Genomic DNA, 72089 nt, shown 5'->3' with positions numbered 1-72089 from the left:
TAACGTTTATCATCTCCTTTTCCTTCATGTGATTTAAACAAAATATCATCGAATTAGTCAATATTTTGCCGTTTTCCACGTTTTTGTGAATTTTCCGTCAATGGGTATTAATTCATATATATATACGATAAAAATGATGCAAACACATAATTGATTAGATAATAACCTTAAATACTTCATTTTCAATCATCTATTTGTTTCTCGTTAAAATACTGAGTAAGATATTGAAAAGGGGAGAAGTTCGGTTTTTATTGCATATATCGACGTTTCAGCCGGATTAGAGCGGTTTTACGTGTACACCTTCCATCGTTAATATAAACGGAAAATCAAGAACATTATAGTTAATTCTAATGAAAACACATTGTTTTTTATCAGTTGTATTGGAAACAACATTGTCATATGTCTTTTCTTGGATCTAAATAATACGAAACCTCGCTCTATGATTTGAAGTTAAAATCCTCAAATATGGTTATATAGTGACTTTTTTCACGTTTTTCATGTAGTTTGATATTACGTAAATATATTCATTTTTACCAATATTTCGATACTATTTCATGTAGTATCACGATATGTGATTTGGCCTTCAAATCTCCGAATTTCGCATAATATTGCATTTTAAGCAAGTTTTCTTGCATTTTGTTTCGTACGAAAAATCATCGAATTTAGCAATATTTTAACGTTTATCATCCCCTTTTCCTTCATGTGATTTAAACAAAATATCATCGAATTAGGCAATATTTTGCCGTTTTCACGTTTTTGTAAATTTTCCGTCCATGGGTATTAATTCATATATATATACGATAAAAATGATGCAAACATAATTGATTAGATAATAACCTTAAATACTTCATTTTCAATCTTCTATTTTTTTCTCGTTAAAATACTGAGTAAGATATTGAAAAGGGGAGAAGTTCGGTTTTTATTGCATATATCGACGTTTCAGCCGGATTAGAGCGGTTTTACGTGTACATCTTCCATCGTTAATATAAACGGAAAATCAAGAACATTATAGTTAATTCTAATGAAAACACATTGTTTTTTATCAGTTGTATTGGAAACAACATTGTCATATGTCTTTTCTTGGATCTAAATAATACGAAACCTCGCTCTATGATTTGAAGTTAAAATCCTCAAATATGGTTATATAGTGACTTTTTTCACGTTTTTCATGTAGTTTGATATTACGTAAATATATTCATTTTTACCAATATTTCGATACTATTTCATGTAGTATCACGATATGTGATTTGGCCTTCAAATCTCAGAATTTCGCATAATATTGCATTTTAAGCAAGTTTTCTTGCATTTTGTTTCGTACGAAAAATCATCGAATATAGCAATATTTTGACGTTTATCATCTCCTTTTCCTTCAGGTGATTTAAACAAAATATCATCGAATTAGGCAATATTTTGCCGTTTTCCACGTTTTTGTGAATTTTCAGTCCATGGGTTTTAATTCATATATATACGATAAAAATGATGCAAACACATAATTGATTAGATAATAACCTTAAATACTTCATTTTCAATCAACTATTTCTTTCTCGTTAAAATACTGAGTAAGATATTAAAAGGCGGAGAAGTTCTGATTTTATTGCATATATCGACGTTTCAGCCGACATAGAGCGGTTTTCGTGTACATCTTCCATCGGAAATATAAACTGAAAATCAGGAACATTTTAGTTAATTCTAATGAAAACACATTGATTTTTATCATTTGTATTGGAAACAACATTGTCATATGTCTTTTCTTGGATCTAAATAATACGAAACCTCGCTCTATGATTTGAAGGTAAAATCCTCAAATATGGTAAAATAGTAACTTTTTCACGTTAATCATGTAGTTTGATATTACGCAAATATATTCATTTTTACCAATATTCCGATCCTATTTCATGTAGTATCACGATATGTGATTTCCCTTCAAATCTCAGAATTTCGCGTAATATTGCATTTTAAGCAAGTTTTCTTGCATTTTGTTTCGTACGAAAAATCATCGAATTTAGCAATATTTTGACGTTTATCATCCCCTTTTCCTTCATGTGATTTAAAGAAAATATCATCGAATTAGGCAATATTTTGCCGTTTTTCCACGTTTTTTGAATTTTCGTTCCATGGGTATTAATTCATATATATACGATAAAAATGATGCAAACACATAATTGATTAGATAATAACCTTAAATATTTCATTTTCAATCAACTATTTGTTTCTCGTTAAAATACTGAGTAAGATATTGAAAAGGGGAGAAGTTCTGTTTTTATTGCATATATCTACGTTTCAGCCAGAATAGAGCGATTTTCGTGTACATCTTCTATCGATAATATAAACGGAAAACCAGGAACATTTTAGTTAATTCTAATGAAAACACTTTGATTTTTATCATTTGTATTGGAAACAACATTGTCATATGTCTTTTCTTGGATCCAAATAATACGAAACCTCGCTCTATGATTTGAAGTTAAAATCCTCAAATATGGTTAAATAGTGACTTTTTTCACGTTTTTCATGTAGTTTGATATTACGTAAATATATTCATTTTTACCAATATTTCGATACTATTTCATGTAGTATCACGATATGTGATTTGGCCTTCAAATCTCCGAATTTCGCATAATATTGCATTTTAAGCAAGTTTTTTTGCATTTTGTTTCGTACGAAAAATCATCGAATATAGCAATATTTTGACGTTTATCATCTTCTTTTCCTTCATGTGATTTAAACAAAATATCATCGAATTAGGCAATATTTTGCCGTTTTCCACGTTTTTGTGAATTTTCAGTCCATGGGTTTTAATTCATATATATACGATAAAAATGATGCAAACACATAATTGATTAGATAATAACCTTAAATACTTCATTTTCAATCATCTATTTGTTTCTCGTTAAAATACTGAGTAAGATATTGAAAAGGGGAGAAGTTCGGTTTTTATTGCATATATCGACGTTTCAGCCGGATTAGAGCGGTTTTACGTGTACATCTTCCATCGTTAATATAAACGGAAAATCAAGAACATTATAGTTAATTCTAATGAAAACACATTGTTTTTATCATTTGTATTGGAAACAACATTGTCATATGTCTTTTCTTGGATCTAAATAATACGAAACCTCGCTCTATGATTTGAAGTTAAAATCCTCAAATATGGTTATATAGTGACTTTTTTCACGTTTTTCATGTAGTTTGATATTACGTATATATATTCGTTTTTACCAATATTTCGATACTATTTCATGTAGTATCACGATATGTGATTTGGCCTTCAAATCTCAGAATTTCGCATAATATTGCATTTTAAGCAAGTTTTCTTGCATTTTGTTTCGTACGAAAAATCATCGAATATAGCAATATTTTGACGTTTATCATCTTTTCCTTCATGTGATTTAAACAAAATATCATCGAATTAGGCAATATTTTGCCGTTTTCCACGTTTTTGTGAATTTTCAGTCCATGGGTTTTAATTCATATATATACGATAAAAATGATGCAAACACATAATTAATTAGATAATAACCTTAAATACTTCATTTTCAATCATCTATTTGTTTCTCGTTAAATTACTGAGTAAGATATTGAAAAGGGGAGAAGTTCGGTTTTTATTGCATATATCGACGTTTCAGCCGGATTAGAGCGGTTTTACGTGTACATCTTCCCTCGTTAATATAAACGGAAAATCAAGAACATTATAGTTAATTCTAATGAAAACACATTGTTTTTTATCATTTGTATTGGAAACAACATTGTCATATGTCTTTTCTTGGAACTAAATAATACGAAACCTCGCTCTATGATTTGAAGTTAAAATCCTCAAATATGGTTATATAGTGACTTTTTTCACGTTTTTCATGTAGTTTGATATTACGTAAATATATTCATTTTTACCAATATTTCGATACTATTTCATGTAGTATCACGATATGTGATTTGGCCTTCAAATCTCCGAATTTCGCATAATATTGCATTTTAAGCAAGTTTTCTTGCAATTTGTTTCGTACGAAAAATCATCGAATATAGCAATATTTTGACGTTTATCATCTCCTTTTCCTTCATGTGATTTAAACAAAATATCATCGAATTAGGCAATATTTTGCCGTTTTTCACGTTTTTGTGAATTTTCAGTCCATGGGTTTTAATTCATATATATACGATAAAAATGATGCAAACACATAATTAATTAGATAATAACCTTAAATACTTCATTTTCAATCATCTATTTGTTTCTCGTTAAATTACTGAGTAAGATATTGAAAAGGGGAGAAGTTCGGTTTTTATTGCATATATCGACGTTTCAGCCGGATTAGAGCGGTTTTACGTGTACATCTTCCCTCGTTAATATAAACGGAAAATCAAGAACATTATAGTTAATTCTAATGAAAACACATTGTTTTTTATCATTTGTATTGGAAACAACATTGTCATATGTCTTTTCTTGGAACTAAATAATACGAAACCTCGCTCTATGATTTGAAGTTAAAATCCTCAAATATGGTTATATAGTGACTTTTTTCACGTTTTTCATATAGTTTGATATTACGTAAATATATTCATTTTTACCAATATTTCGATACTATTTCATGTAGTATCACGATATGTGATTTGGCCTTTAAATCTCAGAATTTCGCATAATATTGCATTTTAAGGAAGTTTTCTTGCATTTTGTTTCGTCCGAAAAATCATCGAATATAGCAATATTTTTGACGTTTATCATCTCCTTTTCCTTCATGTGATTTAAACAAAATATCATCGAATTAGGCAATATTTTGCCGTTTTCCACGTTTTTGTGAATTTTCAGTCAATGGGTTTTATTTCATATATATACGATAAAAATGATGCAAACACATAATTGATTAGATAATAACCTTAAATACTTCATTTTCAATCATCTATTTGTTTCTCGTTAAAATACTGAGGAAGATATTGAAAAGGGGAGAAATTCGGTTTTTATTGCATATATCGACGTTTCAGCCGGATTAGAGCGGTTTTACGTGTACATCTTCCCTCGTTAATATAAACGGAAAATCAAGAACATTATAGTTAATTCTAATGAAAACACATTGTTTTTTATCATTTGTATTGGAAACAACATTGTCATATGTCTTTTCTTGGATCTAAATAATACGAAACCTCGCTCTATGATTTGAAGTTAAAATCCTCAAATATGGTTATATAGTGACTTTTTTCTCGTTTTTCATGTAGTTTGATATTACGTAAATATATTCATTTTTACCAATATTTCGATACAATTTCATGTAGTATCACGATATGTGATTTAGCCTTCAAATCTCAGAATTTCGCATAATATTGCATTTTAAGCAAGTTTTCTTGCATTTTGCATCGTACGAAAAATCATCGAATTTAGCAATATTTTAACGTTTATCATCTCCTTTTCCTTCATGTGATTTAAACAAAATATCTTCGAATTAGTCAATATTTTTCCGTTTTCCACGTTTTTGTGAATTTTCCGTCAATGGGTATTAATTCATATATATATACGATAAAAATGATGCAAACACATAATTGATTAGATAATAACCTTAAATACTTCATTTTCAATCATCTATTTGTTTCTCGTTAAAATACTGAGTAAGATATTGAAAAGGGGAGAAGTTCGGTTTTTATTGCATATATCGACGTTTCAGCCGGATTAGAGCGGTTTTACGTGTACATCTTCCATCGCTAATATAAACGGAAAATAAAGAACATTATAGTTAATTCTAATGAAAACACATTTTTTTTTATCATTTGTATTGGAAACAACATTGTCATATATCTTTTCTTGGATCTAAATAATACGAAACCTCGCTCTATGATTTGAAGTTAAAATCCTCAAATATGGTTATATAGTGACTTTTTTCACGTTTTTCATGTAGTTTGATATTACGTAAATATATTCATTTTTACCAATATTTCGATACAATTTCATGTAGTATCACGATATGTGATTTAGCCTTCAAATCTCAGAATTTCGCATAATATTGCATTTTAAGCAAGTTTTCTTGCATTTTGCATCGTACGAAAAATCATCGAATTTAGCAATATTTTAACGTTTATCATCTCCTTTTCCTTCATGTGATTTAAACAAAATATCATCGAATTAGGCAATATTTTGCCGTTTTCCACGTTTTTGTGAATTTTCAGTCCATGGGTTTTAATTCATATATATACGATAAAAATGATGCAAACACATAATTGATTAGATAATAACCTTAAATACTTCATTTTCAATCATCTATTTGTTTCTCGTTAAAATACTGAGTAAGATATTGAAAAGGGGAGAAGTTCGGTTTTTATTGCATATATCGACGTTTCAGCCGGATTAGAGCGGTTTTACGTGTACATCTTCCATCGTTAATATAAACGGAAAATCAAGAACATTATAGTTAATTCTAATGAAAACACATTGTTTTTATCATTTGTATTGGAAACAACATTGTCATATGTCTTTTCTTGGATCTAAATAATACGAAACCTCGCTCTATGATTTGAAGTTAAAATCCTCAAATATGGTTATATAGTGACTTTTTTCACGTTTTTCATGTAGTTTGATATTACGTATATATATTCGTTTTTACCAATATTTCGATACTATTTCATGTAGTATCACGATATGTGATTTGGCCTTCAAATCTCAGAATTTCGCATAATATTGCATTTTAAGCAAGTTTTCTTGCATTTTGTTTCGTACGAAAAATCATCGAATATAGCAATATTTTGACGTTTATCATCTTTTCCTTCATGTGATTTAAACAAAATATCATCGAATTAGGCAATATTTTGCCGTTTTCCACGTTTTTGTGAATTTTCAGTCCATGGGTTTTAATTCATATATATACGATAAAAATGATGCAAACACATAATTGATTAGATAATAACCTTAAATACTTCATTTTCAATCATCTATTTGTTTCTCGTTAATTTACTGAGTAAGATATTGAAAAGGGGAGAAGTTCGGTTTTTATTGCATATATCGACGTTTCAGCCGGATTAGAGCGGTTTTACGTGTACATCTTCCCTCGTTAATATAAACGGAAAATCAAGAACATTATAGTTAATTCTAATGAAAACACATTGTTTTTTATCATTTGTATTGGAAACAACATTGTCATATGTCTTTTCTTGGAACTAAATAATACGAAACCTCGCTCTATGATTTGAAGTTAAAATCCTCAAATATGGTTATATAGTGACTTTTTTCACGTTTTTCATGTAGTTTGATATTACGTAAATATATTCATTTTTACCAATATTTCGATACTATTTCATGTAGTATCACGATATGTGATTTGGCCTTCAAATCTCCGAATTTCGCATAATATTGCATTTTAAGCAAGTTTTCTTGCAATTTGTTTCGTACGAAAAATCATCGAATATAGCAATATTTTGACGTTTATCATCTCCTTTTCCTTCATGTGATTTAAACAAAATATCATCGAATTAGGCAATATTTTGCCGTTTTCCACGTTTTTGTGAATTTTCAGTCCATGGGTTTTAATTCATATATATACGATAAAAATGATGCAAACACATAATTAATTAGATAATAACCTTAAATACTTCATTTTCAATCATCTATTTGTTTCTCGTTAAATTACTGAGTAAGATATTGAAAAGGGGAGAAGTTCGGTTTTTATTGCATATATCGACGTTTCAGCCGGATTAGAGCGGTTTTACGTGTACATCTTCCCTCGTTAATATAAACGGAAAATCAAGAACATTATAGTTAATTCTAATGAAAACACATTGTTTTTTATCATTTGTATTGGAAACAACATTGTCATATGTCTTTTCTTGGAACTAAATAATACGAAACCTCGCTCTATGATTTGAAGTTAAAATCCTCAAATATGGTTATATAGTGACTTTTTTCACGTTTTTCATGTAGTTTGATATTACGTAAATATATTCATTTTTACCAATATTTCGATACTATTTCATGTAGTATCACGATATGTGATTTGGCCTTCAAATCTCCGAATTTCGCATAATATTGCATTTTAAGCAAGTTTTCTTGCAATTTGTTTCGTACGAAAAATCATCGAATATAGCAATATTTTGACGTTTATCATCTCCTTTTCCTTCATGTGATTTAAACAAAATATCATCGAATTAGGCAATATTTTGCCGTTTTCCACGTTTTTGTGAATTTTCAGTCCATGGGTTTTAATTCATATATATACGATAAAAATGATGCAAACACATAATTAATTAGATAATAACCTTAAATACTTCATTTTCAATCATCTATTTGTTTCTCGTTAAATTACTGAGTAAGATATTGAAAAGGGGAGAAGTTCGGTTTTTATTGCATATATCGACGTTTCAGCCGGATTAGAGCGGTTTTACGTGTACATCTTCCCTCGTTAATATAAACGGAAAATCAAGAACATTATAGTTAATTCTAATGAAAACACATTGTTTTTTATCATTTGTATTGGAAACAACATTGTCATATGTCTTTTCTTGGAACTAAATAATACGAAACCTCGCTCTATGATTTGAAGTTAAAATCCTCAAATATGGTTATATAGTGACTTTTTTCACGTTTTTCATATAGTTTGATATTACGTAAATATATTCATTTTTACCAATATTTCGATACTATTTCATGTAGTATCACGATATGTGATTTGGCCTTTAAATCTCAGAATTTCGCATAATATTGCATTTTAAGGAAGTTTTCTTGCATTTTGTTTCGTCCGAAAAATCATCGAATATAGCAATATTTTTGACGTTTATCATCTCCTTTTCCTTCATGTGATTTAAACAAAATATCATCGAATTAGGCAATATTTTGCCGTTTTCCACGTTTTTGTGAATTTTCAGTCAATGGGTTTTATTTCATATATATACGATAAAAATGATGCAAACACATAATTGATTAGATAATAACCTTAAATACTTCATTTTCAATCATCTATTTGTTTCTCGTTAAAATACTGAGGAAGATATTGAAAAGGGGAGAAATTCGGTTTTTATTGCATATATCGACGTTTCAGCCGGATTAGAGCGGTTTTACGTGTACATCTTCCCTCGTTAATATAAACGGAAAATCAAGAACATTATAGTTAATTCTAATGAAAACACATTGTTTTTTATCATTTGTATTGGAAACAACATTGTCATATGTCTTTTCTTGGATCTAAATAATACGAAACCTCGCTCTATGATTTGAAGTTAAAATCCTCAAATATGGTTATATAGTGACTTTTTTCTCGTTTTTCATGTAGTTTGATATTACGTAAATATATTCATTTTTACCAATATTTCGATACAATTTCATGTAGTATCACGATATGTGATTTAGCCTTCAAATCTCAGAATTTCGCATAATATTGCATTTTAAGCAAGTTTTCTTGCATTTTGCATCGTACGAAAAATCATCGAATTTAGCAATATTTTAACGTTTATCATCTCCTTTTCCTTCATGTGATTTAAACAAAATATCATCGAATTAGTCAATATTTTTCCGTTTTCCACGTTTTTGTGAATTTTCCGTCAATGGGTATTAATTCATATATATATACGATAAAAATGATGCAAACACATAATTGATTAGATAATAACCTTAAATACTTCATTTTCAATCATCTATTTGTTTCTCGTTAAAATACTGAGTAAGATATTGAAAAGGGGAGAAGTTCGGTTTTTATTGCATATATCGACGTTTCAGCCGGATTAGAGCGGTTTTACGTGTACATCTTCCATCGTTAATATAAACGGAAAATCAAGAACATTATAGTTAATTCTAATGAAAACACATTTTTTTTTATCATTTGTATTGGAAACAACATTGTCATATGTCTTTTCTTGGATCTAAATAATACGAAACCTCGCTCTATGATTTGAAGTTAAAATCCTCAAATATTGTTATATAGTGACTTTTTTCACGTTTTTCATGTAGTTTGATATTACGTAAATATATTCATTTTTACCAATATTTCGATACTATTTCATGTAGTATCACGATATGTGATTTGGCCTTCAAATCCCAGAATTTCGCATAATATTGCATTTTAAGCAAGTTTTCTTGCATTTTGTTTCGTACGAAAAATCATCGCATATAGCAATATTTTGACGTTTATCATCTCCTTTTCCTTCATGTGATTTAAACAAAATATCATCGAATTAGGCAATATTTTGCCGTTTTCCACGTTTTTGTGAATTTTCAGTCCATGGGTTTTAATTCATATATATACGATAAAAATGATGCAAACACATAATTGATTAGATAATAACCTTAAATACTTCATTTTCAATCAACTTTTTCTTTCTCGTTAAAATACTGAGTAAGATATTGAAAGGCGGAGAAGTTCTGATTTTATTGCATATATCGACGTTTCAGCCGGAATAGAGCGATTTTCGTGTACATCTTCTATCGGTAATATAAACGGAAAACCAGGAACATTTTAGTTAATTCTAATGAAAACACTTTGATTTTTATCATTTGTATTGGAAACAACATTGTCATATGTCTTTTCTTGGATCCAAATAATACGAAACCTCGCTCTATGATTTGAAGTTAAAATCCTCAAATATGGTTAAATAGTGACTTTTTTCACGTTTTTCATGTAGTTTGATATTACGTAAATATATTCATTTTTACCAATATATCGATACTATTTCATGTAGTATCACGATATGTGATTTGGCCTTGAAATCTCAGAATTTCGCATAATATTGCATTTTAAGCAAGTTTTCTTGCATTTTGTTTCGTACGAAAAATCATCGAATTTAGCAATATTTTAACGTTTATCATCTCCTTTTCCTTCATGTGATTTAAACAAAATATCATCGAATTAGTCAATATTTTGCCGTTTTCCACGTTTTTATGAATTTTCCGTCAATGGGTATTAATTCATATATATATATACGATAAAAATGATGCAAACACATAATTGATTAGATAATAACCTTAAATACTTCATTTTCAATCATCTATTTGTTTCTCGTTAAAATACTGAGTAAGATATTGAAAAGGGTAGAAGTTCGGTTTTTATTGCATATATCGACGTTTCAGCCGGATTAGAGCGGTTTTACGTGTACATCTTCCATCGTTAATATAAACGGAAAATCAAGAACATTATAGTTAATTCTAATGAAAACACATTTTTTTTATCATTTGTATTGGAAACAACATTGTCATATGTCTTTTCTTGGATCTAAATAATACGAAACCTCGCTCTATGATTTGAAGTTAAAATCCTCAAATATGGTTATATAGTGACTTTTTTCACGTTTTTCATGTAATTTGATATTACGTAAATATATTCATTTTTACCAATATTTCGATACTATTTCATGTAGTATCACGATATGTGATTTGGCCTTCAAATCTCAGAATTTCGCATAATATTGCATTTTAAGCAAGTTTTCTTGCATTTTGTTTCGTACGAAAAATCATCGAATATAGCAATATTTTGACGTTTATTATCTCCTTTTCCTTCATGTGAATTAAACAAAATATCATCGAATTAGGCAATATTTTGCCGTTTTCCACGTTTTTGTGAATTTTCAGTCCATGGGTTTTAATTCATATATATACGATAAAAATGATGCAAACACATAATTGATTAGAAAATAACCTTAAATACTTCATTTTCAATCATCTATTTGTTTCTCGTTAAAATACTGAGTAAGATATTGAAAAGGGGAGAAGTTCGGTTTTTATTGCATATATCGACGTTTCAGCCGGATTAGAGCGGTTTTACGTGTACATCTTCACTCGTTAATATAAACGGAAAATCAAGAACATTATAGTTAATTCTAATGAAAACACATTGTTTTTTATCATTTGTATTGGAAACAACATTGTCATATGTCTTTTCTTGGAACTAAATAATACGAAACCTCGCTCAATGATTTGAAGTTAAAATCCTCAAATATGGTTATATAGTGACTTTTTTCACGTTTTTCATGTAGTTTGATATTACATAAATATATTCATTTTTACCAATATTTCGATACTATTTCATGTAGTATCACGATATGTGATTTGGCCTTCAAATCTCAGAATTTCGCATAATATTGCATTTTAAGCAAGTTTTCTTGCATGATGCTTCGTACGAAAAATCATCGAATTTAGCAATATTTTAACGTTTATCATCTCCTTTTCCTTCATGTGATTTAAACAAAATATCATCAAATTAGGCAATATTTTGCCGTTTTCCGCGTTTTTGTGAATTTTAAGTCCATGGGTTTTAATTCATATATATACGATAAAAATGATGCAAACACATAATTGATTAGATAATAACCTTAAATACTTCATTTTCGATCATCTATTTGTTTCTCGTTAAAATACTGAGTAAGATATTGAAAAGGGGAGAAGTTCGGTTTTTATTGCATATATCGACGTTTCAGCCGGATTAGAGCGGTTTTACGTGTACATCTTCCATCGTAATATTAACGGAAAATCAAGAACATTATAGTTAATTCTAATGAAAACACATTGTTTTTTATCATTTGTATTGGAAACAACATTGTCATATGTCTTTTCTTGGATCTAAATAATACGAAACCTCGCTCTATGATTTGAAGTTAAAATCCTCAAATATGGTTATATAGTGACTTTTTTCACGTTTTTCATGTAGTTTGATATTACGTAAATATATTCATTTTTACCAATATTTCGATACTATTTCATATAGTATCACGATATGTGATTTGGCCTTCAAATCTCAGAATTTCGCATAATATTGCATTTTAAGCAAGTTTTCTTGCATTTTGCTTCGTACGATAAATCATCGAATTTAGCATTATTTTAACGTTTATCATCTCCTTTTCCTTCATGTGATTTAAACAAAATATCATCGAATTAGGCAATATTTTGCCGTTTTCCACGTTTTTTGTGAATTTTCAGTACATGGGTTTTAATTCATATATATACGATAAAAATGATGCAAACACATAATTGATTAGATAATAACCTTAAATACTTCATTTTCAATCATCTATTTGTTTCTCGTAAAATACTGAGTAAGATATTGAAAAGGGGAGAAGTTCGGTTTTTATTGCATATATCGACGTTTCAGCCGGATTAGAGCGGTTTTACGTGTACATCTTCCCTCGTTAATATAAACGGAAAATCAAGAACATTATAGTTAATTCTAATGAAAACACATTGTTTTTTATCATTTGTATTGGAAACAACATTGTCATATGTCTTTTCTTGGAACTAAATAATACGAAACCTCGCTCTATGATTTGAAGTTAAAATCCTCAAATATGGTTATATAGTGACTTTTTTCACGTTTTTCATGATATTACATAAATTACATTATACATAAATATTACATAAATATTACATAAATATATTACATAAATATATTACATAAACATATTCATACACATATACACAAATCATACACATATTACATAAACATATAAACATAGATATTACATAAATATATTCATTTTTACCAATATTTCGATACTATTCCATGTAGTATCACGATATGTGATTTGGCCTTCAAATCTCAGAATTTCGCATAATATTGCATTTTAAGCAAGTTTTCTTGCATTTTGCTTCGTACGAAAAATCATCGAATTTAGCAATATTTTAACGTTTATCATCTCCTTTTCCTTCATGTGATTTAAACAAAATATCATCGAATTAGGCAATATTTTGCCGTTTTCCGCGTTTTTGTGAATTTTCAGTCCATGGGTTTTAATTCATATATATACGATAAAAATGATGCAAACACATAATTGATTAGATAATAACCTTAAATACTTCATTTTCAATCAACTATTTCTTTCTCGTTAAAATACTGAGTAAGATATTGAAAGGCGGAGAAGTTCTGATTTTATTGCATATATCGACGTTTCAGCCGGAATAGAGCGGTTTTCGTGTACATCTTCCATCGGAAATATAAACGGAAAATCAGGAACATTTTAGTTAATTCTAATGAAAACACATTGATTTTTATCATTTGTATTGGAAACAACATTGTCATGTCTTTTCTTGGATCTAAATAATACGAAACCTCGCTCTATGATTTGAAGTTAAAATCCTCAAATATGGTTATATAGTGACTTTTTTCACGTTTTTCATGTAGTTTGATATTACGTAAACATATTCATTTTTACCAATATTTCGATACTATTTCATGTAGTATCACGATATGTGATTTGGCCTTCAAATCTCAGAATTTCGCATAATATTGCATTTTAAGCAAGTTTTCTTGCATTTTGCTTCGTACGAAAAATCATCGAATTTAGCAATATTTTAACGTTTATTGCTTAAACCCATCGCCGCTCAAAGTAATTGGCATATTTTCGGTATAAAAAGTCGTAATTTCAAACGGCGAATACGTGCAGAGAGCCCGAATTTGGCTTCAAAATATGGCTCAAGCGTCGAATTTGGGATGTTTGGGATATTTTGAAAACTGCAGGGGGGGTTTGGGCAAAATGTGGCCTATCGCTGCTAGCAGTTATTGACATATTTTCGATATAAAATGTCGTAATTTCAAACTGAGAATATGTGCACAGAGCCAGATTTTGGCTCCAAAATATGGCTCAAGGGTAGAATTTGGGATGTTTGGGATAATTTAAAAACTGCAGGGAGGGTTTGGGCAAAATTTGATCCATCGCTGCTTTTAGTAATTGGCATATTTTCGGTATAAAAAGTCGCAATTTCAGAGTGCGAATACAAGCAGAAAGACAAAATTTGGCTCCAAAATAATTCTCAAGGGTCGAATTTTGGATGTTTTGGATGTTTTGAAAACTGCTGGGAGGGTTTGGGCAAAACGTGATCCATCGCCGCTCTCAGTAATTGGCATATTTTCGGTATAAAATGTCGTAATTTCAAACTGCGAATGCGTGCAGAAAGCCAGAATTTGGCTCCAAAATATGGGTCAAGCGCCTAATTCGGGATGTTTGGGATATTTTGAAAACTGCAGTTAGTGTTTGGGCAGAATGTGATCTATTGCCGCTTTTAGTAATTGGCATATTTTCGGTATAAAAATTCGTGATTTCAAACTGCGAATACGTGCAGAGAGCCAGAATTTGGCTGCAAAATATTGCTCATATGGATGAATTTTGGATGTTTTGATTATTTTGAAAACTGCAGGAGGGTTTAGGCAAAATGTGATCCATCGCCGCTCTCTGTAATTGGCATATTTTCGGTATAAAAAGTCGTTATTTCAAACTGCGAATGCGTGCAGAGAGCCAGAATTTGATTCTAAAATATGGCTCAAGCGTCTAATTTGGGATGTTTGGGATATTTTGAAAATTGCAGGGAGTGTTTGGGCAGAATGTGATCTATTGCCGCTTTCAGTAATTGGCATATTTTCGGTATAAAAATTCGTGATTTCAAACTGCAAATACGTGCAGAGAGCCAGAATTTGGCTGCAAAATATTGCTCATATGGATGAATTTTGGATGTTTTGATTATTTTGAAAATTGCAGGAGGGTTTAGGCAAAATGTGATCCATCGCCGCTTTAAGTAATTGGCATATTTTTGGTATAAAAATTCCTAATGTAAAACTGCGAATACGTGCAGAGAGCCAGATTTTGGCTACAAAATTTGGCTCAAGGGTGGAATTGGGGATAATTCTGATATTTTGAAAACTGTAGGGGGTTTTGGGCAAAATGTGACCTTTTGCTGCTAACAGTAATTGGCATTATTTCGGAATAAAATTTCGAAATTTCAAACTGCTAATACGTGTAGAGAGCCACAATTTGGCTCCAAAATATGGCTCAAGCGTCGAATTTGGGATGTTTTGGACTTTTTGAAAACTGTAGGGAGAGTTTTGGCTAAAAGTGATCCATCGCCGGTCTCAGTAATTGGCATATTTTCGGTATAAAATCTCCTAATTTGTACTGCGAATACGTGCATAGAGCCAGAATTTGCCTCCAAAATATAGCTCAAGGGTGGAATTTGGGATATTTGGAATATTTTGAAAACTGCAGGGGGTTTTGGCCAAAATATGACCATTCGCCGCTCACAGTAATTGGCATTATTTCGGGATAAAAAGTCAAAATTTCAAATTGCTAATACGTGCAGAGAGCCATAATTTTGCTCCAAAATATGGCTCAAGCGTCGAATTTAAGATGTTTGCGATATTTTGAAAACTGCATGGCGGGGTTTGGGCAAAATGTGACCCATCGCTGCTCAAAGTAATTGGCATATTTTCTGTATAAAAAGACGTAATTTTAAACGGCGAATACATGCATAGAACTAGAATTTGCCTCCAAATTATGCCTCAAGCGTCGAATTTGGGATGTTGTGATATTTTGAAAAGTACAGGGGCGATTTGGGCAAAATGTGATCTATCGCCGCTCTCAGTAATTGACATATTTTCGGTATAAAATGTCGTAATTTTAAACAGCGAATATGTGCAGAGAGCCAGAATTTGGCTCCAAAATATGGCTCAAGGGTGGAATTTCGGATGTTTGAGATAATTTTAAAACTGTAGAGAGGGTTTCGGCAAAATGTGATCCATCGCCGCTTTCAGTAATTGGCATATTTTCGGTATAAAAAGTCGCAATTTCATACTGCGAATACATGCAGAAAGCCAAAATTTGGCTCCAAAATATGGCTCAAGTGTCGAATTTGGGATGTTTCTGATATTTTGAAAACTGCAGGGAGGGCTTGGGCAAAATGTGATCCATCGCCGCTTTCAGTAATTGACATATTTTTGGTATAAAAAGTCAAAAATTTCAAGCAGCTAATACGTGCAGAGATCCAAAATTTTGCTCCAAAATTCGGCTCAAGCGTCGAATTTGGAATGTTTGCGATACTTTGAAAACAGCATGGCGGGGTTTTGGCAAAATGTGACCCATCGCCGCTCAAAGTAATTTTCATATTTTCGGTATAAAAATCGTAATTTCAAACGGCGAATACGAGCAGAGAGCCCAAATTTGGCTTCAAAATATGGCTCAAGCGTCGAATTTGGGATGTTTGGGATACTTTGAAAACTGCACGGGAGGTTCGGGCAAAATGTGATCTATCGCTGCTAGCAGTTATTGACATATTTTCGATATAAAATGTCGTAATTTCAAACTGAGAATATGTGCAGAGAGCCAGAATTTGGCTCCAAAATATGGCTCAAGAGTCGAATTTGGGATGTTTGGGATAATTTAAAAACTGCAGAGAGGGTTTGGGTGAAAATTTGATCCATCGCCGCTTTTAGTAATTGGCATATTTTCGGTATAAAAAGTCGTAATTTCAGACTGCGAATACAAGCAAAAAGACAAAATTTGGCTCCAAAATACTTCTCAAGGGTCGAATTTGGGATGTTTTGGATATTTTGAAAACTGCTGGGAGGGTTTGGACAAAATGTGACCCATTTTCATATGGCTCTAAAATATGGCTCAAGCGTCGAATTTGGGATGTTTGGGATATTTTGAAAACTGCAGGGAGGGTGTGGGCAAAAAGTGATCCATCGCTGCACTCAGTAATAGGCATATTTTCGGTATAAAATGTCTTAATTTCAAACTGCGAATACGTACAGATAGCAAAAAATTGGCATCAAAATATAGCTCATGGGGCGAATTTAGGATGTTTGGGATATTTTAAAAACTACAGGGGGGGTTTGGGCAAAATGTGACCCATCGTCGCTCTCAGTAATTGGCATATGTTCGTTATAAAATGAAATAATTTCAAAATGCGAATACGCGCAGAGAGCCCGAATTTGGCTCCAAAATATTGCTCAAGCTTCGAATTTGGGATGTTTTGGATATTTTGAAAACTGCAGGGAGGGTTTGAGCAAAATGTGATCCATCGCTGCTTTCAGTAATTGGCATATTTTCGGTATAAAATGTCCCAATTTCAAACTGCGAATACGTGCAGAGAGAGAGAGAGAGAATTTGGCTCCAAAATAAAGCTCATGGGTCGAATTTGGGATGTTTGGGATATTTTGAAAACTTCAGGGGGGTTTGGGCAAAATGTGACTCATCGTCGCTCTCAGTAATTGGCATATTTTCGTAGAAAATAAAATATTTTCAAACTGCGAATACGTGCAGAGAGCCCGAATTTGGCTCCAAAATATGGCTCAAGCGTCGAATTTCGGATGTTTTGGATATTTTGAAAACTGCCGGGGGGTTTGGGCAAAATGTGACCCATCGCTGCTTTCAATAATTAGCATATTTTCAAGCGTCAAATTTGGGATGTTTGGGATAAAAAGTCGTAATTTCAAACAAGGAATACGTGCAGAGAGGAAGAATTTGGCTCCAAAATAATTCTCAAGGGTCGAATTTTGGATGTTTGGGATATTTTGAAAACTGCAGGGAGGGTTTGGGCAAAATGTGATCCATCGCCGCTCTCAGTAATTCTCATACTTTCGGTTAAAAAAGTAGTAATTTCAAACTGCGAGTACGTGCAGAAAGCCAGAATTTGGCTCCAAAATATGGGTCAAGCGTTGAATTTGGGATGTTTGGGAAATTTTGGAAACTGCAGGGAGGTTTTGGGCAAAATGTGATCTATCGCCGCTCTCAGTAATTGACATATTTTTGGTATAAAATGTCGTAATTTTAAAATGAGAAATAGTGCAGAGAGCCAGAATTTGGCTCCAAAATATGGCTGAAGGGTCGAATTTGGGATGTTTGGGATATTTTGAAAACTGCAGGGAGGACGTGGGCAAAATACGATCCATCGCCGCACTCAGTAATTGGCATATTTTCGGTATAAAATGTCCCAATTTCAAACTGCGAATACGTGCAGAGAAAGATAATTTGGCTCCAAAATATAGCTCAAGTGTCGAATTTGGGATATTTGGGATATTTTGATAACTGCAGGGGGGTTTGGGCAAAATGTGACCCATCGTCGCTCTCAGTAATTGGCATATTTTCATAAAAAATGAAATAATTTCAAACTGCGAATACGTGCAGAGTGCCCAAATTTGGCTCCAAAATATGGCTCAAGCTTCGAATTTCGGATGTTTGGGATATTTTGAAAACTGCAGGGAGGGTTTGGGTAAAATGTGATCCATCGCCGCTTTCAGTAATTTTCATGTTTTCGGTATAAAAAGTCGTAATTTCAAACTGCGAATACGCGCAGAGAGCCAGATTTGGTTTCTAAAATATGGCTCAAAGGTCAAAATTGGGATGTTTGGGATATTTTGCAAACTGCCGGAGGGTTTGGGCAAAATGTGACCCATCGCTGCTTTCAAGAATTAGCATATTTTCAAGTGTCAAATTTGAGATGTTTGGGATAAAAATTCGTAATTTCAAACAACGAATACTTGCAGAGAAGCAGAATTTGGCTCCAAAATAATTCTCAATGGTCAAATTTTGGATGTTTGGGATATTTTAAAATCTGCAGGGAGGGTTTGCGCAAAATGTGATCCATCTCCGCTCTCAGTAATTGACATATTTTCGGTATAAAAAGTCGTAATTTCAAACTGCGAATACGTGCAGATAGCCAGAATTTGGCTCTAAAATATGGGTCAAGCGATGAATTTGGGATATTTGGGAAATTTTGGAAACTGCAGGGAGGGTGTGGGCAAAATTTGATAAATCGCCGCTTTCAGTAATTGGCATATTTTTGGTATAAAAAGTCATAATTTTGAACTGCGAATACGTTCAGAGAGCCTGAATTTGGCTCTAAAATATATCTCAAGCGTCGAATTTGGGATGTTTTGGATATTTTGAAAACTGCAGGGAGGGTGTGGGCAGAATTTGATCCATCGCTACTGGCAGTAATTGGAATATTTTTGGTATAAAATCTCGTAATTTCAAACTGCGAATACATGCGAAGAGCCAGAATTTGGCTCCAAAATATGGGTGAAGCGTCGAATTTGGGATGTTTTGGATATTTTGAAAACTGCAAGAAGCGTTTGGGCAAAATGTGATCCATCGCCGCTCTCAGTAATTGGCATATTTTCGGTATAAAATGTCATAATTTAAACTGCGAATACGTGCAGAGAGCCAGAATTTGCCTCTAAAATATGGCTCAAGGGTGGAATTTTGGATGTTTGGGATATTTTGAAAACTACAGGGGGTTTTGGGCAAAATATGACACTTCGCCTCTCACAGTAATTGGCATTATTTCGGTAAAAAAAGTAAAAATTTCAAACAGCTAATACGTGCAGAGATCCACAGTTTTGCTCCAAAATTCGGCTCAAGCGTCGAATTTGGAATATTTGCGATACTTTGAAAACAGCATGGCGGGGTTTTGTCAAAATGTGACCCATTGCCGCTCAAAGTAATTGGCATATTTTCGGTATAAATTTCGTAATTTCAGACTGCGAATACGTGCAGAGAGCCCAAATTTGGCTTCAAAATATGGCTCAAGCGTCGAATTTGGGATGTTTGGGATATTTTGAAAACTGCAGGGGGGGTTTGGGCAAAATGTGACCTATCGCTGCAAGCAGTTATTGACATATTTTCGATATAAAATGTCGTAATTTCAAACTGAGAATATGTGCAGAGAGCCAGAATTTGGCTCCAAAATATGGCTCAAGGGTCGAATTTGGGATGTTTGGGATAATTTAAAAACTGCAGAGAGGATTTGGGCAAAATTTGATCCATCGCCGCTTTTAGTAATTGGCATATTTTCGGTATAAAAAGTCGTAATTTCAGACGGCGAATACAAGCAGAAAGACAAAATTTGGCTCCAAAATAATTCTCAAGGGTCGAATTTGGGATGTTTTGGATATTTTGAAACTGCTGGGAGGGTTTGGGCAATATGTGATCCATCGCCGCTCTCAGTAATTGGCATATTTTCGGTATAAAATGTCGTAATTTCAAACTGCGAATGCGTGCAGAGAGCGAGAATTTGGCTCCAAAATATGGGTCAAGCGTCTAATTCGGGATGTTTGGGATATTTTGAAAACTGCAGGGAGTGTTTGGGCAGAATGTGATCTATTGCCGCTTTCACTAATTGGCATATTTTCGGTATAAAAAGTCGTGATTTCAAACTGCGAATACGTGCAGAGAGCCAGAATTTGGCTGCAAAATATTGCTCATATGGATGAATTTGGGATGTTTTGGATATTTTGAAAACTGCAAGAGGGTTTAGGCAAAATGTGATCCATCGCCGCTTTAAGTAATTGGCATATTTTCGGTATAAAAATTCCTAATGTAAAACTGCGAATACGTGCAGAGAGCCAGAATTTGGCTCCAAAATTTGGCTCAAGGGTGGAATTTGGGATAATTGGGATATTTTGAAAACTGCAGGGGGTTTTGGGCAAAATGTGACCTTTCGCCGCTCACAGTAATTGGCATTATTTCGGAATAAAAATTCGAAACTTCAAACTGCTAATACGGGCAGAGAGCCACAATTTGACTCCAAAATATGGCTCAAGCGTCGAATTTGGGATGTTTTGGATATTTTGAAAACTGCAAGGAAGGTTTGGGCAAAGAGTGATCCTGAGAGCGGCGATAAGTCACATTTTTCCCAAACCCCCTCCCCTGCAGTTTTCAAAATATCCCAAACATCCCAAATTCGATGCTTAAGCCATATTTTTAAACCAAATTCTTGCTCTATGCATCTACTCGCTGTTTCAAATTACGACATTTTATACCGAAAATATGCTAATAGTCATGGAAATAGTCATCATGACTATTACACTCCCAACATATTCATCACGACAATTACACTCCCAACATAGTCATCATGATTATTACTCTCGAAACATATTCATCATGACTCTCACACTCCCAACATAGTCATCATGACTATTACACTCCCAACATACTCATCATGACTATTACACTCCCAACATAGTCATCATGACTAATACTCTCCCAACATAGTCATCATTACTATTACACTCCCAACAAAGTCATCATTACTATTCCACTCCCAACATAGTCATCATGAGGATTACACTCCCAAATTAGTCATCAGGACAATTACACTCCCAACATAGTCATCATGGCTATTACACTCCCAACATAGGCACCATGACTATTACGCTCCCAACATAGTCATCATGACTATTACACTCCTAACATTGTCATCATGACTATTACACTCCCAACATAGTCATCATCACTATTACTTTCCTAATATAGTCATCATCGCTATTACACTCCCAACATTGCCATCATGACTATTACTCTCCCAACATAGTCATCATGACTATTACACTCCCAACATAGTCATCATGACTATTACACTCTAAACATAGTCATCATGACAATTACACTCCCAACATAGTCATCATGACTATTACACTCCCAACATCGACATCGTGACTATAAAACCTCTACATAGTCATCATGACTAATACTCTCCCAACATAGTCATCATGGCTGTTACACTTCCAACATAGTCATCATGACTATTACTATCCCAACATAGTCTTCATGACTATTACTCTCCCAACATAGTCATCATGACTATTACTCTCCCAACATAGTCATCATGACTATTACACTTCCAACATAGTCATCATGACTATTACACTCCTAAAATTTTCATCATGACAATTACACTTCTAACATAATCATCATGACAATTACACTCCCAACATAGTGATCAGGACAATTACACTCCCAACATAGTCATCATGACTATTATTCTCCCAACAGTCATCATGGCTATTACACTCCCAACATAGGCACCATGACTAATACACTCCCAACATAGTCATCATGACTATTACACTCTTAACATTGTCATCATGACTATTACACTCCCAACATAGTCATCATGACTATTACTCTCCCAACATAGTCATCATGACTATTACTCTCCCAACATAGTCATCATGGCTGTTACACTTCCAACATAGTCATCATGACTATTACTATCCCAACATAGTCTTCATGACTTTTACTCTCCCAACATAGTCATCATGACTATTACATTCCCAACATAATCATCATGACTATTACACTCCCAACATAGTTATCATGACTGATGCACTCCCAAGATAGTCATCATGACTATTACTCTACCAACTTAGTCATCATGACTATTACACTTCCAAAATAGTTATCATCACTATTACTCTTCTAATATAGTCATCATCGCTATTACACTCCCAACATTGTCATCATGACTAATACTCTCCCAACATAGTCATCATTACTATTACACTCCCAACATAGTCATCATTACTATTACACTCCCAACATAGTCATCATGAGGATTACACTCCCAAATTAGTCATCCGGACAATTACACTCCCAACATAGTCATCATGGCTATTACACTCCCAACATATGCACCATGACTGTTACGCTCCCAACATAGTCATCATGACTATTACACTCTTAACATTGTCATCATGACTATTACACTCCCAACATAGTCATCATCACTATTACTCTCCTAATACAGTCATCATCGCTATTACACTCCCAACATTGTCATCATGACTATTACTCTCCCAACATAGTCATCATGACTATTACACTCCCAACATAGTCATCATGAATATTACACTCTAAACATAGTCATCATGACAATTACACTCCCAACATAGTCATCATGACTATTACACTCACAACATCGTCATCGTGACTATAAAACCTCAACATAGTAATCATGACTAATACTCTCCCAACATAGTCATCATGGCTGTTACACTTCCAACATAGTCATCATGACTATTACTATCCCAACATAGTCTTCATGACTATTACTCTCCCAACATAGTCATCATGACTATTACTCTCCCAACATAATTATCATGACTATTACACTCCCAACATAGTCATCATGCTGTTACACTTCCAACATAGTCATCATGACTATTACACTCCCAAGATAGTTATCATGACTATTACTCTCCCAACATAGTCATCATGACTATTACACTCCCAACATAGTCATCATGACTATTACACTCCTAAAATTTTCATCATGACAATTACACTTCTAACATAATCATCATGACTATTACACTCCCAACATAGTCATCAGGACAATTACACTCCCAACATAGTCATCATGGCTATTACACTCCCAACATAAGCACCATGACTATTACACTCCCAACATAGTCATCATGACTATTACACTCCTAACATTGTCATCATGACTATTACACTCCTAACATAGTCATCATCACTATTACTCTCCTAATATAGTCATCATCGCTATTACACTCCCAACATTGTCATCATGACTATTACTCTCCCAACATAGTCCTCATGACTATTACTCTCTCAACATAGTCATCATGACTATTACTCTCCCAACATAGTCATAATGACTATTACACTCCCAACATAGTCATCATGACTATTACACTCTAAACATAGTCATCATGACAATTACACTCCCAACATAGTCATCATTACTATTACACTCCGAACATCGTCATCTTGACTATAAAACCTCAACATAGTCATCATGACTATTACTCTCCCAACATAGTCATCATGGCTGTTACACTTCCAACATAGTCATCATGACTATTACTATCCCAACATAGTCTTCATGACTATTACTCTCCCAACTAAGTCATCATGACTATTACACTCCCAACATAATCATCATGACTATTACACTCCTAACATAGTCATCATGACTATTACACTCCCAAAATAGTCTTCATGACTATTACTCTCCCAACATAGTCATCATGACTATTACACTCCCAACATAGTCATCATGACTATTACACCTCCAACATCTTCATCGTGATTATTACACTCCCAACATCGTCATCATCAGTATAAAACCTCAAAATAGCCATCATGTCAATTACACTCCCAATATCTTCATTATGACTATAAAACCTCAACATAGCCATCATGACAATTACACTCCCAACATAGTCATCATAACTATTACTCACCCAATATAGTCATCATGACTATTACACCCCTAGCATAGTCATCATGACTATTACTCTCCCAACATCATGACTATTACTCTCCCAACATCATGACTATTACTCTCCCAACATCATGACTATTACTCTTCCAACATCGTCATGATGACCATAACACTCCCAACATTGTCATCATGACCATAACACTCCCAACATAGTCATCATGACCATAACACTCTCAACATAGTCATCATGACTATTACTCGTCCAACATTTTGACTATTACACATCCAACATAGTCATCATGACTATAACACTCTCAACAGTCATCATGGCTATTACACTGCCAATATAGTCATCATGACAATTACACTGTCAAAATAGTCGTCATGAACTTAGTCGTCATGAACGAGTCGTCACTACCAACTTAGGCATCATGACTATTACACTCCCAACATAATCATCATGACTATTACACTCCCAACATAGTCACCATGACTATTACTCTCCCAACATAGTCATCATGACTATTACACCCCAACATCTTCATCGTGACTATTACACTCCTATCATAGTCATCATGACTGTTACTCTCCCAACATCGTCATCGTGACTATTACACTCCCAACACCATCATCATAACTATAAAACCTCAACATAGCTATCATGACAATTGCACTCCCAACATATTCATCATGACAATAAAACTTCAACATAGTCATCATGACAATTACACTCCCTATATAGTCATCATGACTATTGCTCTCCAGACATCGTTATCATTACTATAAAACCTCAACATTGTCATCATGACAATTACACTCCCAACATTGTCATCATGACTATTACTCTCCCAACATAGTCATCATGACTATTTCACTCCCAACATAGTCATCATGACTATTACACTTCCATTATAGTCATCATGACTATTACTCTCCAAACATCGTCATCATGACTATTACTCTCCCAACATCATGACTATTTCTCTCCCAACATCATGACTATTACTCTCCTAACATCAAGACTACTACTCTCCCAACATCAGGACTATTACTCTCCCAACATCATGACTATTACTCTCACAACATCTCTCTCTCTTTCTCTTTACTCTCTCTCTTTCATCATGACTATTACTCGTCCAACATTTTGACTATTACACATCCAACATAGTCATCATGACTATAACACTCTCAACAGTCATCATGGCTATTACACTGCCAATATAGTCATCATGACAATTACACTGTCAAAATAGTCGTCATGAACTTAGTCGTCATGAACGAGTCGTCACTACCAACTTAGGCATCATGACTATTACACTCCCAACATAATCATCATGACTATTACACTCCCAACATAGTCACCATGACTATTACTCTCCCAACATAGTCATCATGACTATTACACCCCAACATCTTCATCGTGACTATTACACTCCTATCATAGTCATCATGACTGTTACTCTCCCAACATCGTCATCGTGACTATTACACTCCCAACACCATCATCATAACTATAAAACCTCAACATAGCTATCATGACAATTGCACTCCCAACATATTCATCATGACAATAAAACATCAACATAGTCATCATGACAATTACACTCCCTATATAGTCATCATGACTATTGCTCTCCAGACATCGTTATCATTACTATAAAACCTCAACATTGTCATCATGACAATTACACTCCCAACATTGTCATCATGACTATTACTCTCCCAACATAGTCATCATGACTATTTCACTCCCAACATAGTCATCATGACTATTACACTTCCATTATAGTCATCATGACTATTACTCTCCAAACATCGTCATCATGACTATTACTCTCCCAACATCATGACTATTTCTCTCCCAACATCATGACTATTACTCTCCTAACATCAAGACTACTACTCTCCCAACATCAGGACTATTACTCTCCCAACATCATGACTATTACTCTCACAACATCATGACTATTACTCTCTCAACCTCATGACTATTACACTCCCAACATCGTCATCATGACTATGAAACCTCAACAAAATCATCATGACTATGACAGCCCCCCAACATAGTCATCATGACTTTTACACTCCCAACATAGTCATCATGACTATTACTCTCCCAACATAGTCATCATGACTATTACACTCCCAACATAATCATCATGACTATTACACTCCCAACATCGTCATCGTGACTATAAAACCTCAACATAGTCATCATGACTATTACTCTCCCAACATAGTCATCATGGCTGTTACACTTCCAACATAGTCATCATGACTATTACTATCCCAACATAGTCTTCATGACTTTTACTCTCCCAACATAGTCATCATGACTATTACATTCCCAACATAATCATAGTCATCATGACCATAACACTCCCAACATAGTCATCATGACTATTAATCTCCGAACATTGTCATTATGACTATTACTCTCCCAACATCATGACTATTACACTTAAAACATAGTCATCATGACTATTTCACTGCCAACGTAGTCATCATGACAATTACACTGCCAACATAATCATCATGATAATTACACTGCCAACATAATCATGATTTTTACACTACCAACTTAGTCATCATGACTATTATACTCCCAACATTGTCATCATGACTATTACACTCCCAACCTAGTCATCATGACTAATACTTCTCAGTATAGTTATTATGAGTATTACACTCCCAACGTAATCATGATGACTATTCCAACATGGTAATGCCTTCCCAGCATCATCATCGGTACAAATAGTAAAAAAAAGGATTATGTACTGTAGTTTGTGTAACACCATCACCACCACTACTTGCGGGTTATTCATGCCCGAGCCACCTCTTGGGTGGCTTAATCTTCATCAATCTTCACCACCACTATCATTAATCCCTCCCCTTCCCTTACTGACCATCACCATTTAAACCATCACAACCTAAACCACTATTCTCACCCATAGCCTCGCACAATGACGGGTTAGTATTGCTATATTGCCAGTTAACTATATTTTGTGTTATCTAGGATATAATTATGGCTAATAATGCTGGATGGTATGGCTAGGTCGTAATCATAATAATTATACTCTGACGTGGCCAAGTAAGTAGAGCGACGGGAATCTAGTCCCCCCCTAAGATTGAAAAAATGAGGTGTCTTCCAGTGACAGTCTGCGTCTCCTCGGGCTCTCCCAGGGTGTTTGAAGTATACACAATGAGGCCTGGGGAGTGGGAGAGGTGTACTGCAGTTGAGCAGCAATACACAGTACTCGACGCACAGAAACAACTTGCTGCCCACGCCCTCGGCAAACGTCAGACAAAGGTATCACACCGTAAAAATAAGGACAAAAAAGATGAAGTAAAAGAGCGCCGCCAGAGGATGGTGAGGATTACACTGGATAACGGGAAGGTTCCCCCACGCCACCCTCCTCCCACCCGCGCCATCGTCTCCCACTGAACACTGCTAGAATGAAGGATTAATATTATTTAATTTAATTTAATTTATTTTAATTTTAAATTGGACTGCTTTTTAATATTTAACCTGTTAGGTGTTTATCCATACACATAGCGAAGCTTTAACTGTACATATAGCTTATGCAACAATTGGTGGTTATAAATAAACTACAGCATAATGTGTGTTAGTTTTATTGTAACAGTTTAATGGGTTAGTGTAACTGGGAAAAAGAGCCTGTTGAAGAAACCAGAGCATGCAAGGTATCTGGGGTATCTCGTAGGTTGTACTGCTCTCTTTGACTTCTCATGGATAACAAGCTTACCAGCCAACAAGTTAGGCTATAACATTTGCACAAACATGTAAAGTACAGGTGTGACATATGAAAAGAAAAGTGTAATAATAATAATAATAATAATAATAATAATAATAATAATAATAATAATAATAAAAATAATAATAATAATAATAATAATAATAATAATAATAATAATAATAATAATAATAATAATAATAATAATAATAATAATAATAATAATATTAATAATAATAATTATAATGAGGCTTACTCTTTGTTTGGGATTGATCCACATCGTAACAGGAATGATTGATCCACTACATAACAGCATTGAACTACACAATAGTGTAGGACTGGACGGTAGAGCGACGGTCTCGCTTCTTGCAGGTCAGCGTTCAATCCTTGACCGTCCAAGAATGAGACCTGTACTGCCTTACGCCATCATCAATGACCGTTGTATGCCCCTACACCATTACAATGACCACTGTACTGCCTTACACCATCAACAATGACCCCTTTTCCTATATGTGATATAAACAAATTATCATCGAATTAGGCAATATTTTGCTGTTTTTCCACGTTTTTGTGAATTTTCAGTTTATTGTTATTAATTCAATAAATATACGATAAAAATGATGCAAACACATAATTGATTAGAAATTAACCTTAAATACTTCATTTATTTAACATTTTAGTTAATTCTAATGAAAACACATTGATTTTTATCATTTGTATTAGAAACAACATTGTCATATGTCTTTTCTTGGATCTAAATAATACGAAACCTTGCTCTATAATTTGAAGTTAAAATCCTCAAATATGGTAAAATAGTGACTTTTTCACGTGTTTCATTTTTTTATTTTTATCAATTGGATTGGAATGATAAAATGTGTTTCGCATTGTCATATGTCTTTTCTTGGATCTAAATAATACGAAACCTCGCTCTATGATTTGAAGTTAAAATGCTCAAAAATGGTAAAATAGTTACTTTTTTCACGTTTTTCATGTAGTGTGATTATACGTAAATATATTCGTTTTTACCAATATTTCGATTCTACTTCATGTTTTCTCAAGATATGTGATTTGGCCTTCATATCTCAGAATTTTGCAAATTTTGCATTTTTAAGCAAGTTTCTTGCATTTTGTTTTGTACTAAAAATTGTCGAATTTAGCAATATTTTGACGTTTATCAATGCCCTTTTCCTTTATGTGATTTAAACAAAATATCATCGAATTTGGCAATATTTTGCTGTTTTTCCACGTTTTTGTGAATTTTCAGTTTATTGTTATTAATTCATTAAATATACGATAAAAATTATGCAAACACATAATTGATTAGATAATAACCTTAAATACTTCATTTTCAATCAACTATTTGTTTCTCGTTAAAATACTGAGAAAGATATTGAAAAGGGGAGAAGTTCTGTTTTTATTGCATATATCGACGTTTCAGCCGGATTAGAGCGGTTTTACGTGTACATCTTCCATCGGTAAAATAAACGGAAAATCAGGATTATTCTAGTTAATTCTAATGAAAATACATTGATTTTTATCATTTGTATTGGAAACAACATTGTCATATGTCTTTTCTTGGATCTAAGTAATACGACACCTTGCTCTGTAATTTGAAGTTAAAATCCTCAAATATGGTAAAATAGTGACTTTTTCACGTTTTTCATAAAGTGTGATTTTACGTAAATATAATCATTTTTACCAATATTTCGATACAACTTCATGTTTTCTCACGATATGTGATTTGGCCTTCATATCTCAGAATTTCGCAAATTTTGCATTTTTAAGCAAGTTTCTTGCATTTCGTTTTGAACTAAAATCTTCGAATTTAGCAATATTTTGACGTTTATCATCCCCTTTTCCTTTATGTGATTTAAACAAAATATCATCGAATTATGCGATATTTTGCTGTTTTTCCACGTTTTTGTGAATTTTCAGGTTATTGTTATTAATTCATGAAATATACGATAAAAATGATGCAAACACATAATTGATTAGAAATTAACAATAAATACTTCATTTTCAATCAACTATTTGTTTCTCGTTAAAATACTGTGTAAGATATTGAAAAGGGGAGAAATTCTGTTTTTATTGCATATATCAACGTTTTAGCCGGATTAGAGCGGTTTTACGTGTACATCTTCCATCGGTAATATAAACGGAAAATCAGGAACATTTTAGTTAATTCTAATGAAAACACATTTATTTTTATCATTTGTATTGGAATGATAAAATGTGTTTCGCATTGTCATAAGTCTTTTCTTGGATCTAAATAATACGAAACCTCGCTCTATGATTTGAAGTTAAAATCCTCAAATATGGTATAATAGTGACTTTTTCACGTTTTTAATGTTGAGTGATTTTACGTAAATATATTCGTTTTTACCAATATTTCGATACTACTTCAAGTTTTCTCACGACACGTGATTTGGCCTTCATATCTCAGAATTTCGCAAATTTTGCATTTTTAAGCAAGTTTCTTGCATTTTGTTTTGTACTAAAAATAATCGAATTTAGCAATATTTAGACGTTTATCATCCCCTTTTCCTTTTATGTGATTTAAACAAAGTATCTTCGAATTAGGCAATATTTTGCTGTTTTTCCATGTTTTTGTGAATTTTCAGTTTATTGGTATTAACTCATTATATATACGATAAAAAAGATGCAAACACATAATTGATTAGAAATTAACCTTAAATACTTCATTTTCAATCAACTATTTGTTTCTCGTTAAAATACTGAGTAAGATATTGAAAATGGGAGAAGTTCTGTTTTTATTACATATATCGACGTTTCAGCCGGATTAGAGCGATTTTACGTGTACATCTTCCATCGGTAATATAAACGGAAAATCAGGAACATTTTAGTTAATTCTAATGAAAACACATTGATTTTTATCATTTGTATTGGAAACAACATTGTCATATGTCTTTTCTTGGATCTAAATAATACGAAACCTTGCTCTGTAATTTGAAGTTAAAATCCTCAAATATGGTAAAATAGTGACTTTTTCACGTTTTTCATATAGTGTGATTTTACGTAAATATATTCGTTTTTACCAATATTTCGATACTACTTCATGTTTTCTCACGATATGTGATTTGGCCTTCATATATCTTAATTTCGCAAATTTTGCATAATTAAGCAAGTTTCTTGCATTTTGTTTTGTACTAAAAATCTTCGAATTTAGCAATATTTTGACGTTTATCATCCCCTTTTCCTTTCTGTGGTTTAAACAAAATATCATCGAATTAGGCAATATTTTGCTGTTTTTCCACGTTTTTGTGAATTTTCAGTTTATTGTTATTAATTCATTTAATATACGATAAAAATGACGCAAACACATAATTGATTAGAAAATAACCTTAAATACTTCATTTTCAATCAACTATTTGTTTCTCGTTAAAATACTGTGTAAGATATTGAAAGGGGAGAAGTTCTGTTTTTATTGCATATATCAACTTTTCAGCTGGATTAGAGCGGTTTTACATGTACATCTTCCATCGGTAAATTCGGCTCAAGCATCGAATTTGGAATGTTTGCGATATTTTGGAAACAGCATGGCGGGGTTTGGGCAAAATGTGACCGATCGCCGCTCAAAGTAATTGGCATATTTTCGGTATAAAAATTCGTGATTTCAAACTGCGAATACTTGCAGAGAGTCAGAATTTGGCCCCAAAATATAGCTCAAGCGTCGAATTTGGGATGTTTGCTTTATTTTGAAAACTGCAGGGAGGGTTTGGGCAAAATGTGATCCATCGCCGCTCTCAGTAATTGGCATATTTTCAGTTTAAAAAGACGAAATTTCAAACTGCGAATACGTGCAGAGAGCCCGAATTTAGCTTCAAAATATGGCTCAAGCGTCGAATTTGGTATGTTTGGGATATATTGAAAACTGCAGGGGGGTTTGGGCAAAATGTGACCTATCGCTGCTAGCAGGTATTGACATATTTTCGATATAAAATGTTGTAATTTCAAACTGCGAATATGTGCAGAGAGCCAGAATTTGGCTCCAAAATATGGCTCAATTGTCCAATTTGGGATGTTTGGGATAATTTAAAAACTGCAGAGAGGGTTTGTGCAAAATTTGATCCATCGCTGCTTTCAGTAATTGGCATGTTTTCGGTATAAAAAATCGTAATTTCATACTGCGAATACGCGCAGAAAGCCAGAATTTGGCTCCAAAATAAGGCTCAAGGGTCCAATTTGGGATGTTTGGGATATTTTGCAAACTGCAGGGGGGTTTGGGCAAAATGTGACTTATCGCTTCTTTCAGTAATTGGCATATTTTCAACCGTCAAATTTGGGATAATTGGGATAAAAATTCGTAATTTCAAACTGCGAATACGTGCAGAGAGCCAGAAATTAGCTCCAAAATATGGCTCAAGGTTCGAATTTGGGATGTTTTGGATATTTTGAAAACTGCAAGGAGGGTTTAGGCAAAATGTGATCCATCGCTTCTCTAAGTAATTGGCATATTTTCTGTATAAAAAATCCTATTGTAAAACTGCGAATACGTGCGGAGCGCCAGAATTTGGCTCCGAAATTTGGCTCAAGGGTGGAATTTGGGATAATTGGGATATTTTGAAAACTGCAGGGTGTTTTGGGCAAAATGCGACCTTTCGTAGCTCACAGTAATTGGCATTATTTCGGAATAAAAAGTCGAAATTTCAAAATGCTAATACGTGCAGAGAGCAACAATTTGGCTCCAAAATATGGCTGAAGCGTCGAATTTGGGATGTTCTGGATATTTTGAAAATTGCTAGAAGGGATTGGGCAAAATGTGATCCATCGCTGCTCTCAAAAATTGGCATATTTTCGATATAAAATGTCATAATTTAAACTGCGAATACGTGCAGAGAGCCAGAATTTGCCTCCAAAATATGGCTCAAGGGTGGAATTTGGGATGTTTGGGATATTTTGAAAACTACAGGGGGTTTTGGGCAAAATATGACCCTTCGCCTCTCACAGTAATTGGCATTATTTCGGTAAAAAAAAAGTAAAAATTTCAAACAGCTAATACGTGCAGAGATCCACAATTTTGCTCCAAAATTCGGCTCAAGCGTCGAATTTGGAATGTTTGCGATATTTTGAAAACAGCATGGCAGGGTTTGGGCAAAATGTGACCGATCGACGCTCAAAGTAATTGGCACATTTTCGGTATAAAATGTCGTAATTTCAAACGACGAATACGTGCAGAGAGCCAGAATTTTCCTCCAAAATATGCTCAAGCGTTGAATTTGGGATGTTTGGGATATTTTGAAAACTGCAGGGGGGATTTGGGCAAAATGTGATCTATCGCCGCTTTCAGTAATTGACATATTTTTGGTATAAAATATCGTAATTTTAAACTGCGAATATGTGCAGAGAGCCAGAATTTGGCTCCAAAATATGGCTGAAGGGTCGAATTTGGGATGTTTGGGATATTTTGAAAACTGCAGGGAGGACTTGGGCAAAATACGATCCACCGCCGCACTCATTAATTGGCATATTTTTGGTATAAAATGTCCCAATTTCAAACTGCGATTACGTGCAGAAAGAGAGAGAATTTGGCTCAAAAATATAGCTCATGGGTCGAATTTGGGATGTTTGGAATATTTTGAAAACTGCAGGAGGGTTTGGGCAAAATGTGACCCATCGTCGCTCTCAGTAATTGGCATATTTTCGTAGAAAATGAAATAATTTCAAACTGCGAATACGTGCAGAGAGCCCGAATTTGGCTCCAAAATATGGCTCAAGCGTCGAATTTTGGATGTTTTGGATATTTTGAAAACTGCAGGGAAGATTTGGACAAAATGTGATCCATCGCCGCTTTCAGTAATTTTCATGTTTTCGTTATAAAAATCGTAATTTCATACTGCGAATACGCGCAGAAAGCCAGAATTTGGCTCCAAATTAATTCTCAAGGGTCGAATTTTGGATGTTTGGGATATTTTGAAAACTGCAGGGAGGGTTTGGGCAAAATGTGATCCATCGCCGCTCTCAGTAATTGGCATACTTTCGGTTTAAAAAGCAGTAATTTCAAACTGCGAATACGTGCAGAGAGCCAAAATTTGACTCCAAAATATGGGTCAAGCGTTGAATTTGGGATGTTTGGGAAATTTTGGAAACTGCAGGGAGGTTTTGGGCAAAATGTGATCTATCGCCGCTCTCAGTAATTGACATATTTTTGGTATAAAATGTCGTAATTTTAAACTGAGAATATGTGCAGAGAGCCAGAATTTGGCTCCAAAATATGGCTGAAGGGTCGAATTTAGGATGTTTGGGATATTTTGAAAACTGCAGGGAGGACGTGGGCAAAATACGATCCATCGCCGCACTCAGTAATTGGCATATTTTCGGTATAAAATGTCCCAATTTCAAACTGGGGGGTTTGGGCAAAATGTGATCCATTGCCGCTTTCAGTAATTGGCATATTTTCGGTATAAAAGTTCGTGATTTCAAACTGCGAATACGTGCAGAGAACCAGAATTTGGCTGCAAAATATGGCTCATATGGATGAATTTGGGATGTTTTTGATATTTTGAAAACTGCAGGAGGGTTTAGGCAAAATGTGATCCATCGCCGCTCTAAGTAATTGGTATATTTTCGGTATAAAAATTCCTAATGTGAAACTGCGAATACGTGCAGAGAGCCAGATTTTGGCTACAAAATTTGGCTCAAGGGTGGAATTGGGGATAATTCTGATATTTTGAAAACTGCAGGGGGTTTTGGGCAAAATGTGACCTTTTGCTGCTAACAGTAATTGGCATTATTTCGGAATAAAATTTCAAAATTTAAAACTGCTAATACGTGTAGAGAGGCACAATTTGGCTCCAAAATATGGCTCAAGCGTCGAATTTGGGATGTTTTGGATTTTTTGAAAACTGTAGGGAGGGTTTGGGCTAAAAGTGATCCATCGCCGGTCTCAGTAATTGGCATATTTTCGGTATAAAATGTCCTAATTTTAACTGCGAATACGTGCATAGAGCCAGAATTTGCCTCCAAAATATAGCTCAAGGGTGGAATTTGGGATATTTGGAATATTTTGAAAACTGCAGGGGGTTTTGGCCAAAATATGACCATTCGCCGCTCACAGTAATTGGCATTATTTCGGGATAAAAAGTCAAAATTTCAAATTGCTAATACGTGCAGAGAGCCATAATTTTGCTCCAAAATATGGCTCAAGCGTCGAATTTAAGATGTTTGCGATATTTTGAAAACTGCATGGCGGAGTTTGGGCAAAATGTGACCCATCGCTGCTCAAAGTAATTGGCATATTTTCTGTATAAAAAGACGTAATTTCAAACGGCGAATACATGCATAGAACTAGAATTTGCCTCCAAATTATGCCTCAAGCGTCGAATTTGGGATGTTGTGATATTTTGAAAAGTACAGGGGCGATTTGGGCAAAATGTGATCTATCGCCGCTCTCAGTAATTGACATATTTTCGGTATAAAATGTCGTAATTTTAAACAGCGAATATGTGCAGAGAGCCAGAATTTGGCTCCAAAATATGGCTCAAGGGTGGAATTTCGGATGTTTGGGATAATTTTAAAACTGTAGAGAGGGTTTCGGCAAAATGTGATCCATCGCCGCTTTCAGTAATTGGCATATTTTCGGTATAAAAAGTCGTAATTTCATACTGCGAATACATACAGAAAGCCAAAATTTGGCTCAAGTGTCGAATTTGGGATGTTTAGGATATTTTGAAAACTGCAGGGAGGGCTTGGGCAAAATGTGATCCATCGCCGCTTTCAGTAATTGGCATATTTTTGGTATAAAAAGTCAAAAATTTCAAACAGCTAATACGTGCAGAGATCCAAAATTTTGCTCCAAAATTCGGCTCAAGCGTCGAATTTGGAATGTTTGCGATACTTTGAAAACAGCATGGCGGGGTTTTGGCAAAATGTGACCCATCGCCGCTCAAAGTAATTTTCATATTTTCGGTATAAAAATCGTAATTTCAAACGGCGAATACGAGCAGAGAGCCCAAATTTGGCTTCAAAATATGGCTCAAGCGTCGAATTTGGGATGTTTGGGATATTTTGAAAACTGCACGGGGGGTTCGGGCAAAATGTGATCTATCGCTGCTAGCATTTATTGACATATTTTCGATATAAAATGTCGTAATTTCAAACTGAGAATATGTGCAGAGAGCCAGAATTTGGCTCCAAAATATGGTTCAAGAGTCGAATTTGGGATGTTTGGGATAATTTAAAAACTGCAGAGAGGGTTTGGGTGAAAATTTGATCCATCGCCGCTTTTAGTAATTGGCATATTTTCGGTAAAAAAAAGTCGTAATTTCAGACTGCGAATACAAGCAAAAGACAAAATTTGGCTCCAAAATACTTCTCAAGGGTCGAATTTGGGATGTTTTGGATATTTTGAAAACTGCTGGGAGGGTTTGGACAAAATGTGACCCATCGCCGCTCTCAGTAATTGGCATATTTTTGGTACAAAAAGTCGTAATTTTAAACTGCGAATACGTGCAGAGAGCCAGAATATGGCTCTAAAATATGGCTCAAGCGTCGAATTTGGGATGTTTGGGATATTTTGAAAACTGCAGGGAGGGTGTGGGCAAAAAGTGATCCATCGCTGCACTCAGTAATAGGCATATTTTCGGTATAAAATGTCTTAATTTCAAACTGCGAATACGTGCAGATAGCAAAAAATTGGCATCAAAATATAGCTCATGGGCGAATTTAGGATGTTTGGGATATTTTGAAAACTACAGGGGGGGTTTGGTCAAAATGTGACCCATCGTCGCTGTCAGTAATTGGCATATGTTCGTTATAAAATGAAATAATTTCAAACTGCGAATACGTGCAGAGAGCCCGAATTTGGCTCCAAAATATTGCTCAAGCTTCGAATTTGGGATGTTTTGGATATTTTGAAAACTGCAGGGAGGGTTTGAGCAAAATGTGATCCATCGCTGCTTTCAGTAATTGTCATGTTTTCGGTATAAAAAATTGTAATTTCATACAGCGAATACGCGCAGAAAGCCAGAATATGGCTCCAAAATATGGCTCAAGGGTGGAATTTATGATGTTTGGGATATTTTGAAAACTACAGGGGGTTTTGGGCAAAATATGACCCTTCGCCTCTCACAGTAATTGGCATTATTTCGGTAAAAAATTTAAAATTTCAAACAGCTAATACGTGCAGAGACCTACAATTTTGCTCCAAAATTCGGCTCAAGCGTCCAATTTGGAATGTTTGCGATATTTTGAAAACAGCATTGCGGGGTTTGGGCAAAATGTGACCCATCGACGCTCAAAGAAATTGGCATATTTTCGGTATAAAAAGTCGTAATTTCAAACGGCGAATACGTGCAGAGAGCCAGAATTTTCCTCCAAAATATGCTCAAGCGTCGAATTTGGGATGTTTGGGATATTTTGAAAACTGCAGGGGGGATTTGGGCAAAATGTGATCTATCGCCGCTTTCAGTAATTGACATATTTTTGGTATAAAATATCGTAATTTTAAACTGCGAATATGTGCAGAAAGCCAGAATTTGGCTCCAAAATATGGCTGAAGGGTAGAATTTAGGATGTTTGGGATATTTTGAAAACTGCAGGGAGGACTTGGGTAAAATACGATCCACCGCCGCACTCAGTAATTGGCATATTTTCGGTATAAAATGTCCCAATTTCAAACTGCGAATACGTGCAGAGAGAGAGAGAGAATTTGGCTCCAAAATAAAGCTCATGGGTCGAATTTGGGATGTTTGGGATATTTTGAAAACTTCAGGGGGGTTTGGGCAAAATGTGACCCATCGTCGCTCTCAGTAATTGGCATATTTTCAAGCGTAAAATTTAGAATGTTTGGGATAAAAAGTCGTAATTTCAAACAAGGAATACGTGCAGAGAGGACGAATTTGGCTCCAAAATAATTCTCAAGGGTCGAATTTTGGATGTTTGGGATATTTTGAAAACTGCAGGGAGGGTTTGGGCAAAATGTGATCATCGCCGCTCTCAGTAATTCTCATACTTTTGGTTAAAAAAGTAGTAATTTCAAACTGCGAATACGTGCAGAAAGCCAGAATTTGGCTCCAAAATATGGGTCAAGAGTTGAATTTGGGATGTTTGGGAAATTTTGGAAACTGCAGGGAGGTTTTGGGCTAAATGTGATCTATCGCCGCTCTCAGTAATTGACATATTTTTGGTATAAAATGTCGTAATTTTAAAATGAGAAATAGTGCAGAGAGCCAGAATTTGGCTCCAAAATATGGCTGAAGGGTCGAATTTGGGATGTTTGGGATATTTTGAAAACTGCAGGGAGGACGTGGGCAAAATACGATCCATCGCCGCACTCAGTAATTGGCATATTTTCGGTACAAAATGTCCCAATTTCAAACTGCGAATACGTGCAGAGAAAGAGAATTTGGCTCCAAAATATAGCTCAAGTGTCGAATTTGGGATGTTTGGGATATTTTGATAACTGCAGGGGGGTTTGGGCAAAATGTGACCCATCGTCGCTCTCAGTAATTGGCATATTTTCATAAAAAATGAAATAATTTCAAACTGCGAATACGTGCAGAGTTCCCAAATTTGGCTCCAAAATATGGCTCAAGCTTCGAATTTCGGATGTTTGGGATATTTTGAAAACTGCAGGGAGGGTTTGGGTAAAATGTGATCCATCGCCGCTTTCAGTAATTTTCATGTTTTCGGTATAAAAAGTCGTAATTTCAAACTGCGAATACGCGCAGAGAGCCAGATTTGGTTTCTAAAATGTGGCTCAAAGGTCAAAATTGGGATGTTTGGGATATTTTGCAAACTGCCGGAGGGTTTGGGCAAAATGTGACCCATCGCTGCTTTCAAGAATTAGCATATTTTCAAGCGTCAAATTTGAGATGTTTGGGATAAAAATTCGTAATTTCAAACAACGAATACGTGCAGAGAAGCAGAATTTGGCTCCAAAATAATTCTCAAGGGCCAAATTTTGGATGTTTGGGATATTTTAAAATCTGCAGGGAGGGTTTGGGCAAAATGTGATACATCTCCGCTCTCAGTAATTGGCATATTTTCGGTATAAAAAGTCGTAATTTCAAACTGCGAATACGTGCAGATAGCCAGAATTTGGCTCTAAAATATGGGTCAAGCGATGAATTTGGGATATTTGGGAAATTTTGGAAACTGCAGGGAGGGTGTGGGCAAAATTTGATAAATCGCTGCTTTCAGTAATTGGCATATTTTTGGTATAAAAAGTCAAAATTTTGAACTGCGAATACGTGCAGAGAGCCTGAATTTGGCTCTAAAATATAGCTCAAGCGTCGAATTTGGGATGTTTTGGATATTTTGAAAACTGCAGGGAGGGTTTGGGCAAAATATGATCCATCGCCGCTCTCAGTAATTGGCATATTTTCGGTATAAAATGTCATAATTTAAACTGTGAATACGTGCAGAGAGCCAGAATTTGCCTCTAAAATATGGCTCAAGGGTGGAATTTTGGATGTTTGGGATATTTTGAAAACTACAGGGGGTTTTGGGCAAAATATGACACTTCGCCTCTCACAGTAATTGGCATTATTTCGGTAAAAAAAGTAAAAATTTCAAACAGCTAATACGTGCAGAGATTCAGAGTTTTGCTCCAAAATTCGGCTCAAGCGTCGAATTTGGAATATTTGCGTTACTTTGAAAACAGCATGGCGAGGTTTTGGCAAAATGTGACCCATTGCCGCTCAAAGTAATTGGCATATTTTCGGTATAAAATTCGTAATTTCAGACTGCGAATACGTGCAGAGAGCCCAAATTTGGCTTCAAAATATGGCTCAAGCGTCGAATTTGGGATGCTTGGGATATTTTGAAAACTGCAGGGGGGGTTTGGGCAAAATGTGACGTATCGCTGCTAGCAGTTATTGACATATTTTCGATATAAAATGTCGTAATTTCAAACTGAGAATATGTGCAGAGAGCCAGAATTTGGCTCCAAAATATGGCTCAAGGGTCGAATTTGGGATGTTTGGGATAATTTAAAAACTGCAGAGAGGATTTGGGCAAAATTTGATCCATCGCCGCTTTTAGTAATTGGCATATTTTCGGTATAAAAAGTCGTAATTTCAGACGGCGAATACAAGCAGAAAGACAAAATTTGGCTCCAAAATAATTCTCAAGGGTCGAATTTGGGATGTTTTGGATATTTTGAAACTGCTGGGAGGGTTTGGACAATATGTGATCCATCGCCGCTCTCAGTAATTGGCATATTTTCGGTATAAAATGTCGTAATTTCAAACTGCGAATGCGTGCAGAGAGCGAGAATTTGGCTCCAAAATATGGGTCAAGCGTCTAATTCGGGATGTTTGGGATATTTTGAAAACTGCAGGGAGTGTTTGGGCAGAATGTGATCTATTGCCGCTTTCAGTAATTGGCATATTTTCGGTATAAAAAGTCGTGATTTCAAACTGCGAATACGTGCAGAGAGCCAGAATTTGGCTGCAAAATATTGCTCATATGGATGAATTTGGGATGTTTTGGATATTTTGAAAACTGCAGGAGGGTTTAGGCAAAATGTGATCCATCGCCGCTTTAAGTAATTGGCATATTTTCGGTATAAAAATTCCTAATGTAAAACTGCGAATACGTGCAGAGAGCCAGAATTTGGCTCCAAAATTTGGCTCAAGGGTGGAATTTGGGATAATTGGGATATTTTGAAAACTGCAGGGGGTTTTGGGCAAAATTTGACCTTTCGCCGCTCACAGTAATTGGCATTATTTTAGAATAAAAATTCGAAACTTCAAACTGCTAATACGGGCAGAGAGCCACAATTTGACTCCAAAATATAGCTCAAGCGTCGAATTTGGGATGTTTTGGATATTTTGAAAACTGCAAGGAAGGTTTGGGCAAAGAGTGATCCTGAGAGCGGCGATAAGTCACATTTTGCCCAAACCCCCTCCCCTGCAGTTTTCAAAATATCCCAAACATCCCAAATTCGATGCTTAAGCCATATTTTTAAACCAAATTCTTGCTCTATGCATCTACTCGCAGTTTCAAATTACGACATTTTATACCGAAAATATGCCAATAGTCATGGAAATAGTCATCATGACTATTACACTCCCAACATATTCATCACGACAATTACACTCCCAACATAGTCATCATGATTATTACTCTCGAAACATATTCATCATGACTCTCACACTCCCAACAGAGTCATCATGACTATTACACTCCCAACATAGTCATCATGACTATTACACTCCCAACATAGTCATCATGACTAATACTCTCCCAACATAGTCATCATTACTATTACACTCCCAACAAAGTCATCATTACTATTCCACTCCCAACATAGTCATCATGAGGACTACACTCCCAAATTAGTCAGCAGGACAATTACACTCCCAACATAGTCCTCATGGCTATTACACTCCGAACATAGGCACCATGACTATTACGCTCCCAACATAGTCATCATGACTATTACACTCCTAACATTGTCATCATGACAATTACACTCCCAACATAGTCATCATCACAATTACTCTCCTAATATAGTCATCATCGCTATTACACTCCCAACATAGTCATCATGACTATTACACTCTAAACATAGTCATCATGACAATTACACTCCCAACATAGTCATCATGACTATTACACTCCCAACATCGACATCGTGACTATAAAACCTCAACATAGTCATCATGACTAATACTCTCCCAACATAGTCATCATGGCGGTTACACTTCCAACATAGTCATCATGACTATTACTATCCCAACATTGTCTTCATGACTATTACTCTCACAACATAGTCATCATGACTATTACTCTCCCAACATAATCATTATGACTATTACACTCCCAACATAGTCATCATGACTTTTACACTCCAAAGATAGTCATCATGACTATTACTCTCCCAACATAGTCATCATGACTATTACACTTCCAACATAGTCATCATGACTATTACACTCCTAAAATTTTCATCATGACAATTACTCTTCTAACATAATCATCATGACAATTACACTCCCAACATAGTGATCAGGACAATTACACTCCCAACATAGTCATCATGACTATTACTCTCCCAACAGTCATCATGGCTATTACACTCCCAACATAGGCACCATGACTAATACACTCCCAACATAGTCATCATGACTATTACACTCCTAACATTGTCATCATGACTATTACACTCCCAACATAGTCATCATGACTACTACTCTCCCAACATAGTCATCATGACTATTACACTCCCAACATAATCATCATGACTATTACATTCCCAACATCGTCATCGTGACTATAAAACCTCAACATAGTCATCATGACTATTACTCTCCCAACATAGTCATCATGGCTGTTACACTTCAAACCTAGTCATCATGACTATTACTATCCCAACATAGTCTTCATGACTTTTACTCTCCCAACATAGTCATCATGACTATTACACTCCCAACATAATCATCATGACTATTACTCTCCCAACATAGTCATCATGACTATTACACTTCCAAAATAGTTATCATCACTATTACTCTCCTAATATAGTCATCATCGTTATTACACTCCCAACATTGTCATCATGACTAATACTCTCCCAACATAGTCATCATTACTATTACACTCCCAACATAGTCATCATTACTATTACACTCCCAACATAGTCATCATGAGGATTACACTCCCAAATTAGTCATCCGGACAATTACACTCCCAACATAGTCATCATGGCTATTACACTCCCAACATATGCACCATGACTGTTACGCTCCCAACATAGTCATCATGACTATTACACTCCTAACATTGTCATCATGACTATTACACTCCCAACATAGTCATCATCACTATTACTCTCCTAAGTCATCATCGCTATTACACTCCCAACATAGTCATCATCACTATTACTCTCCTAAGTCATCATGACTATTACACTCCCAACATAGTCATCATGAATATTACACTCTAAACATAGTCATCATGACAATTACACTCCCAACATAGTCATCATGACTATTACACTCACAACATCGTCATCGTGACTATAAAACCTCAACATAGTAATCATGACTAATACTCTCCCAACATAGTCATCATGGCTGTTACACTTCCATCATAGTCATCATGACTATTACTATCCCAACATAGTCTTCATGACTATTACTCTCCCAACATAGTCATCATGACTATTACTCTCCCAACATAATTATCATGACTATTACACTCCCAACATAGTCATCATGGCTGTTACACTTCCAACATAGTCATCATGACTATTACACTCCCAAGATAGTTATCATGACTATTACTCTCCCAACATAGTCATCATGACTATTACACTCCCAACATAGTCATCATGACTATTACACTCCTAAAATTTTCATCATGACAATTACACTTCTAACATAATCATCATGACTATTACACTCCCAACATAGTCATCAGGACAATTACACTCCCAACATAGTCATCATGACTATTACTCTCCCAACATAGTCATCATGGCTATTACACTCCCAACATAAGCACCATGACTATTACACTTCCAACATAGTCATCATGACTATTACACTCCCAACATAATCATCATGACTATTACACTCCTAACATAGTTATCATGACTATTGCACTCCCAAGATAGTCATCATGACTATTACTCTCCCAACATAGTCATCATGACTATTACACTTCCAAAATAGTTATCATCACTATTACTCTCCTAATATAGTCATCATCGCTATTACACTCCCAACATTGTCATCATGACTAATACTCTCCCAACATAGTCATCATTACTATTACACTCCCAACATAGTCATCATTACTATTACACTCCCAACATAGTCATCATGAGGATTACACTCCCAAATTAGTCATCCGGACAATTACACTCCCAACATAGTCATCATGGCTATTACACTCCCAACATATGCACCATGACTGTTACGCTCCCAACATAGTCATCATGACTATTACACTCCTAACATTGTCATCATGACTATTACACTCCCAACATAGTCATCATCACTATTACTCTCCTAATATAGTCATCATCGCTATTACACTCCCAACATTGTCATCATGACTATTACTCTTCCAACATAGTCATCATGACTATTACACTCCCAACATAGTCATCATGAATATTACACTCTAAACATAGTCATCATGACAATTACACTCCCAACATAGTCATCATGACTATTACACTCACAACATCGTCATCGTGACTATAAAACCTCAACATAGTAATCATGACTAATACTCTCCCAACATAGTCATCATGGCTGTTACACTTCCAACATAGTCATCATGACTATTACTATCCCAACATAGTGTTCATGACTATTACTCTCCCAACATAGTCATCATGACTATTACTCTCCCAACATAATTATCATGACTATTACACTCCCAACATAGTCATCATGGCTGTTACACTTCCAACATAGTCATCATGACTATTACACTCCCAAGATAGTTATCATGACTATTACTCTCCCAACATAGTCATCATGACTATTACACTCCCAACATAGTCATCATGACTATTACACTCCTAAAATTTTCATTATGACAATTACACTTCTAACATAATCATCATGACTATTACACTCCCAACATAGTCATCAGGACAATTACACTCCCAACATAGTCATCATGACTATTACTCTCCCAACATAGTCATCATGGCTATTACACTCCCAACATAAGCACTATGACTATTACACTCCCAACATAGTCATCATGACTATTACACTCCTAACATTGTCATCATGACTATTACACTCCTAACATTGTCATCATGACTATTACTCTCCCAACATAGTCCTCATGACTATTACTCTCCCAACATAGTCATCATGACTATTACTCTCCCAACATAGTCATAATGACTATTACACTCCCAACATAGTCATCATGACTATTACACTCTTAACATAGTCATCATGACAATTACACTCCCAACATAGTCATCATTACTATTACACTCCGAACATCGTCATCTTGACTATAAAACCTCAATATAGTCATCATGACTATTACTCTCCCAACATAGTCATCATGGCTGTTGCACTTCCATCATAGTCATCATGACTATTACTATCCCAACATAGTCTTCATGACTATTACTCTCCCAACTAAGTCATCATGACTATTACACTCCCAACATAATCATCGTGACTATTACACTCCCAACATAGTCATCATCACTATTACTCTCCTAATATAGTCATCATCGCTATTACACTCCTAACATTGTCATCATGACTATTACTCTCCCAACATAGTCCTCATGACTATTACTCTCCCAACATAGTCATCATGACTATTACTCTCCCAACATAGTCATAATGACTATTACACTCCCAACATAGTCATCATGACTATTACACTCTTAACATAGTCATCATGACAATTACACTCCCAACATAGTCATCATTACTATTACACTCCGAACATCGTCATCTTGACTATAAAACCTCAACATAGTCATCATGACTATTACTCTCCCAACATAGTCATCATGGCTGTTGCACTTCCAACATAGTCATCATGACTATTACTATCCCAACATAGTCTTCATGACTATTACTCTCCCAACTAAGTCATCATGACTATTACACTCCCAACATAATCATCGTGACTATTACACTCCCAACATAGTCATCATGACTATTACACTCCCAAAATAGTCATCATGACTATTACTCTCCCAACATAGTCATCATGACTATTACACTCCCAACATAGTCATCATGACTATTACACCTCCAACATCTTCATCGTGATTATTACACTCCCAACATCGTCATCATCAGTATAAAACCTCAAAATAGCCATCATGTCAATTACACTCCCAATATCTTCATTATGACTATAAAACCTCAACATAGCCATCATGACAATTACACTCCCAACATAGTCATCATAACTATTACTCACCCAATATAGTCACCATGACTATTACACCCCTAGCATAGTCATCATGACTATTACTCTCCCAACATCATGACTATTACTCTCCCAACATCATGACTATTACTCTTCCAACATCGTCATCATGATCATGACCATAAGACTCCCAACATTGTCATCATGACCATAACACTCCCAACATAGTCATCATGACCATAACACTCTCAACATAGTCATCATGACTATTACTCTTCCAACATTTTGACTATTACACATCCAACATAGTCATCATGACTATAACACTCTCAACAGTCATCATGGCTATTACACTGCCAATATAGTCATCATGACAATTACACTGTCAAAATAGTCGTCATGATTATTACACTACCAACTTAGGCATCATGACTATTACACTCCCAACATAATCATCATGACTATTACACTCCCAACATGGTCACCATGACTATTACACTCCCAACATAGTCATCATGACTATTACACCCCAACATCTTCATCGTGACTATTACACTCCTATCATACTCATCATGACTGTTACTCTCCCAACATCGTCATCGCGACTATTACACTCCCAACATCGTCATCATAACTATAAAACCTCAACATAGCTATCATGACAATTGCACTCCCAACATATTCATCATGACAATAAAACCTCAACATAGTCATCATGACAATTACACTCCCTATATAGTCATCATGACTATTGCTCTCCAGACATCGTCATCATTACTATAAAACCTCAACATTGTCATCATGACAATTACACTCCCAACATTGTCATCATGACTATTACTCTTCCAACATAGTCATCATGACTATTTCACTCCCAACATAGTCATCATGACTATTACACTTCCATTATAGTCATCATGACTATTACTCTCCAAACATCGTCATCATGACTATTACTCTCCCAACATCATGACTATTTCTCTCCCAACATCATGACTATTACTCTCCTATCATCAAGACAACTACTCTCCCAACATCAGGACTATTACTCTCCCAACATCATGACTATTACTCTCACAACATCATGACTATTACTCTCTCAACATCATGACTATTACACTCCCAACATCGTCATCATGACTATGAAACCTCAACAAAATCATCATGACTATGACTCTCCCAACATAGTTATCATGACTTTTACACTCCCAACATAGTCATCATGACTATTACTCTCCCAACATAGTCATCATGACAATTACACTCCCAACATAGACAGCATGACTATTACACTCCCAACATTGTCATCATGACTATTACACTCCCAAATTGTCATCATGACTATTACTCTCCCAATATAGTCATCATGACTATTACACTCCCAACATAGTCATCATGACTATTACACTCCGAACATTGTCATCACGACTATTACACTCCCAACATAGTCATCATGACAATTTCACTCCCAATATAGTCATCATGACTATTACACTCCCAACATCGTTATCATGACTATAAAACCTCAACATAGTCATCATGACTATTACTCTCCCAACATAGTCATCATGACTATTACACCCCCAACTTCTTCATCGTGACTATTACACTCCCAACATCGTCATCATGACTATAAAACCTCAACATAGCCATCATGACAATTACACTCCCAACATAGTCATCATGACTATAAAACCTGAAAATGGTCATCATGACAATTACACTCCTAACATAGTCATCATGACTATTACTCTCCCAACATCGTCATCATGACTATAAAACCTCAACATTTTCATCATGACAATTGCACTCCCAACATAGTCATCATGACCATTACTCTCCTAACATAGTCATCATGACTATTACACCCCCAACATAGTCATCATGACCATAACACCCCCAACATAGTCTTCATGACTATTTCTCTCCCAACTTCATGACTTTTACACGTCCAACATAGTCATCATGACTATTACACTGCCAATTTAGTCATTATGACAATTACACTGCCAACATAGTCGTCATGAATATTACACTACCAACTTAGTCATCATGACTATTGCACTCCCAACATAGTCATCATGACTATTACACTCCCAACATAGTCATAATGACTATTACACTCACAACATAGTCATCATGACTATTACACCCCCAACATCTTCATCGTGACTATTACACTGCCATCATAGCCATCATGACTATTACTCTCCCAACATCTTTATCGTGACTATTACACTCCCAACATCGTCACCATGACTATAGAACCTCAACATAGCCATCATGACAATTACACTTCCAACATAGTCATCATGACTATTAAACCTCTACATAGTCGTCTTGACAATTACACTCCCTACATAGTCATCATGACTATTACTCTCCAGACATCATCATGACTATAAAACCTCAACATAGTCATCGTGACAATTACACTCCCAACATCGTCATCATGACTATTTCTCTCCCAACATGATGACTATTACTCTCCCAACATCATGACTGTTACTCTCCCAACATCAAGACTATTACTCTCCCAACATCATGACTATTACTCTCCCAACATCATGACTATTACACTCCCATCATAGTCATCATGACTATTACACTCCCAACATTGTCATCATGACCATAACACTCCCAACATAGTCATTATGACCATAACACTCCCAACATAGTCATCATGACCATAACAATTCCAACATAGTCATCATGACTATTAATCACCGAACATTGTCATCATGATTATTACTCTCCCATCATGACTATTACACTCCCATCATAGTCATCATGACTATTACACTCCTAACATTATCATCATGCCCATAACACTCCCAACATAGTCATTATGACCATAACACTTCCAAAATAGTCATCATGACCATAACACTCCCAACATAGTCATCATGACTATTAATCTCCGAACATTGTCATTATGACTATTACTCTCCTAACATCATGACTAACACCACTTCCAACATAGTCATCATGACTATTTCACTGCCAACGTAGTCATCATGACAATTACACTGCCAACATAATCATCATGATAATTACACTGCCAACATAATCATTATTTTTACACTACCAACTTAGTCATCATGACTATTATACTCCCAACATTGTCATCATGACTATTACACTCCCAACCTAGTCATCATGACTAATACTTCTCAGTATAGTTATTATGAGTATTACACTCCCAACATAATCATGATGACTATTCCAACATGGTAATGCCTTCCCAGCATCATCATCGGTACAAATAGGAAAAAAATAGGATTATGTACTGTAGTTCGTGTAACACCATCACCACCACTACTTGCGGGTTATTCATGCCCGAGCCACCTCTTGGGTGGCTTAATCTTCATCAATCTTCACCACCACTATCATTAATCCCCCCCCCCTTCCCTTACCGACCATCACCATTTAAACCATCACAACCTAAACCACTATTCTCACCCATAGCCTCGCACAATGACGGGTTAGTATTGCTATATTGCCAGTTAACTATATTTTGTGTTATCTAGGATATAATTATGGCTAATAATGCTGGATGGTATGGCTAGGTCGTAATCATAATAATTATACTCTGACGTGGCCAAGTAAGTAGAGCGACGGGAATCTAGTCCCCCCCTAAGATTGAAAAAATAAGGTGTCTTCCAGTGACAGTCTGCGTCTCCTCGGGCTCTCCCAGGGTGTTTGAAGTATACACAATGAGGCCTGGGGAGTGGGAGAGGTGTACTGCAGTTGAGCAGCAATACACAGTACTCGACGCACAGAAACAACTTGCTGCCCACGCCCTCGGCAAACGTCAGACAAAGGTATCACACCGTAAAAATAAGGACAAAAAAGATGAAGTAAAAGAGCGCCGCCAGAGGATGGTGAGGATTACACTGGATAACGGGAAGGATCCCCCACGCCACCCTCCTCCCACCCGCGCCATCGTCTTCCACTGAACACTGCTAGAATGAAGGATTAATATTATTTAATTTAATTTAATTTATTTTAATTTTAAAGTGGACTGCTTTTTAATATTTAACCTGTTAGGTGTTTATCCATACACGTAGCGAAGCTTTAACTGTACATATAGCTTATGCAACAATTGGTGGTTATAAATAAACTACAGCATAATGTGTGTTAGTTTTATTGTAACACTTTAATGGGTTAGTGTAACTGGGAAAAAGAGCCTGTTGAAGAAACCAGAGCATGCAAGGTGTCTGGGGTATCTTGTAGGTGGTACAGCTCTCTTTGACTTCTCATGGATAACAAGCTTACCAGCCAACAAGTTAGGCTATAACATTTGCACAAACATGTAAAGTACAGGTGTGACACATGAAAAGAAAAGTGTAATAATAATAATAATATTAATAATAATAATAATAATAATAATAATAATAATAATAATAATAATAATAATAATAATAATAATAATAATAATAATAATAATATTAATAATAATAATAATAATAATAATGAGGCTTACTCTTTGTTTGGGATTGATCCGCATCGTAACAGCAATGATTGATCCACTACATAACAGAATTGAACTACATAATAGTGTAGGACTGGACGGTAGAGCGACGGTCTCGCTTCTTGCAGGTCAGCGTTCAATCCTTGACCGTCCAAGAATGAGACCTGTACTGCCTTACGCCATCATCAATGACCGCTGTATGCCCCTACACCATTACAATGACCACTGTACTGCCTTACACCATCAACAATGACCCCTTTTCCTATATGTGATATAAACAAATTATCATCGAATTAGGCAATATTTTGCTGTTTTTCCACGTTTTTGTGAATTTTCAGTTTATTGTTATTAATTCAATATATATACGATAAAAATGATGCAAACACATAATTGATTAGAAATTAACCTTAAATACTTCATTTATTTAACATTTTAGTTAATTCTAATGAAAACACATTGATTTTTATCATTTGTATTGGAAACAACATTGTCATATGTCTTTTCTTGGATCTAAATAATACGAAACCTTGCTCTATAATTTGAAGTTAAAATTCTCAAATATGGTAAAATAGTGACTTTTTCACGTGTTTCAATTTTTTATTTTTATCATTTGGATTGGAATGATAAAATGTGTTTCGCATTGTCATATGTCTTTTCTTGGATCTAAATAATACGAAACCTCGCTCTATGATTTGAAATTAAAATACTCAAATATGGTAAAATAGTTACTTTTTTCACGTTTTTCATGTAGTGTGATTATACGTAAATATATTCGTTTTTACCAATATTTCGATTCTACTTCATGTTTTCTCAAGAGATGTGATTTGGCCTTCATATCTCAGAATTTTGCAAATTTTGCATTTTTAAGCAAGTTTCTTGCATTTTGTTTTGTACTAAAAATTGTCGAATTTAGCAATATTTTGACGTTTATCAATCCCCTTTTCCTTTATGTGATTTAAACAAAATATCATCGAATTTGGCAATATTTTGCTGTTTTTCCACGTTTTTGTGAATTTTCAGTTTATTGTTATTAATTCATTAAATATACGATAAAAATTATGCAAACACATAATTGATTAGATAATACCTTTAAATACTTCATTTGCAATCATCTATTTGTTTCTCTTAAAATACTGAGTAAGATATTGAAAAGGGGAGAAGTTCGGTTTTTATTGCATATATCGACGTATCAGCCGGAATAGAGCGGTTTTACGTGTACATCTTCCATCGGTAATATAAACGGAAAATCATGAACAATTTAGTTAATTCTAATGAAAACACATTGATTTTTATCATTTGTATTGGAAACAACATTGTCATATGTCTTTTCTCGGATCTAAATAATACGAAACCTCGCTCTATGATTCGAAGTTAAAATTCTCAAATTTGGTATAATAGTGACTTTTTTCACGTTTTTCATTTCATATTTCGTATATATATTCATTTTTACCAATATTTCGATACTATTTCATATTATATCACGATATGTGATTTGGCCTTCAGGTCTCAGAATTTCGCATAATATTGCAATTTAAGCAAGTTTTCTTGCATTTTGTTTCGTACTAAAAATCATGTAATTTAGCAATATTTTCACGTTTATCATCCCCTTTTCCTTTATGTGATTTAAACAAAATATCATCGAATTTGGCAATATTTTGCTGTTTTTCCACGTTTTTGTGAATTTTCAGTTTATTGTTATTAATACATTAAATATACGATAAAAATGATGCAAACACATAATTGATTAGAAATTACCCTTAAATACTTCATTTTCAATCAACTATTTGTTTCACGTTAAAATACTGAGAAAGATATTGAAAAGGGGAGAACTTCTGTTTTTATTGCTATATCGACGTTTCAGCCGGATTAGAGCGGTTTTACGTGTACATCTTCCATCAGTAAAATAAACGGAAAATCAGGATTATTTTAGTTAATTCTAATGAAAATACATTGATTTTTATCATTTGTATTGGAAACAACATTGTCATATGTCTTTTCTTGGATCTAAGTAATACGAAACCTTGCTCTGTAATTTGAAGTTAAAATCCTCAAATATGGTATAATAGTGACTTTTTCACGTTTTTCATATAGTGTGATTTTACGTAAATATAATCATTTTTACCAATATTTCGATACAACTTCATGTTTTCTCACGATATGTGATTTGGCCTTCATATCTCAGAATTTCGCAAATTTTGCATTTTTAAGCAAGTTTCTTGCATTTTGTTTTGAACTAAAATCTTCGAATTTAGCAATATTTTGACGTTTATCATCCCCTTTTCCTTCATGTGATTTAAACAAAATATCATCGAATTATGCGATATTTTGCTGTTTTTCCACGTTTTTGTGAATTTTCAGGTTATTGTTATTAATTCATGAAATATACGATAAAAATGATGCAAACACATAATTGATTAGAAATTAACAATAAATACTTCATTTTCAATCAACTATTTGTTTCTCGTTAAAATACTGTGTAAGTTATTGAAAAGGGGAGAAGTTCTGTTTTTATTGCATATATCAGTGTTTCAGCCGGATTAGAGCGGTTTTACGTGTACATCTTCCATCGGTAATATAAACGGAAAATCAGGAACATTTTAGTTATTTCTAATGAAAACACATTGATTTTTATCATTTGTATTGGAAACAACATTGTCATATGTCTTTTCATGGATCTAAATAATACGAAACCTTGCTCTGTAATTTGAAGTTAAAATCCTCAAATATGGTATAATAGTGACTTTTTCACGTTTTTCATATAGTGTGATTTTACGTAAATATATTCGTTTTTACCAATATTTTGATACTACTTCATGTTTTCTCACGATATGTGATTTGGCCTTCATATATCTTAATTTCGCAAATTTTGCATTTTTAAGCAAGTTTCTTGCATTTTGTTTTGTACTAAAAATCTTCGAATTTAGCAATATTTTGACGTTTATCATCCCCTTTTCATTTCTGTGATTTAAACAAAATATCATCGAATTAGGCAATATTTTGCTGTTTTTCCACGTTTTTGTGAATTTTCAGTTTATTGTTATTAATTCATTTAATATACGATAAAAATGACGCAAACACATAATTGATTAGAAATTAACCTTAAATACTTCATTTTCAATCAACTATTTGTTTCTCGTTAAAATACTGATTAAGATATTGAAAGGGGAGAAGTTCGGTTTTTATTGCATATATCAACTTTTCAGCTGGATTAGAGCGGTTTTACATGTACATCTTCAATCGGTAAATTCGGCTCATGCATCGAATTTGAAATGTTTGCGATATTTTGGAAACAGCATGGAGGGGTTTGGGCAAAATGTGACCGATCGCCGCTCAAAGTAATTGGTATATTTTCGGTATAAAAATTCGTGATTTCAAACTGCGAATACTTGCAGAGAGTCAGAATTTGTCCCCAAAATATAGCTCAAGCGTCGAATTTGGGATGTTTGCTATATTTTGAAAACTGCAGGGAGGGTTTGGGCAAAATGTGATCCATCGCCGCTCTCAGTAATTGGCATATTTTCAATTTAAAAAGACGAAATTTCAAACTGCGAATACGTGCAGAGAGTCCGAATTTAGCTTCAAAATATGGCTCAAGCGTCGAATTTGGGATGTTTGGGATATTTTGAAAACTGCAGGGGGGGTTTGGGCAAAATATGACCTATCGCTGCTAGCAGGTATTGACATATTTTCGATATAAAATGTTTTAATTTCAAACTGCGAATATGTGCAGAGAGCCAGAATTTGGCTCCAAAATATGGCTCAATTGTCGAATTTGGGATGTTTGGGATAATTTAAAAACTGCAGAGAGGGTTTGTGCAAAATTTGATCCATCGCTGCTTTCAGTAATTGGCATATTTTCGGTATAAAAAATCGTAATTTCAAACTGCGATTACAAGCAGAAAGACAAAATTTGGTTCCAAAATAATCCTCAAGGGTCGAATTTGGGATGTTTTCGATTTTTTAAAAACTGCTGGGAGGGTTTGGGTAAAATGTGATCCATCGCCGCTCTCAGTAATTGGCATATTTTCGGTATAAAAAGTCGTAATTTCAAAATGCGAATGCGTGCTGAGAGCCAGAATTTGGCTCCAAAATATGGCTCAATTGTCGAATTTGGGATGTTTGGGATAATTTAAAAACTGCAGAGAGGGTTTGGGCAAAATTGGGATGTTTTGGATATTTTGAAAACTGCAGGAGGGTTTAGGCAAAATGTGGTCCATCGCCGCTCTAAGTAATTGGCATATTTTCGGTATAAAAAATCTTAATGTAAAACTGCGAATACGTGCAGAGAGCCACAATTTGGCTCCAAAATTTGGCTCAAGGGTGGAATTTGGGATAATTGGGATATTTTGAAAACTGCAGGGGGTTTTGGGCAAAATGTGACCTTTCGCCGCTAACAGTAATTGGCATTATTTCGGGATAAAAAACTCGAAATTTCATACTGCTAATACGTGCAGAGAGCCACAATTTGGCTCCAAAATATGGCTCAAACGTCGAATTTAGGATGTTTTGGATATTTTGAAAACTGCAAGGAGGGTTTGGGCAAACAGTGATCCATCGCCGCTCTCAGTAATTGGCATATTTTCGGTATAAAATGTCCTAATTTTAACTGCGAATAAGTGCATAGAGCCAGAGTTTGCCTCCAAAATATGGCTCAAGCGTCGAATTTGGGATGTTTGGGATATTTTGAAAACTGCAGGGGGGGTTTAGACAAAATGTGACCAATCGCTGCTAGCAAGTATTGACATATTTTCGATATAAATTGTCGTAATTTCAAACTGCGAATATGTGCAGAGAGCAAGAATTTGGCTCCAAAATATTGCTCAAGGGTCTAATTTGGGATGTTTGGGATAATTATAAAACTGCAGAGGGGGTTTCGGCAAAATGTGATCCATCGCCGCTTTCAGTAATTGGCATATTTTCGGTATAAAAAGCCGTAATTTCATACTGCGAATAAATGCAGAAAGCCAAAATTTGGCGCCAAAATATGGCTCAAGGGTCGAATTTGAGATGTTTGGGATATTTTGAAAACTGCAGGGAGTGCTTGGGCAAAATGTGATCCATCGCCGCACTCAGTAATTGGCATATTTTCGGTATAAAATGTTGTAAGTTCAAACTGCGAATACGTTCAGAGAGCAAAAATTTGGCATCAAAATATAGCTCATGGGTCGAAGTTAGGATGTTTGGTATATTTTGAAAACTACAGGGGGGTTTGGGCAAAATGTGACCAATCGTCGCTCTCAGTAATTGGCATATTTTCGGTATAAAATGAAATAATTTCAAACTGCGAATACGTACAGAGAGCCCCAATTTGGCTCCAAAATATTGCTCAAGCGTCGAATTTGGGATGTTTTGGATATTTTGAAAACTGCAGGGAGGGTTTGGGCAAAATGTGATCCATCGCTGCTTTCAGTAATTGTCATGTTTTCGGTATAAAAATCGTAATTTCATGCTGCGAATACGCGCAGAAAGCCAGAATTTGGCTCCAAAATAAGGCTCATGGGTCCAATTTGGGATGTTTGGGATATTTTGCAAACTGCAGGGGGGTTTGGGCAAAACGTGACCCATCGCTTCTTTCAGTAATTGGCATATTTTCAACCGTCAAATTTTGGATAATTGGGATAAAAATTCGTAATTTCAAACTGCGAATACGTGCAGAGAGCCAGAAATTAGCTCCAAAATATGGCTCAAGGGTCGAATTTGGGATGTTTTGGATATTCTGAAAACTGCAAGGAGGGTTTAGGCAAAATGTGATCCATCGCTTCTCTAAGTAATTGGCATATTTTCTGTATAAAAAATCCTAATGTAAAACTGCGAATACGTGCGGAGCGCCAGAATTTGGCTCCGAAATTTGGCTCAAGGGTGGAATTTGGGATAATTTGGATATTTTGAAAACTGCAGGGTGTTTTGGGCAAAATGCGACCTTTCGTAGCTCAGAGTAATTGGCATTATTTCGGAATAAAAAGTCGAAATTTCAAAATGCTAATACGTGCAGAGAGCAACAGTTTGGCTCCAAAATATGGCTCAAGGGTGGAATTTGGGATAATTGGGATATTTTGAAAACTGCAGGGGGTTTTGGGCAAAATTTGACCTTTCGCCGCTCACAGTAATTGGCATTATTTTAGAATAAAAATTCGAAACTTCAAACTGCTAATACGGGCAGAGAGCCACAATTTGACTCCAAAATATAGCTCAAGCGTCGAATTTGGGATGTTTTGGATATTTTGAAAACTGCAAGGAAGGTTTGGGCAAAGAGTGATCCTGAGAGCGGCGATAAGTCACATTTTGCCCAAACCCCCTCCCCTGCAGTTTTCAAAATATCCCAAACATCCCAAATTCGATGCTTAAGCCATATTTTTAAACCAAATTCTTGCTCTATGCATCTACTCGCAGTTTCAAATTACGACATTTTATACCGAAAATATGCCAATAGTCATCGAAATAGTCATCATGACTATTACACTCCCAACATATTCATCACGACAATTACACTCCCAACATAGTCATCATGATTATTACTCTCGAAACATATTCATCATGACTCTCACACTCCCAACATAGTCATCATGACTATTACACTCCCAACATAGTCATCATGACTATTACACTCCCAACATAGTCATCATGACTAATACTCTCCCAACATAGTCATCATTACTATTACACTCCCAACAAAGTCATCATTACTATTCCACTCCCAACATAGTCATCATGAGGACTACACTCCCAAATTAGTCAGCAGGACAATTACACTCCCAACATAGTCCTCATGGCTATTACACTCCCAACATAGGCACCATGACTATTACGCTCCCAACATAGTCATCATGACTATTACACTGCCAACATAGTCATCATCACTATTACTCTCCTAATATAGTTATCATCGCTATTACACTCCCAACATTGTCATCATGACTATTACTCTCCCAACATAGTCATCATGACTATTACACTCCCAACATAGTCATCATGACTATTACACTCTAAACATATTCATCATGACAATTACACTCCCAACATAGTCATCATGACTATTACACTCCCAACATCGACATCGTGACTATAAAACCTCAACATAGTCATCATGACTAATACTCTCCCAACATAGTCATCATGGCTGTTACACTTCCAACATAGTCATCATGACTATTACTATCCCAACATAGTCTTCATGACTATTACTCTCCCAACATAGTCATCATGACTATTACTCTCCCAACATAATCATTATGACTATTACACTCCCAACATAGTCATCATGACTTTTACACTCCCAAGATAGTCATCATGACTATTACTCTCCCAACATAGTCATCATGACTATTACACTTCCAACATAGTCATCATGACTATTACACTCCTAAAATTTTCATCATGACAATTACTCTTCTAACATAATCATCATGACAATTACACTCCCAACATAGTGATCAGGACAATTACACTCCCAACATAGTCATCATGACTATTACTCTCCCAACAGTCATCATGGCTATTACACTCCCAACATAGGCACCATGACTAATACACTCCCAACATAGTCATCATGACTATTACACTCCTAACATTGTCATCATGACTATTACACTCCCAACATAGTCATCATGACTATTACTCTCCCAACATAGTCATCATGACTATTACACTCCCAACATAATCATCATGACTATTACATTCCCAACATCGTCATCGTGACTATAAAACCTCAACATAGTCATCATGACTATTACTCTCCCAACATAGTCATCATGGCTGTTACACTTCCAACCTAGTCATCATGACTATTACTATCCCAACATAGTCTTCATGACTTTTACTCTCCCAACATAGTCATCATGACTATTACACTCCCAACATAATCATCATGACTATTACTCTCCCAACCTAGTCATCATGACTATTACACTTCCAAAATAGTTATCATCACCATTACCTCCTAATATAGTCATCATCGCTATTACACTCCCAACATTGTCATCATGACTAATACTCTCCCAGCATAGTCATCATTACTATTACACTCCCAACATAGTCATCATTACTATTACACTCCCAACATAGTCATCATGAGGATTACACTCCCAAATTAGTCATCCGGACAATTACACTCCCAACATAGTCATCATGGCTATTACACTCCCAACATATGCACCATGACTGTTACGCTCCCAACATAGTCATCATGACTATTACACTCCTAACATTGTCATCATGACTATTACACTCCCAACATAGTCATCATCACTATTACTCTCCTAAGTCATCATCGCTATTACACTCCCAACATTGTCATCATGACTATTACTCTCCCAACATAGTCATCATGACTATTACACTCCCAACATAGTCATCATGAATATTACACTCTAAACATAGTCATCATGACAATTACACTCCCAACATAGTCATCATGACTATTACACTCACAACATCGTCATCGTGACTATAATACCTCAACATAGTAATCATGACTAATACTCTCCCAACATAGTCATCATGGCTGTTACACTTCCATCATAGTCATCATGACTATTACTATCCCAACATAGTCTTCATGACTATTACTCTCCCAACATAGTCATCATGACTATTACTCTCCCAACATAATTATCATGACTATTACACTCCCAACATAGTCATCATGGCTGTTACACTTCCAACATAGTCATCATGACTATTACACTCCCAAGATAGTTATCATGACTATTACTCTCCCAACATAGTCATCATGACTATTACACTCCCAACATAGTCATCATGAGTATTACACTCCTAAAATTTTCATCATGACAATTACACTTCTAACATAATCATCATGACTATTACACTCCCAACATAGTCATCAGGACAATTACACTCCCAACATAGTCATCATGACTATTACTCTCCCAACATAGTCATCATGGCTATTACACTCCCAACATAAGCACCATGACTATTACACTCCCAACATAGTCATCATGACTATTACACTCCCAACATAATCATCATGACTATTACACTCCTAACATAGTTATCATGACTATTGCACTCCCAAGATAGTCATCATGACTATTACTCTCCCAACATAGTCATCATGACTATTACACTTCCAAAATAGTTATCATCACTATTACTCTCCTAATATAGTCATCATCGCTATTACACTCCCAACATTGTCATCATGACTAATACTCTCCCAACATAGTCATCATTACTATTACACTCCCAACATAGTCATCATTACTATTACACTCCCAACATAGTCATCATGAGGATTACACTCCCAAATTAGTCATCCGGACAATTACACTCCCAACATAGTCATCATGGCTATTACACTCCCAACATATGCACCATGACTGTTACGCTCCCAACATAGTCATCATGACTATTACACTCCTAACATTGTCATCATAACTATTACACTCCCAACATAGTCATCATCACTATTTCTCTCCTAATATAGTCATCATCGCTATTACACTCCCAACATTGTCATCATGACTATTACTCTCCCAACATATTCATCATGACTATTACACTCCCAACATAGTCATCATGAATATTACACTCTAAACATAGGCATCATGACAATTACACTCCGAACATAGTCATCATGACTATTACACTCACAACATCGTCATCGTGACTATAAAACCTCAACATAGTAATCATGACTAATACTCTCCCAACATAGTCATCATGGCTGTTACACTTCCAACATAGTCATCATTACTATTACTATCCCAACATAGTCTTCATGACTATTACTCTCCCAACATAGTCATCATGACTATTACTCTCCCAACATAATTATCATGACTATTACACTCCCAACATAGTCATCATGGCTGTTACACTTCCAACATAGTCATCATGACTATTACACTCCCAAGATAGTTATCATGACTATTACTCTCCCAACATAGTCATCATGACTATTACACTCCCAACATAGTCATCATGACTATTACACTCCTAAAATTTTCATCATGACAATTACACTTCTAACATAATCATCATGACTATTACACTCCAAACATAGTCATCAGGACAATTACACTCCCAACATAGTCATCATGACTATTACTCTCCCAACATAGTCATCATGGCTATTACACTCCCAACATAAGCACCATGACTATTACACTCCCAACATAGTCATCATGACTATTACACTCCTAACATTGTCATCATGACTATTACTCTCCTAACATAGTCATCATCACTATTACTCTCCTAATATAGTCATCATCGCTATTACACTCCTAACATTGTCATCATGACTATTACTCTCCCAACATAGTCCTCCTGACTATTACTCTCCCAACATAGTCATCATGACTATTACTCTCCCAACATAGTCATAATGACTATTACACTCCCAACATAGTCATCATGACTATTACACTCTAAACATAGTCATCATGACAATTACACTCCCAACATAGTCATCATTACTATTACACTCCGAACATCGTCATCTTGACTATAAAACCTCAACATAGTCATCATGACTATTACTCTCCCAACATAGTCATCATGGCTGTTACACTTCCAACATAGTCATCATGACTATTACTATCCCAACATAGTCTTCATGACTATTACTCTCCCAACTAAGTCATCATGACTATTACACTCCCAACATAATCATCATGACTATTACACTCCCAACATAGTCATCATGACTATTACACTCCCAAAATAGTCATCATGACTATTACTCTCCCAACATAGTCATCATGACTATTACACTCCCAACATAGTCATCATGACTATTACACCTCCAACAACTTCATCGTGATTATTACACTCCCAACATCATCATCATCAGTATAAAACCTCAAAATAGCCATCATGTCAATTACACTCCCAATATCTTCATTATGACTATAAAACCTCAACATAGCCATCATGACAATTACACTCCCAACATAGTCATCATAACTATTACTCACCCAATATAGTCATCATGACTATTACACCCCTAGCATAGTCATCATGACTATTACTCTCCCAACATCATGACTATTACTCTCCCAACATCATGACTATTACTCTTCCAACATCGTCATCATGACCATAAGACTCCCAACATTGTCATCATGACCATAACACTCCCAACATAGTCATCATGACCATAACACTCTCAACATAGTCATCATGACTATTACTCTTCCAACATTTTGACTATTACACATCCAACATAGTCATCATGACTATAACACTCTCAACAGTCATCATGGCTATTACACTGCCAATATAGTCATCATGACAATTACACTGTCAAAATAGTCGTCATGATTATTACACTACCAACTTAGGCATCATGACTATTACACTCCCAACATAATCATCATGACTATTACACTCCCAACATAGTCACCATGACTATTACACTCCCAACATAGTCATCATGACTATTACACCCCAACATCTTCATCGTGACTATTACACTCCTATCATACTCATCATGACTGTTACTCTCCCAACATCGTCATCGTGACTATTACACTCCCAACATCGTCATCATAACTATAAAACCTCAACATAGCTATCATGACAATTGCACTCCCAACATACTCATCATGACAATAAAACCTCAACATAGTCATCATGACAATTACACTCCCTATATAGTCATCATGACTATTGCTCTCCAGACATCGTCATCATTACTATAAAACCTCAACATTGTCATCATGACAATTACACTCCCAACATTGTCATCATGACTATTACTCTCCCAACATAGTCATCATGACTATTTCACTCCCAACATAGTCATCATGACTATTACACTTCCATTATAGTCATCATGACTATTACTCTCCAAACATCGTCATCATGACTATTACTCTCCCAACATCATGACTATTTCTCTCCCAACATCATGACTATTACTCTCCTAACATCAAGACTACTACTCTCCCAACATCAGGACTATTACTCTCCCAACATCATGACTATTACTCTCACAACATCATGACTATTACTCTCTCAACATCATGACTATTACACTCCCAACATCGTCATCATGACTATGAAACCTCAACAAAATCATCATGACTATGACTCTCCCAACATAGTTATCATGACTTTTTCACTCCCAACATAGTCATCATGACTATTACTCTCCCAACATAGTCATCATGACAATTACACTCCCAACATAGACAGCATGACTATTACACTCCCAACATTGTCATCATGACTATTACACTCCCAACATTGTCATCATGACTATTACTCTCCCAATATAGTCATCATGACTATTACACTCCCAACATAGTCATCATGACTATTACACTCCGAGCATTGTCATTACGACTATTACACTCCCAACATAGTCATCATGACAATTTCACTCCCAATATAGTCATCATGACTATTACACTCCCAACATCGTTATCATGGCTATAAAACCTCAACATAGTCATCATGACTATTACTCTCCCAACACAGTCATCATGAGTATTATACTCCCAACATAGTCATCATGACTATTACTCTCCCAACATAGTCATCATGACTATTACACCCCCAACATCTTCATCGTGACTATTACACTCCCAACATCGTCATCATGACTATAAAACCTCAACATAGCCATCATGACAATTACACTCCCAACATAGTCATCATGACTATAAAACCTGAAAATGGTCATCATGACAATTACACTCCTAACATAGTCATCATGACTATTACTCTCCCAACATCGTCATCATGACAATAAAACCTCAACATTTTCATCATGACAATTGCACTCCCAACATAGTCATCATGACCATTACTCTCCTAACATAGTCATCATGACTATTACACCCCCAACATAGTCATCATGACCATAACACCCCCAACATAGTCTTCATGACTATTTCTCTCCCAACTTCATGACTTTTACACGTCCAACATAGTCATCATGACTATTACACTGCCAATTTAGTCATTATGACAATTACACTGCCAACATAGTCGTCATGAATATTACACTACCAACTTAGTCATCATGACTATTGCACTCCCAACATAGTCATCATGACTATTACACTCCCAACATAGTCATAATGACTATTACACTCCCAACATAGTCATCATGACTATTACACCCCCAACATCTTCATCGTGACTATTACACTGCCATCATAGCCATCATGACTATTACTCTCCCAACATCGTCACCATGACTATAGAACCTCAACATAGCCATCATGACAATTACACTTCCAACATAGTCATCATGACTATTACTCTCCAGACATCGTCATCATGACTATAAAACCTCAACATAGTCATCGTGACAATTACACTCCCAACATCGTCATCATGACTATTTCTCTCCCAACATGATGACTATTACTCTCCCAACATCATGACTGTTACTCTCCCAACATCAAGACTATTAGTCTCCCAACATCATGACTATTACTCTCCCAACATCATGACTATTACACTCCCATCATAGTCATCATGACTATTACACTCCCAACATTGTCATCATGACCATAACACTCCCAACATAGTCATTATGACCATAACACTCCCAACATAGTCATCATGACCATAACAATTCCAACATAGTCATCATGACTATTAATCACCGAACATTGTCATCATGATTATTACTCTCCCAACATCATGACTATTACACTCCCATCATAGTCATCATGACTATTACACTCCTAACATTATCATCATGCCCATAACACTCCCAACATAGTCATTATGACCATAACACTTCCAAAATAGTCATCATGACCATAACACTCCCAACATAGTCATCATGACTATTAATCTCCGAACATTGTCATTATGACTATTACTCTCCTAACATCATGACTAACATCACTTCCAACATAGTCATCATGACTATTTCACTGCCAACGTAGTCATCATGACAATTACACTGCCAACATAATCATCATGATAATTACACTGCCAACATAATCATGATTTTGACACTACCAACTTAGTCATCATGACTATTATACTCCCAACATTGTCATCATGACTATTACACTCCCAACCTAGTCATCATGACTAATACTTCTCAGTATAGTTATTATGAGTATTACACTCCCAACATAATCATGATGACTATTCCAACATGGTAATGCCTTCCCAGCATCATCATCGGTACAAATAGGAAAAAAATAGGATTATGTACTGTAGTTCGTGTAACACCATCACCACCACTACTTGCGGGTTATTCATGCCCGAGCAACCTCTTGGGTGGCTTAATCTTCATCAATCTTCACCACCACTATCATTAATCCCCCCACCCCCTTCCCTTACCAACCATCACCATTTAAACCATCACAACCTAAACCACTATTCTCAACCATAGCCTCGCACAATGACGGGTTAGTATTGCTATATTGCCAGTTAACTATATTTTGTGTTATCTAGGATATAATTATGGCTAATAATGCTGGATGGTATGGCTAGGTCGTAATCATAATAATTATACTCTGACGTGGCCAAGTAAGTAGAGCGACGGGAATCTAGTCCCCCCCCTAAGATTGAAAAAATGAGGTGTCTTCCAGTGACAGTCTGCGTCTCCTCGGGCTCTCCCAGGGTGTTTGAAGTATACACAATGAGGCCTGGGGAGTGGGAGAGGTGTACTGCAGTTGAGCAGCAATACACAGTACTCGACGCACAGAAACAACTTGCTGCCCACGCCCTCGGCAAACGTCAGACAAAGGTATCACACCGTAAAAATAAGGACAAAAAAGATGAAGTAAAAGAGCGCCGCCAGAGGATGGTGAGAATTACACTGGATAACGGGAAGGTTCCCCCACGCCACCCTCCTCCCACCCGCGCCATCGTCTCCCACTGAACACTGCTAGAATGAAGGATTAATATTATTTAATTTAATTTAATTTATTTTAATTTTAAAGTGGACTGCTTTTTAATATTTAACCTGTTAGGTGTTTATCCATACACGTAGCGAAGCTTTAACTGTACATATAGCTTATGCAACAATTGGTGGTTATAAATAAACTACAGCATAATGTGTGTTAATTTTATTGTAACAGTTTAATGGGTTAGTGTAACTGGGAAAAAGAGCCTGTTGAAGAAACCAGAGCATGCAAGGTATCTGGGGTATCTTGTAGGTGGTACAGCTCTCTTTGACTTCTCATGGATAACAAGCTTACCAGCCAACAAGTTAGGCTATAACATTTGCACAAACATGTAAAGTACAGGTGTGACACATGAAAAGAAAAGTGTAATAATAATAATAATATTAATAATAATAATAATAATAATAATAATAACAATAATAATAATAATAATAATAATAATAATAATAATAATAATAATAATAATAATAATAATATTAATAATAATAATAATAATAATAATAATGAGGCTTACTCTTTGTTTGGGATTGATCCGCATCGTAACAGCAATGACTGATCCACTACATAACAGCATTGAACTACATAATAGTGTAGGACTGGACGGTAGAGCGACGGTCTCGCTTCTTGCAGGTCAGCGTTCAATCCTTGACCGTCCAAGAATGAGACCTGTACTGCCTTACGCCATCATCAATGACCGCTGTATGCCCCTACACCATTACAATGACCACTGTACTGCCTTACACCATCAACAATGACCCCTTTTCCTATATGTGATATAAACAAATTATCATCGAATTAGGCAATATTTTGCTGTTTTTCCACGTTTTTGTGAATTTTCAGTTTATTGTTATTAATTCAATATATATACGATTAAAATGATGCAATCACATAATTGATTAGAAATTAACCTTAAATACTTCATTTATTTAACATTTTAGTTAATTCTAATGAAAACACATTGATTTTTATCATTTGTATTGGAAACAACATTGTCATATGTCTTTTCTTGGATCTAAATAATACGAAACCTTGCTCTATAATTTGAAGTTAAAATCCTCAAATATGGTAAAATAGTGACTTTTTCACGTGTTTCAATTTTTTATTTTTATCATTTGGATTGGAATGATAAAATGTGTTTCGCATTGTCATATGTCTTTTCTTGTATCTAAATAATACGAAACCTCGCTCTATGATTTGAAATTAAAATACTCAAATATGGTAAAATAGTTACTTTTTTCACGTTTTTCATGTAGTGTGATTATACGTAAATATATTCGTTTTTACCAATATTTCGATTCTACTTCATGTTTTCTCAAGATATGTGATTTGGCCTTCATATCTCAGAATTTTGCAAATTTTGCATTTTTAAGCAAGTTTCTTGCATTTTGTTTTGTACTAAAAATTGTCGAATTTAGCAATATTTTGACGTTTATCATCCCCTTTTCCTTTATGTGATTTAAACAAAATATCATCGAATTTGGCAATATTTTGCTGTTTTTCCACGTTTTTGTGAATTTTCAGTTTATTGTTATTAATTCATTAAATATACGATAAAAATTATGCAAACACATAATTGATTAGATAATAACCTTAAATACTTCATTTGCAATCATCTATTTGTTTCTCTTAAAATACTGAGTAAGATATTGAAAAGGGGAGAAGTTCGGTTTTTATTGCATATATCGACGTTTCAGCCGGAATAGAGCGGTTTTACGTGTACATCTTCCATCGGTAATATAAACGGAAAATCATGAACAATTTAGTTAATTCTAATGAAAACACATTGATTTTTATCATTTGTATTGGAAACAACATTGTCATATGTCTTTTCTCGGATCTAAATAATACGAAACCTCGCTCTATGATTCGAAGTTAAAATCCTCAAATTTGGTATAATAGTGACTTTTTTCACGTTTTTCATTTCATATTTCGTATATATATTCATTTTTACCAATATTTCGATACTATTTCATATTATATCACGATATGTGATTTGGCCTTCAGGTCTCAGAATTTCGCATAATATTGCAATTTAAGCAAGTTTTCTTGCATTTTGTTTCGTACTAAAAATCATCTAATTTAGCAATATTTTCACGTTTATCATCCCCTTTTCCTTAATGTGATTTAAACAAAATATCATCGAATTAGGCAATATTTTGCTGTTTTTCCACGTTTTTGTGAATTTTCAGTTTATTGTTATTAATACATTAAATATACGATAAAAATGATGCAAACACATAATTGATTAGAAATTACCCTTAAATACTTCATTTTCAATCAACTATTTGTTTCACGTTAAAATACTGAGAAAGATATTGAAAAGGGGAGAACTTCTGTTTTTATTGCATATATCGACGTTTCAGCCGGATTAGAGCGGTTTTACGTGTACATCTTCCATCGGTAAAATAAACGGAAAATCAGGATTATTTTAGTTAATTTTAATGAAAATACATTGATTTTTATCATTTGTATTGGAAACAACATTGTCATATGTCTTTTCTTGGATCTAAGTAATACGAAACCTTGCTCTGTAATTTGAAGTTAAAATCCTCAAATATGGTATAATAGTGACTTTTTCACGTTTTTCATATAGTGTGATTTTACGTAAATATAATCATTTTTACCAATATTTCGATACAACTTCATGTTTTCTCACGATATGTGATTTGGCCTTCATATCTCAGAATTTCGCAAATTTTGCATTTTTAAGCAAGTTTCTTGCATTTTGTTTTGAACTAAAATCTTCGAATTTAGCAATATTTTGACATTTATCATCCCCTTTTCCTTCATGTGATTTAAACAAAATATCATCGAATTATGCGATATTTTGCTATTTTTCCACGTTTTTGTGAATTTTCAGGTTATTTTTATTAATTCATGAAATATACGATAAAAATGATGCAAACACATAATTGATTAGAAATTAACAATAAATACTTCATTTTCAATCAACTATTTGTTTCTCGTTAAAATACTGTGTAAGATATTGAAAAGGGGAGAAGTTCTGTTTTAATTGCATATATCAGTGTTTCAGCCGGATTAGAGCGGTTTTACGTGTACATCTTCCATCGGTAATATAAACGGAAAATCAGGAACATTTTAGTTATTTCTAATGAAAACACATTGATTTTTATCATTTGTATTGGAAACAACATTGTCATATGTCTTTTCATGGATCTAAATAATCCGAAACCTTGCTCTGTAATTTGAAGTTAAAATCCTCAAGTATGATAAAATAGTGACTTTTTTACGTTTTTCATATAGTGTGATTCTACGTAAATATATTCGTTTTTACCAATATTTCGATACTACTTCATGTTTTCTCACGATATGTGATTTGGCCTTCATATATCTTAATTTCGCAAATTTTGCATTTTTAAGCAAGTTTCTTGCATTTTGTTTTGTACTAAAAATCTTCGAATTTAGCAATATTTTGACGTTTATCATCCCCTTATCCTTTCTGTGATTTAAACAAAATATCATCGAATTAGGCAATATTTTGCTGTTTTTCCACGTTTTTGTGAATTTTCAGTTTATTGTTATTAATTCATTTAATATACGATAAAAATGACGCAAACACATAATTGATTAGAAATTAACCTTAAATACTTCATTTTCAATCAACTATTTGTTTCTCGTTAAAATACTGATTAAGATACTGAAAGGGGAGAAGTTCGGTTTTTATTGCATATATCAACTTTTCAGCTGGATTAGAGCGGTTTTACATGTACATCTTCCATCGGTAAATTCGGCTCAAGCATCGAATTTGAAATGTTTGCGATATTTTGGAAACAGAATAGCGGGGTTTGGGCAAAATGTGACCGATCGCCGCTCAAAGTAATTGGTATATTTTCGGTATAAAAATTCGTGATTTCAAACTGCGAATACTTCATAGAGTCAGAATTTGTCCCCAAAATATAGCTCAAGCGTCGAATTTGGGATGTTTGCTATATTTTGAAAACTGCAGGGAGGGTTTGGGCAAAATGTGATCCATCGCCGCTCTCAGTAATTGGCATATTTTCAATTTAAAAAGACGAAATTTCAAACTGCGAATACGTGCAGAGAGCCCGAATTTAGCTTCAAAATATGGCTCAAGCGTCGAATTTGGAATGTTTGGGATATTTTGAAAACTGCAGGGGGGGGGGGGGTTTGGGCAAAATATGACCTATCGCTGCTAGCAGGTATTGACATATTTTCGATATAAAATGTTGTAATTTCAAACTACGAATATGTGCAGAGAGCCAGAATTTGGCTCCAAAATATGGCTCAATTGTCGAATTTGGGATGTTTGGGATAATTTAAAAACTGCAGAGAGGGTTTGTGCAAAATTTGATCCATCGCTGCTTTCAGTAATTGGCATATTTTCGGTATAAAAAGTCGTAATTTCAAACTGCGAATACAAGCAGAAAGATAAAATTTGGTTCCAAAATAATCCTCAAGGGTCGAATTTGGGATGTTTTCGATTTTTTAAAAACTGCTGGGAGGGTTTGGGTAAAATGTGATCCATCGCCGCTCTCAGTAATTGGCATATTTTCGGTATAAAAAGTCGTAATTTCAAAATGCGAATGCGTGCAGAGAGCCAGAATTTGGCTCCAAAATATGGCTCAATTGTCGAATTTGGGATGTTTGGGATAATTTAAAAACTGCAGAGAGGGTTTGGGCAAAATTGAGATGTTTTGGATATTTTGAAAACTGCAGGAGGGTTTAGGCAAAATGTGGTCCATCGCCGCTCTAAGTAATTGGCATATTTTCGGTATAAAAAATCTTAATGTAAAACTGCGAATACGTGCAGAGAGCCACAATTTGGCTCCAAAATTTGGCTCAAGGGTGGAATTTGGGATAATTGGGATATTTTGAAAACTGCAGGGGGTTTTGGGCAAAATGTGACCTTTCGCCGCTAACAGTAATTGGCATTATTTCGGGATAAAAAACTCGAAATTTCATACTGCTAATACGTGCAGAGAGCCACAATTTGGCTCCAAAATATGGCTCAAACGTCGAATTTAGGATGTTTTGGATATTTTGAAAACTGCAAGGAGGGTTTGGGCAAACAGTGATCCATCGCCGCTCTCAGTAATTGGCATATTTTCGGTATAAAATGTCCTAATTTTAACTGCGAATAAGTGCATAGAGCCAGAGTTTGCCTCCAAAATATAGCTCAAGGGTGAAATTTGGGATGTTTGGGATATTTTGAAAACTGCAGGGGGGTTTTTGGGCAAAATATGACCTTTCGCTGCTCACAGTAATTGGCATTATTTCGGCATAAAAAGTCAAAATTTCAAACAGCTAATGCGTGCAGAGAGCCACATTTTTGCTCCAAAATATGGCTCAAGCGTCGAATTTGGGATGTTTGGGATATTTTGAAAACTGCAGGGGGGGTTTAGACAAAATGTGACCTATGGCTGCTAGCAAGTATTGACATATTTTCGATATAAATTGTCGTAATTTCAAACTGCGAATATGTGCAGAGAGCAAGAATTTGGCTCCAAAAATATGGCTCAAGGGTCTAATTTGGGATGTTTGGGATAATTATAAAACTGCAGAGGGGGTTTCGGCAAAATGTGATCCATCGCCGCTTTCAGTAATTGGCATATTTTCGGTATAAAAAGCCGTAATTTCATACTGCGAATACATGCAGAAAGCCAAAATTTGGCGCCAAAATATGGCTCAAGGGTCGAATTTGAGATGTTTGGGATATTTTGAAAACTGCAGGGAGTGCTTGGGCAAAATGTGATCCATCGCCGCACTCAGTAATTGGCATATTTTCGGTATAAAATGTTGTAAGTTCAAACTGCGAATACGTTCAGAGAGCAAAAATTTGGCATCAAAATATAGCTCATGGGTCGAAGTTAGGATGTTTGGTATATTTTGAAAACTACAGGGGGGTTTGGGCAAAATGTGACCAATCGTCGCTCTCAGTAATTGGCATATTTTCGGTATAAAATGAAATAATTTCAAACTGCGAATACGTACAGAGAGCCCCAATTTGGCTCAAAAATATTGCTCAAGCGTCGAATTTGGGATGTTTTGGATATTTTGAAAACTGCAGGGAGGGTTTGGGCAAAATGTGATCCATCGCTGCTTTCAGTAATTGTCATGTTTTCGGTATAAAAATCGTAATTTCATGCTGCGAATATGCGCAGAAAGCCAGAATTTGGCTCCAAAATAAGGCTCATGGGTCCAATTTGGGATGTTTGGGATATTTTGCAAACTGCAGGGGGGTTTGGGCAAAACGTGACCCATCGCTTCTTTCAGTAATTGGCATATTTTCAACCGTCAAATTTGGGATAATTGGGATAAAAATTCGTAATTTCAAACTGCGAATACGTGCAGAGAGCCAGAAATTAGCTCCAAAATATGGCTCAAGGGTCGAATTTGGGATGTTTTGGATATTCTGAAAACTGCAAGGAGGGTTTAGGCAAAATGTGATCCATCGCTTCTCTAAGTAATTGGCATATTTTCTGTATAAAAAATCCTAATGTAAAACTGCG

Source organism: Procambarus clarkii, chromosome 81 (genome assembly GCF_040958095.1).
Source record: "Procambarus clarkii isolate CNS0578487 chromosome 81, FALCON_Pclarkii_2.0, whole genome shotgun sequence".
NCBI classification, from domain to species: domain Eukaryota; kingdom Metazoa; phylum Arthropoda; class Malacostraca; order Decapoda; family Cambaridae; genus Procambarus; species Procambarus clarkii.
This window is presented reverse-complemented; position numbering follows the sequence as displayed.